This window comes from Amphiprion ocellaris, chromosome 8 (assembly GCF_022539595.1).
Source record: "Amphiprion ocellaris isolate individual 3 ecotype Okinawa chromosome 8, ASM2253959v1, whole genome shotgun sequence".
NCBI lineage: Eukaryota > Metazoa > Chordata > Actinopteri > Pomacentridae > Amphiprion > Amphiprion ocellaris.
Window position 1 is genome coordinate 21,401,689 of NC_072773.1, and position 70,140 is coordinate 21,471,828.

Here is a 70,140-nt window from a genome sequence, read left to right on the forward strand (position 1 = left end):
GTTTGAAATGCAGTTTTTCTTTCTTTTTTTCCTTGCGAATATGCTGCATTTTTGAGAATGTAAATCGCCCGAAGCTTCTCAAACTGATTTCTAAAGCATACAAACAATTGTTTAAACTGTCTTTTATTCAAATTTACGTATTCGCAGTGGAGTCACACTATTATTTTCGGGCGAAAGCACAAATTGCTTCTTGCTTTTGGATAAATAACACCGCAGAGCCCTGCATAGGCATGAAGTTGCTTCTTATTTAGCATGAAATATCAGTGTTTTATCACATAAATTCTGCCTCAACCCTCTCCCTCCTCCGTGTCTCCACATCGGGCATTTTTTCTCCGTGGCTGGACAACATCTAACGCTACTTGTTAATCTCGGGCTTTTGCTGCAAATGAAGCCAAGTCACCAGTGTGATGCAGATTTCAGTGTGTCTTTATATGGTGGAAAAAGCCGACAGTGCAAGCGCAGATCCCATTCAAACAGGTGTGAGGAGCAGAAACAGTCCCAGGTGGCGCTTGTTGGTCGGATACGTGGCCATATAGGAGCGCATATTGTGAGCATCTTTGCGCTTTTTTTAAAAAAAGGATTGAGCAACCCGCATCCGAAAATAGTGTTGGCTGTTAGAAAGTAGGTCGATAGGAACTGAGAGCGACGTTTGTTTCCACGCTTTTGTCTGTGTTCTTTGTTGTTTAGCGAGGACTGTGGGTTTTTTCATAGCCTACCCTTGTGTGGAGCGTTTTACGCACAGGTGGGAGATACCCGCTCAGCATAGGACAGCCCCCCTCTCTGCTCCTCAGCGGATGATGTGAGGAAGTGACATTTTTCACCGCTGCGGTTCGGGACAGCACTGCTCCTCTGCAAACAGGTGTGCTGCTGTCCGGGTCACTTTTACAGAGCGAACCACAGGGAGGTAGCGTCCCGAAACCTGAACCGAGCCGCCTGGACGCGGGACAGCGGGGGCCAGAGGAGGAAAGAAAAAACCCACCCCGTTCAAGTGTGCGCTTTATTAGCCGGGGCTGTTTGAACGGGTTCAGACACAGAGGGAGAGAGGGGGAGCGATGGCAACGAAAAAGGCGTGCGTGGATGCGCCCAAACGGAGCCGGAGTCCGGTCGTGTTGGAGGCGGAGATGTTCAGTGAATTTCAGGACTGGTGTCTCCGGACTTATGGAGACTCCGGTAAAACAAAGACCGTCACCCGGCGAAAATATAACAAAATCATGCAGACACTGTTGCAGAACGACGAGTCGGACGGCGTTTATGTCGACAACAGCCACATCAACGCCAAATTCAAATTCTGGGTGAAGTCTAAAGGATTTCAGGTCGGAACCAACGTGTTGGGAGAGCACAACAAGAAAGGAGCTCCAGGGAAACCCGTCCTATATGTCCCGGTCAAGTCAACGGTAAAGTGTGTGCGTGCGTGTGTTGATGTGTGTGTATATGTGTGTGTGTGTGTGTGCGGCAGAGGGAGAACGTGCGTGGTACTCGCGCACGAGGTGTCCCGTTGCCGCCTATAAGTTGTCATTATTTCAGGCTGCGCACCCGTCACACGAATAAAATGACAACTTGTACTGTTTCGTCGTCCCGGCTCGCCCTCATCTTTCCTCCGACGAAGCTTCACTTTGTCCACATCCCAACCAGAGCAGCCCTACTCTCATCCCTTGCTGCCATAGCAACGCCGGTGCCTCCTGGCAATCGCATTTGTAAAAGGTAGGCTATCATGCATAGCCATCTCGCCAGTGAGGTTGAAGTCCTGTCAGCGGCGCGCTGCCGGCTGCAAAGCACGAGATAATTGACTATTGACAACATTTTGTTTGAACCGTGCCGTGCAGGTCTCGTGTAGCCCGGTATGGTGATGCTGTGCGCGCGCACGTGGATGCAGCGGCATGTCGGTGGGTCGGGTGGGCTGTGTCGGGGGGCTCCGGTGCTCCCGTTCAGAGACCACAGGCTTTAAACGCCAACTTAACATGTTATTTTCACCTTTGTGCTGCGACGCTCCGCAGGTCTGACTGTCAACAATCCATCAAAAGACGCGCGCCCTCACTGTCCCATCTAAACCGAGAAATGTGTGCGAGTCTCGGTGAGCCTGATTTGCTTCCTTTTTAAGAGCAAATATTGGCTTCTGAAATACTCAAATATCTGCCCTTTCGTGAAATATCACCGTGTGCAGACAGTCTGTGTTTGCACCCCACTTTTCATTGTCCTGGGAAGGATGCAGATCGGCACTCGTTGCTCTGGCAACACCTGTGCAGTCCAGGATAGCCTGCCTCTGCCGCATTTTATTGTGTGCTCTCCGACATTAAGCTCTATAAGCCCGCTTAAGTCTGTCTCCGCAGGAGAAAGATATTAAAATGAAAGTGTACATTTAATGGAGCGGGGTAGCTGTGCGTAATTGGTGACCACGTGAGGGGCTGTGGCGGAAACAAAAGGGTCTGCTCGGGACTGATAGCGACATACGCCCACAGTTGGTGCTCAGACTTCACTTCTCCGTGCTTGTGGCGGATGTGTGGTTATGTTTCTTTGGTAAAATGGAAGTCTGGGCTCCATCCGTCCCACTGCTGAGGCTGCAGGTGTGTTTGGGGTTAAACAACGTCTTTTTCTTATTTTTAAACCAAGAAGATATGTGCGTGATGAAGTGTCAGCCAGTGCCCCGGCAGCTCTCTTTGTGCGCACGCGGGCGAGTGCTCGTGCTTGTGCGCGCCCACGTGTATGCTTGGTGTTGGGGCCTGCTGTGCCAGCAAGGAGACAACCACCATTTTAAATAAGCGCCTTCAGGGATAATCTCCCCCCACCCGGCCTGCTGGGACAGAGTCTCTCTGGACCTCTGAGAGCAGAAACACGTTCTGTGTTAACAAACTGGAGGAGATATTGGCCTGATCTCACTCTGGATCCTTTGATTTTAGCTGGACAGATCTGATCCCTCCACAGGTGTTTTACCTGTGTGAATGAACCATTTAGATTTAGGCCTTTACAAAACTCCTCTAATCTCTGCTCAATATTATGTTTCCCTCTGGGCAGGAGGGCAGGTGTGATCTGTCCCTGCAGGTGCAGATGGTGCCTGAAATGTGCTGCTGATTAGCTCTGTGACTTTCGCCTTTTCTTGTTGATCTAAATTCATAAATGTCCGTTTGCTCAATCTGTTTATCCACAAACATTGTTTGGGTCAGCTTTTTGTTGATTTCTCAGTAAAGGCCATTTCAGAGGCACAGTTCAACCAAAGGAGGCTGAGAAAGGCAGAGTGTTTCTAAAGAAAAAAAAGTAGATTTTTTTTTACTGGATAGGAGTTCAGGCTTTGCAGCTAATATCATAAGTCAGGGGGAAACCTCCCCCTGACTCAGCTCCACTTGGGAAATTTAAACAACAAACAAAACATCAGCCAACACAAGCTGCCTCCAGCCTAATGATGAGTCAGAAGCCACAAATCAACCAATTTATATGCATGTGACTGTATTAGAAAGCATGATTTTTGATTCAGCCTGTGCTGCTTTATAAATAGGCTGTCCGGGGCCAGTGGAAAAGCGACACACTCGTACAAACACGCACGCACAATGGTCAGTGGCTGCTCGCAGGGCTGCAAGGCCGGGGGCGTGTCTGTGGAGCTGGAGCACTGGAAGCCCCGCTGCAGCTGCTCCCAGGGTGTGCCAAGTTTCTGTATGGGGGCAGGCATGGGGCTAAATGACGGGAGGCTGGGTGGGGGTAGGGACGGATGGTGGCTGATGTGCAGACAGAGAAGGTCTCTTCTATGTGTCAGTGAAGCGTACAAGGCGACTTCAGTGTGTGATGGGACAGAAAGGCAGGGCACAGTAGCACTGACTCAGTGTAGATGCCTCTTTTCAAGCCGGACAGGGAATTATTTTCTTTCAGTGTTTTCTGTTCGTCTCTGTCCTCCTGCTCGTGTTGTCTCGCCCTCTTTCTGCACAACTCAGAGCCTCTCCAGTGCTCAGAGAATCCAGCAGCCCTCAGTGTGGAGATGCAACCTCGTTTAGCTCTCATTATGTCCTGATTAGAGGACGCTACAGAGGAGGAGGGGTATAGGACCAGAAACAGGCACAGAGATGCACCACAGAATTGCACACAACGTGAGCACAAGCCTTTTTCCTGAGTGCAGCCAATTTCAAAAAGAAACGCTTAAATGCCCTGCGCATTTCCTTTCGGCTGACACGAGCATTGTACTGAAAATTTTGAAACACTGCGAGCTGTTGCTTTTTGTTGCCATGCCAACTGAAATCTGTAAATATCTCTGTTCGTTTCTCACACAAGTAGGTTTTGGTGGACATGCTCTCATATACAGACACAGAGAGACTTCACATGATGTTTCAAAGTGCCCGCACAAACTATGAAGCCAGCATAAGCTCATGAAAATCTTTATTGGACACTATTAGCAATTTATTAGGCAACAAAATTTGAAAAATGACCTGAAGTTGCAATGATTGACAGTCGATCAGCAGAAAATTGGCAACTGAGGCTGCAGGAAACAGTGAAAACTGTCCATCACAATTACTCGTCACGCAAGTCTTTAAATGTCTTGTTTCATCCAAACAACGTCAGAAGCTGTTGATTGATGATCAAAATAGTTGCAAGTTATTGTCTGTTAATCAGCCAATCATCACAGCTCCACTGGCAATGATTTAAATGATTGTTTTTAAACCAAAAATATCAAAAATTCTTGGGTTTTGGTTTCTCAGATGTGAGAATTTGCTGTTTTTTCTGTTGTCATAAATGACATTTAACTGAATATCTTTGTGTTTTCCACTGTAGCTCTGACAAAAGAAGCCATTTCAAGACACAATCTTGGGCCTTTGTCAGTGTTTTCTGACATTTCATTGACAAAATGTTCTTTCAGTTAATGGTTGACACTGAAAACAAACAGTTAGGTGGCAGGATGCAATTAAACAGGTCTGTCAGGAATAGGATTTAATACAGCCATCATTTCACTAAATAAAGGCTTGTCTCAGGACGTCCCCTTCAACATGCAGAAATCACAAACTGCTATTCCTAATCTGTGTCTTGAAAAATGGGCCTTAAATGTTTGCGCCTCACCGTCAGATGGGAAGAGGAACATCATCATTATTATCTGATTAATTAGTCTGCATTTCCCCTGAGAGCCGGTCTTTTGTGGAGGGGCCACAGAGTCAAAAGAATACTGGCCCTATTATTCAGCAGCATTTGCATTATTGCTATTTTTGCATAGTGAATCTCCAGTGCTTTTGTCCGGTGTTTTTTTTGTCTCGTTCCTCTCTGGCAGTGCTTATTAGGAGCAACACATGGAGTCGCACTCACAGGTTCAAATGGTACAATGCTCACTAGCCCAAACCGAGAATCACAGTTCCGATGGCAGTCATCCTCATCAGAGCAGCAGCAGAGAAACCACCTGAGCGTGGGGTGGCAATTGACTTGTCTTCCCTCAAAGGTGGAGATGTGTCTGTCTGAGGGCAGGGGACTCTTTCTTTGTTAAACGTGAGCCAAATAAAGATCCAGTAAGAAACAAGTTCGTATCAGTAAGTGCCCATTTGGTCATTCCAGACGTTGCTATGTTACTGTGACTTACTGTAAATGGGTGACGAAATCCATACTGCACGTATGTGGTGGTTTGTGCACGTGTGTGTGCTCGTACAAAGAGGGGGTCGCTGATCGCATGCTCTGTGTTTCCTCCCTTCAGCACCCTCTCTGTTGCCATGGAGAGACCGTTCTTTGCTTTCCCATAGGAGGAGAAATTAACACCATTTTTAACTGGCCCGGGGGCCTCCCCCCGTGTGGGAGATAGTCTGAGTTGTGCTCCACACACACACACACACACACACACACACACACACACACACACACACACACACACACACACACACACACACACACACACACACACACACACACACACACACACACACACACACACAGAGAGAGAAAGAGAGTCTTTAAGAAGGCAATAATCTTCCTACCGCACCGCCACTGTCATTTTTAATACCTTTGCAAGGCCAACATTTAACGAAGTGGGACAGTACGATAATGGCAGGAAAATGGCAAAATGGACTCTGGGATGTGATGATGTATGTGTGAGTCATTTACATCCCATTTTGGGTCAGTGACTGGAACGTCAACAGTGCCAGTCTGCCGGGCCAGTGGGACCGTCTGTGTCTCCGTCTCGATGGGATATAGGGGATGTCACACACTCTATCAAATAATGTTCATCATGGGAGCAGCACACACACACACACACACACACACACACAGAGAGACGCACACAGACGTGGGTGTCGGACAGAGGGGTTGAGCTCGGTGCACCTAATGTGGATTTAATGACAGAGGTCTTTATGAATTGAAGCGGAGGAGAGAGGCTCATAGTGAAAAGAGAACGGGATGAGATTTATATGTATGTACACATACTTATATATGAATATAAAAACCAGGTACACTGACTGTGGAGTAATCGTTTTTTTTTCTCCCAGTTTACCTCCACATAAACCTTTGTCCTGCACCGTCTTCCCCCACGACACACACATTGTCCCATTTGCACCTCAATTAGCCAGTTGATAGATTTACAAAGGGGAGATGGGACTTTAAAAGATGACCTGTTGTCACATCTGCGGTGAGATAATCTGAGTCATGAGCACTGTTGACACAGCCATCTTTACTCCCCCTTTCCAAGTGCACACACACACACACACACACACACACACAAACACAAACACACCTGAACACACAGCGCCGCTCCCACAACTTAAGCTACTTATTCTACAGCCACCTCCTAGAAGAAATCTATCTACTGCTTGACTTTCAAAGTTAAGCTAAATTTCTGCATGTCACTCTGGTGCTGGAGCTCGTTTCTTGTGCGATGCATCTCCTCGCTGCTGCCTTTGTGACCCAGCTGCTTCCCATGAACCTCCCCCCATATCCTCATCCTCCTCCTCCTGACCTGCCTGTGTGCAGGACTGCTCCTCTCTGCTACAATAACTGTGTGTGTGTGTGTGTGTGTGTGTGTGTGTGTGTGTGCGTGTGTGCGTGTGTGCGTGTGTGCGTGTGTGCGTGTGTGCGTGTGTGCGTGTGTGCGTGTGTGCGTGTGTGTGTGCGTGACTGCCAGCGGGGGTGGGGGCAGCCAACTCAACCCCTCCAGTCTCCTAGCAACAGAGCGGTTTGGTGCGGGACAGGGGGAGGCGCAGGGGATGGGGGCTGGTTGTACAGTGACTGGGGAGAGCAAAGTCCTACGGGATTAGAAAAGATGGAGAGAGAAGGAGGAGAGCAGGAGAAGGAGGGCGAGTGTTGCAGGGTTTGTGGCGATTAGGGATGCTGACACGTCTCCTTTGCTCTTTAAAGCGGCGTGCTGCTGGAGAGACCAAATATCTACGGCGTTGCTCAACAGCTGTTCTCCTCTGAGATGCTCCGGCTACGAGCTCTGCCTGGTAGACGTATATTGCGCTTAAACACACAGTCTGAAAGCGTGCTGCGTTCAGAGGTGACTTCGACTCCCTGGTAGCTTGTGTTTGGAAGCTAAAACAGCTTATTGGTGCAGGAGGGCCTGAGCAGGCCTACAGGTAGCAGGAGGGGCCATTTTAGCTGTATGTTCTTGCATGAGGAGAGCACAAAAGTACACTATAAAAAACTGTAATCCTTTGCACAGTTTCTTGGTTTGCAAATGGGATTATTTTTGCTGTATTTCTTGGTTTACACCATTACAATCTGAGGATCTTTAGAGTTGGGATGGCTAGTAAAGACATAACATGACATTTTTGGACTTTATCTTTGGCTTTTCTCACATTTCATTCCCCAGTTAATAAAGAAAACTATAGTTGCCAAAGCATTTAAAACATTAGTCCTGGGTTCAGACTTTATCACCAGGTCTGACTCTGATGGGTTGCAGAATAATGTTTCTTTTGTGGTTCAGGCCATTTCTCGGTATTAAATAATGAAAGTTTTTATACTAATTTGAATGTAATTTTTTCACAATTTGCTCTGGATTTACAGATTTTTCATGTTTTTCCTTCAAAAAGTATTAAAGTTAATAACATGATTTAAAAAAACAGGCCAGGGCTCTGAATAATATCCACAATATTTTTTTGTTTTACAACTGATTTTTATGATGTTTTTTATGGTAACTTTACTCAGCCTGGTGTCACAAAAAGGCATGTTTTTTGTTGCTGTTGTTGCATTTTTAACATTTGCTGTTTCATTGCTCACCACATGCAGGAAGTGATAAATTTATGCACAGTTCTATGATACTTTGCTAACATTTCCATACTAAAGGAATCTTATCGTTGAATAACAGTTTTTTCTGCTTTTATTACACATTCTAATATAATTATATACACACTACCAGTCAAAAATTTGGACACACCTTCTCATTCATTCATGTTTTTTATTTAATTATTTTCTACATTGTAGATTAATACTGAAGACATCAAAGCTATAAAAGATTACATATGGAATTACGATGTAAAAGTTGTAAACAAAGTTGTAAACAAAAAAATGTTAATCTTCAGTATTAATCTACAATGTAGAAAAGAATACAAATAAATAAAAAGCATTGAATGAGAAGGTGTGTCCAAACTTTTGACTGGTGGTGATATACTGTATAATTTATTCTTCAAGTGTTGAGTCTGCTAGCTTCCATTATATGCCGGTCATTTAAAGGTGGTTACTGCTGAATTGAAGTAAGCAAATATTTTTATGTATTTTACCTAAATTTTTTATTGGCAGTTGTTTTCAGCAGCTTTATACTGTATAATAGGTACATGCAGTAATTGTTCTTTAACAGGTTTTTATAAGTGTTTTATGGTAACTTTACTACCATTTCTGCAGCAATCTGACTCACTGAATGTAGACTGTTGGTATAAGTCAGTCATTTGCTGCTTACCAGGTGGTTTTGTCTTCCCCTTCCAGTCTACATGTTACAGTTTTTGAACATTCCACATTCAGTCTGGTATTATGAAAAAATGTTTTTCACATGCCAAGTCACCTAGTGTGTTAACAGAATACTTTTTTTTTTTTGCATTTGGTGTGTCATTACATGCCTTGCAGTTGAGACAAATAATCCATCAAACTAAACATTATATTGTGTGTTATGTCATCGTCATGACACAAAAAACTGTCAAACTGCGTTTTTTGTTTTGGTTTTTTTTTTACAGTGTAAAGCTGCAAAGATTTTGATTATAGTAATTTCTTTGGCACATTTCCTTGGTTTGAGGTTTTATGCTTTTCTAGGTTTATATCACTATAAATGTAATATTTGGGGGTTTTGAACTGTTGGCCAGACAAAACAAGACAACAGAGGATGTTATCTTGGCCTTTTCTCAAATTTCATCCCCCAGTTAATAAAGACAGTCATAGTTGCAAAAGCAGTGACTGCACTAGTTCATACTTCATCATGAGGTCTGACACTGATGGGCTGCAGAATAATGTTCCTTTTGTGGTTCAGGTCAGAGACAACGTTCCCAACAGAGTATCCAGTGTGCATATTGGGTATTTTTCTGTGGTAGAATTCAGTGGAGGATGCAGCGGTGATGTGGGTGCACTGCACACCCCACAGTTGTATGAGATTATCCAAATCCAGCGTGAATGGACCCGACACCATTGTCCCAGTCAGCAGCAGCAGCAGCAGCAGCAGCAGCAGCTTCGGCAGCGGTGATGTCACCAGGGGAAAGATGATGATACCTCCAAGTGCGATAGATTACAGCTGCAATGATGAGGCGGAGGATCGCCATTATTTCATTTATTATCATTACATTTAGCCCATGCTGACAGGGGAGAGTGGCTGGAGTGAGAGGGAGAGAGCGAGGGAGAGGGCCGGATTAAAACAAACCCGCTCTGTGAGCTGGTTTTAGTTGCCATGGCAACGATCATTACCTCGCACTTGGGAGAGCAGGAGGAAGGAGAGGAGGAGGAGGGGGGAGGAGAGGAAAGATGGGACGGGAGGTATGGGATAGAGACAGGAGAGAGGACGCAGTTGGGGGAAAACAAGAAAATGAAATGTCAGATCCCAGGAACTGTGCAGAAATGTCAAGAAGGGGAGGGGCCCAAAGTGTGATTCCTCAATGCCAGGGGGACAACTTTTTGAACTCGGGACCCTCCTCTCACTCAAACAAGAAAAGATCACTCTCCAGCCAGAGCCCAATCTACAGGAAATGTCAGAGCCTGTCTCATATTTGCCTGGAAGAGGTGGACTTCATGGGGGAGGAAAAGCTAATTGGATGCCCAAATCCATTTGTTCCATTTTATGCTTGCTGGTGCACTTTATGTTTAGAATATCAGCAGGTGCAGAAACATAATGATAAGATCTGGTGGAGAAATGCAAAGTGTTGACTGCAAAGAGTTATATAGAGGAGGAGATGGAGACAGAAAGGAGAGAGAAGCCCCATGTGGTGCTGCGGATGGAGGCCGTTGTCCTGGCGATCCTACTTCCATGGTGTGTCACATGACCCTTTGCCCAGCACACCTGCCCGAGAGGAATCAGTGGCAGTTTCTATGGCGACAGGGTCAGCAGTACGGGAGGCAGGATGGCTGCCAGAGGTGGTAGGAGGGACTGCTGGTCTCGTACAGTGTCGGTGGTGTTATTTTTAACCATAACAGAGATGAGGTGATGGTTGTCGACCCAGCCGACACTTCTCCCCCTAAAGGAGAAATTTAAACCCTGCAGGAGGTGGGGTGAAGGGAGCAAACCAGCCTGTTTCAGCTTTTTTTTTTTTTTTCTAAGGCTGCTGAGGACTTTTGTGACTGTCTGCAAACACATGGCCGCACATGTTATCTCTGTCAGCCCGAGGCCATGCAGGCAATAAAATAAACTCCTGTGTCTGTCTGTGTGTTTCAGTGTTCAGACGGGAATTCAGCCCAAGACAACTCCTCCCTGAAGCGTGTAGCTGTGGTTGAGGACTTCTTCGACATCATCTATGCCATGCATGTGGAGATGGGTGCAGATCCTGGTAGAGCACCCAAGCATGCAGGCCAGAAAAAGACCTACAAGGCGGTGAGTGAATGTGACCAGAGGCCTGCACTGTAAAATAAACATCTTAAAAAAATGACTGGCAGCCGCCAAACAAAAACTATAAAATGAAAGTTAAATGTCCCAGTTCTAATAAAGTGCAAAAACAACATATTTACAGAAATGTTCAATACATGCTCTGCACTGTAAAAATAATCCATTAAAAGTGGTGAAAATCTGGCACAAGGGTGCTATTATCTGAAAAAAATACCGTAAAACGGAGTAATTTAATGGCCACGCACGTTAAAGAATGAATTCGGCCTACTTTGCTATTTGTTAAAATTCAGATGTAAGCATTATTTACAGTTTTGTGTAAAGAATAATTGCATAATAATTGTGTAATTCAGCAATTTCTGATTTTATTATTGTTATTACAATAAAGTCTAATAATTAATAATTATTGACCATTTTTCGATTCATAATGTACATGTTTTTGTTCAAACAATGGCAAAATCTGTAAAATAATTATATTTTATAATTTGAATACATGCATACATATTTTATGATTTGAACGATCTAAATGCATTTTTTTACAGTTAAATTATTGATAGTGATTTTACTAGATGTTTTCTGTAATTAACAAAACACAGAAAGTCTGAAAAAACGTAGAAAATTGTTTAATTAAATACAAGCAACAGTTGTTGAAAGACAGGAGTGACCGTTCACGACAGCCTGTTACAGTTGCACTATTTAACTGTTTTAATAATCAAGTTTTCTAAATATTATAGTATTAATTGTTAGTTGATAAGACATTTTACTTCATTTAAAAGCAGATATGCAAAAAGAAAAAATAAAACAGATCTTTTAAAATGATCAAGTACTTGGTTTCCTTTTAGAAAAATACAATTTTGTATCACTTAAATTGCATATCTCCATCCCTAAACGAAATTCTTTACAGAGCTCAAACTACCAGCTCTCTTCGAAAAGTTAGAGGAAACGGAGAAACATTTTCTGACAGGGAGAATGACAAGCTGCCAAAATATTCTCCCACAGACTACATGTGAAAGATGAAAGTTGAGGACAACTCAGAATTGTCCTAAACCTGCATTATTTTTTATACAGCCAGCAGATGGCGACTCCCCTGGTTGCAAAAAGAAGTGTGATTGTCAAGAACTCTATTAGGGAATTGTCTTACTTCTATCCTCATTTATTATCCAAGTCAGCTTTTTCCTAATAGTTTTTTGGTTTCAATTTGTAATTTCAACTCTCCTTCAGTACAGCATAGTGTTTATTTTGTAAATTATGGTCGCATTGTGAATAAAACAGGCGTTAAATTGGAGTATGTTTTAGGGCGGGGCTACCTTGTGATTGACAGGTTGCTGCTCTTACCATGTGTAGTGTCCTCGAGTTGTCAATAGCTCCACTCCTCGCTTGTTATGTCTAGTTTCAAAAGACAAAGATGGTGTCGGCCAAATTCGAGGCTTCAGAACAGTCGTCCACAGACTGATTGCTATGCCACAGTCGCTACGTTGATCTTTAATATGCGGCCTGTGGTGTAAATTAGTTTAATTTCAATGTGAGTTAGAAAATAATCATCAGGTCACAAGTGTCAGTGTCAGTACTGCATGTATTTTACAGAGTGTATATAGTTGTTGTATATGGAGTTTTTTTTCTTTCATCCATCCATCGATTTGCTTTATCCCACACAGGTATCAATCACCAGCCCAATGACCTTGTTTCACTGTAGTTTTTGAGAATGTGGCGGCTAAAGCAGACTGTTAAAATAAAGAAGCAGTACTTTAGATTTTTTTTTTTCTTGTCTGTGAAAAGCTGTACATGTTAGCTCTGGGAATGTAATGTATAATTTTTAGCATCAGGAGTTACCAAGGTAACAACTGTTCACCTTTATCAGGAAATCAAGATATTTGTGGAACTCAAACCACAACTTCTTCTTCATTTTGTGCCACTTTATTAATGTTTCTAGAACAAAGACGGTCTACTGGGCTGCTTTGTTTGTTAGAGGTGCGGAGGCAGCATAGCGGGGCAGGGGGGTTGGTACCCCTCCCCTCCTCCTAACCCACCAGGAATAAAAAAAAAAATCATAGAGCCAGTTCCTCTTGCCCTGTAGAGAGGTCCTGTCACGTCTCATAGAGTGTACCCTTTTGAGGAGGCAGCATCACTGGGGCAGGGCATAATATGGAGCTGTCACTGTGGCCTTCTGGGAGGTGCACGCTCCTTTGGGTGGCCTTTCCCTCTCAGCTGCCTCTAGGGGCCACGAGGGCTGGGGGGGGCGACGGGCAAAGGGGATGGTGGGCACCCCCACTGCCTCTCCATGGTCACGTGAAGGTCGGATTTTACAGGGAAACGCCAGAGGGGGTGAGGAGGGGAGGGTGGCATGGCGGTGGAGCCACACTGAGAAGGAAGGCTTAGCATGAGAGAGGTGTAGATATGAGCCGGCTGCACCTGGGAGAGCGGCAAGAGGATGTCAGAAGAGAAGAAAGAAGAAGAGAGAAATCAGAAAAGACGAACGCCACTTGTGTTTTTAAGGTATCAAAACAGGAATATATAAGCAGGCTGCAGCTGGAATTAGGCCATCCAAAAGCACCAAGCGAACACCCAGAGGGAGGATTCCTCCTCATGCCATGTCGAGATAACACATAATCGCTGACCCCAAATTTTCACACATGCATGGTACAATAAAAACACCTGCACGCTGTTTGAGTTCAGCCACAGCCTGAGCCAGATCTGCTGCCATCTTTTCTTTTTTCTTTTTTTGTGCCATAACCCAGCCTCCTCTGCTCACTCCCCCGACACAGATCGCAGAGACCTACGCCTTCCTGCCCAGAGAGGCGGTGACTCGGTTCCTAATGAGCTGTGGAGAGTGTCAGAAGAGGATGCACATTAACCCCAGCACTGCGGAGTTCAAAGGTAAAGGCGCACATGTGACCCATGGACGGTCGCTCATTCTGGAGGCATCATTAACTGATAGGCTATTTTTGAGATCAACCTTTAAGCGTTGTTAATGCGCAGATGCTTTGACATACTGACACGATAAAGGGTTTCTTACTAAATTGCCAGAGATGGAATGAGACAATCAATCTTCTACAACAGCTAGACATAACTGTTGTCATGGTATTCATAGAAATACTAATTTGTTTTATCGTGTAAGATGGAAATGTTTGTGGTTGGCATCTGAATGACAGACACCCAAAGTTCTCCATTGTCCTGTCAGACACTAAATATGAGCTGATGTGATCCTCGGTGTTTGCACTTTGAAGAGTTTTTACATTGAACCTTTATTAATAAATCATATGTGTATATCCATGATCGACATGATGTAACAAAGACTCAAGAGGACTGATTCTCTGGGATTGAAAGGAGCCTCTAAAATGATCACAGAGTTCCTCTAGTGGCTGGTGAGCAGACTGCAGGCAGCTGCCAGGAACATTGACTTCAGGTGTTACGTACAGCAGAGGTTTAGATTTCAGCCTCTTGCACAATACTGAAGCAGTTCTGTGGCGCTCAAAGGTTTTGTTTGTGTGATCAGCTCTGATCTTGGTGAAGGAAGAAAAGCCAAAACTCACACAGATAATCAACAGGAAGTTTTTTGTTGTAGCTGATTTGTCCGACAATGAGTGCCCAACACTGGACTCTTTCTCAGAGTCATAACTCAATAAAATATTAACATAACTCAATAAAATATTAACACATAAACTTGATGCACAAGTTTTTTCATTCAGTGGGATGTAAACTTTCTGATAGAAAAAAACATCCACTTAGAATTCATAGAAAAAAAAACATGCAGAATTTGTCTTAGAATCATCATATTTTTATGTTTTATTCAGGATCAGTTTATAACACACTGATAGATTTGTGGACAGACTTGCAGACAGGAGCTGCCAATGTCTAATCCAGCATAATTTAATGCTGTCATTCCAAAGCATAATTACATTAAACAGAGAAACATGGCGTTTTTATTGTCAAAGGGGAAACAGTATAATGTAATCGATTACACAGTAAACTGCAGTCATCACCAGCTAATTATTTTTGTTCAGTTTCAGTGTATATTATCAGTTATTTTTGCTTTTGAAAATATAGCGCAGATCCAGTCAAGTGAAAAGATTTTTTCTGATATTTTGTCCACTTCACAAATAGTTATTAAATCACAGAACCTGATCTGGCAAATAACAATTAAAACATCATACATTTATGTGTAAATGTTATATGTTATTTCCAGTATGTGACACTGTAGATTTCATGGTTTGCTTTAAAATCATGAAAGGGATGTTTATGAAATCTGTAGTGTTGGAAGACGCATTCTAATCTTAGTAAGAGTATCAGAAGTTAGCGGTAGTAAATGTTTTCTACTTTATATAATATATAATGATGCGTCAGAATTTATAGGTAGATTAATTATGGTATTTAAGTATATAACACTTTTTAAAAATCTTTTCTTGTTACAAAAGGTGAATTTTCATGAGCAATCAACTTAAAAACTTGCGTTGATGCTTCCAATCATTAAGCAAGTGGTAGCTAAAAATACCTTTGATAGTAGTGGAAAACCTAATTCCCTCAACTCGATGTAGTTCGCTGGTTGATATTAATTTAATATTGTTGTCATAACTCAAACAAGATTGGTGCAGTTTTTTTGAGCCAGAGCGTTATTTTTTAGAGTGTATTTAGTTACTTTGATTCATCTTCTTGCTTCTATATTTACTATACTAGTTAAATTGTATGTTTTTCTTGTGTTTTTCTTCGTCAGAAAATGACAGACCGACCTCACTGGTCCCGGACCTCATTGATTACAACATGCCTCTTACTGCCACCTACCTGAAACAAATGAAACTGCAGTGCATGACCACCACTGAGAGGGTGAGTGACTCTTTCTGGAAGTTTTTAAGATGTGGGAATCAACGCAGGCTGTCCTGATTTATTACAAAATTGTAACATCTTCCCATTCGTCGTAATTGAGCCGGGTGCACACGTCAGCGAGAGGTGCAAAATTGGACGTCCCTCCTCTCAACTTTTAGTTCATTATTAAAGAATCTGTGTTTCCCCCATTGCTCCGAGGAGGAGCCCAGTGTGAAACCAGGATTAGTGTGTGCCGAGTGACGTCATGTGTGAGACCCCTCCCATGTGTAGCTGTGACAGAAACACTCAGGAACTGCTGCCACTAAAGTGCAGGGAGCGGTACTTGATGATGATAATGTAGACCTCACTCACGCATAATTAGGATTATCCGGAACAATGACCCAGACTGTGATTCGTGGGTGAGTACAAATTAACAAATGCTCAGACTGTTGGTCGCATCTGTGCGCAGACAGAGTATGAACAGGCCAATAATTTAATAATTAACCATCACAGAGGCTTGTTCCAGTGCTGTAGGAGACTTGTAGTAATTTGTTCCATATCTGTGCTGCACTGGTTTAAACAGCAGCTGGTTGAAAATACAGCAGGTCTGTTCTGTTGACAAAAGCAGATCACGAGTAAAGTCGTGAGTGTGTGTTTAGTCTGTTGCAGCTTCAGTCCTCAGCTGCCGGCCTGCTGTTTGGCAAAACTTGGGCGATTGTTACAGTTCAGCACTGATTTTCTTTCTGGTAAATAAACAAATTGCAAACACGTGGTGAAATAATGCATCTAATTTGTTTTCTATCCCGCTTACTGAACATTTTCACTGTTCTACACGTTACTGGGTCTGTTTGGATTGTGCACAGGCCTTGTTATGAAAACAGGACCACAAAAACAGAGATGCAATTGACTGTTAGTGTTATTTTTAGTTAGTAAAAACCACAAAACAGTGTTTTAAAAATTCCTAATGGTCACATTTTTGTGTTTATTCACCCAAATATGAGAAGTTTAATATGACATAGGACCAAGAAAAGCCACAAACAGTCAAGTGAGAAGCATAATTCTAAGACAATTTAGATTTTTTTACTTGAAATATTAATTATAGGCTGCAATGTTTGTGATGCAGGTGTTTATTCTACCTTTCCTTTACTGTTTCATTAGCTGACCTCAATTTTTTTCTTACTCTATCAATTATATATTTTCTTGAAGTAGAGACATTAATGACGCTACATTTCCAACTACTTAGAAGCGGTGTAATTAGAAACTCTCTCTCTCTCTGTCTCTTTAATGCTACATGGCTCACTTGGTACCTAATAGAGCTGTCACTGAGCATTTTGGTTCTCTACAAACCCCTTACAGAGGGACAGGAGCATATTCCCAGGAGTTTAGGCCTATTTGTGTGCTCGTGTGGGGGGAATGAGATGGATTTCTGCTCTGTTCCTGTCACACAGTCATGGTTGTGCTTCGCTCTGAGTGAGATGCCAGCTGACACACGACAGCGTGCATGCAGGTCGTTTACGTTAGCATGAAGTAAGCCGGCCCAGGCCACTCTGTGACCCTCACTTTGGTCTGAAATGTAAATGTCATTTGTGTGGTTTAAAGCCAGCGCTCAGGACGGCCTTCGAGATTATTCAGCTCTCCTTTGATAATCCTTTACCCCTGTGGTTTACTCATGTTTGTGTTATGCTACAACAAGCATCTTCAGGGTCTCTACATAACGGAGTTAAAAATAGCAGTGCTCCAAGAAATGTATTAGTTAACAGAGAGCCTACATCTCCTCACTTCATCACATTTTATGAAGAAAATGTCCTTTAAAGGGTAGTTTCATTTTTTCTAACTCATAAATGTACGTTGGTTTCATTATTGGTTAGTGTAAGCACCTATAAGAGCCCTTGTTTACAGTGTTAAGTGACTGGACACAGAGTCTACAATGCTCACTCTGCAAGAACATAAACTAACAAAGATTTGTCTTACTGTCTCTACTCCACATCTCAGCAAAGAAGTGAGAAAATTTGAAGCTAAAAACTGCATGACTTTGAAAGATACTCTCTTTATTTGTCTAACTCATGCTACTGTAACCTCAAACTAGTTTCAGTTGAACAGATTTTATCCCTCACTTTGAAATTTCTTTAGGCAGAGATCTCTGTGTGGTCATTACGCTACAGGAGAAACAGTGACAGCAGCCAGCGCTCACATATCCAGCGTCAGCCTGTCCTTTAACGGCAAAAACGACGCGATTAAAGTCAGAAGTGTGAGGATCTTTCTCCTGCCCGCTCACTTTTCCTTTCCAGTCTCACAGCCTCTTTCTCTCACGCTGTCTCTCTTCAGGATGACAGTTCGGTGAGCAGCGAGGACATGAACAGTGCCGAGCCCACATGGGTCGCAGCTGAGCAGCCTGCAGTGCCTGAGCCGAGTCCAACCAACGGAGAGAGAGTCAGCAACCCGACAGCCACCATTAAAGAAGAGGACGGTAAGACATCACAAACTGCACTTTAGTGTCGACACGGCTCTGATGTTGTTTTTGTTTTGGTTTTATTTACATCTGGAATGTGAAGGTTCTCTCATTAATCAGGAAGGGACAGATCGGTGTTACACAGGAAACAGCTTGCCTCGTTCTTAGTGGACTAATCCAAATAAATCCACTCTTACAGGGGGTGGGACACCACCACAGCCCCGATCCTTTGTGCACCCCTCTCTCTCAGGGTGTAGGGCTTAAAGAAGTAGGACAAAGGCCGATATTAACCTTCACAGATTAGGCACCACTGTAGAGAAGATTCAAAATGGGGAAAAGGGAGAATGGATCTGTTCCAGTGAACATAGGTGTGACACATGTAGAAATCGTCACAGTGAAATCCGCACAACGGGCTTACAAAGCTGTAATTTCCACACAGCAGGCACTGAAGGCTCCCAGCCCCCATCAGTCCCTCCTCATCCTCATCTCTTTCCCTCTGGGCTGTAAAAACTCCTGAGAGTCCCTCCTTCTACTTCAGCTTTTATTTGTCCTGACAATTGGCCCCAACACACACTTTAACTATTTCAGAATGCACAACATGAGGCAGTGAGTCTCCTCCCCCTGTAGTAACACACCCACTCACACTCAGATCAGGCCTTCTGTAGTAAACAAGCCCACATTAATGGTAAAAGATGACAAACATCCACAGCTCATCCCTGTCTCTGCCTCCCCTGTGCCAGATGATGACTCCTCAGAGAGCGGCAGCGCCAATGGGCTGCCGGCTCTGACCTCCCCGGAGGCGCTGGCTGTGGGTGGGAACCCCCCAGATGGCAGGGCCTCTTACGGGGAGGTGACAGAGAACGGTTTGAGCGCTCCTCTGGACTTCAGCACCACCTCGTCCTCGTCCTCCTCAGAGGATCAGCAGCCGGTCAATCTGAGCGACAGACTGCTTCCTGCAGGGAGCTCACCGCCTAACTCCTACCCTGCAGACCCCAACAGAAAGTATCCCATCAAGACAGAGTACGCCAACAAGGTAAGGACAAAACCTGCTTATTATTATATTAAATGGTTGTACTAGTAAAGTTAAGTTGTGTAATTTATAACACCTAAGAGTCTTGGCTGCATTACGTAAGTTAGGTGATTCTCTGGAATTAGTAACACTGTCGAGTCTCAGCCTTAGTATGTATTATAGTCAGGTAAAGCAATAATAAGTATTATTTTTGTATTGTTTTAAACGGTCAAGTCACACCAAAAATAACACTATAGCATCTTAACCCCAGTATTTAAACTTGTCAGGTAATTATTTAACACAATGCATGATCTTTTTTGTGCTAGAAAGCACTTTGATGCACCGGCTGTTGTTTTAAAATGTGCTATATAAAAAATCAGTGACTTGGCTTGACCTTTATCTTTAAGAACAAACGGCCTGTTTTGTCCATCATGTCATCTGTATTGTATATTTTCTCTTTCAAGTAAAGAGACACATTGCAAATGTGGTGAAATAAGGCTTCTGATTTGTTTTCCATCCATTTTACCAAACATGCTTTAGTTTGCACATGGGCCTAGTTATGCTTAAAGAAACACAAAAACAAGCCTACAACTGACTGATCTTGTTATTATCTTTTAATTGTGTAGTTGATAATATACCACATTTTTTGAAAAAATGTCCTAAAGCCCAAGTTTTGGTCCACATACGCTCAAAGAAGTGTATAAAAAGTTGCCAGAAATAGTCACAACTGAGTAGACTCAACCACAGAAAAGTGAGAACTGATAATTATCTCATCTGTATTGTGTGTTTTTAGTCTCCTCCTTACAGCTCAGGAAGCTATGACTCTGTGAAAACTGAACTGAGCATGAGCGCAGAGGACTTGACCTCTGGTCGGGCACAGATAATTGATGACGATGACGACGATCACGATGACCACGATGACAATGACAAGATCAATGACGCTGAGGGAATGGACCCTGAGAGACTTAAAGCCTTCAATGTAAGTAACCTGTCAAAGTGTCTGAGCAGAGTTAAACACACATACAGATAGTTAAAAACAGAGCTGGTCATCAGTCTGCCAGGACAGTTAAATCATTTCTATTATTACCTTGAGCAGGTATTATAGCTGCAAATACCAAAGATGAAAATGATTCAAATAAGCAGCAGAAATATTGTCCTGCATTTGAGCGACGACTGTTTCCATCTCTCCTGTTTTCATCACCTCCCCCTCCCTCTTTATCCTCTCCTTTTCCACTCTACCTCTAATGCTCCCCCATCCTCCCCTGCCTTCCCTCTCCTCTCTTTTGTTTCCACTCTCACACCCCTCTCTCTCTCGCTCTCCCTGCACCCACACTCCATTTTTCTGCTCTACATCCCCTCTCTCCCCTCCCCCTCCCTCTGTCTCTGTCAGATGTTTGTGCGTCTGTTCGTGGATGAGAATCTGGACCGCATGGTGCCCATCTCCAAACAGCCCAAGGAGAAGATCCAGGCCATCATTGAGTCCTGTAGCCGCCAGTTCCCAGAATTCCAGGAGCGATCCCGCAAGCGCATCCGCACCTACCTCAAATCCTGTCGCCGCATGAAAAAAGGCGGTTTTGAGGTACAAAGTTTCCCCATCTCCACTGTTTTCTGTATTAATCCAGCAAACAATCATCAACCTTAAAATATTCACATTCATCATGTAAACATGTCGCTGACCCTGCTGGCAGATAAGACCAACGCCCCCTCACCTCACCTCTGCCATGGCTGAGAACATCCTCGCTGCTGCCTGCGACAGCGAAACCCGAAATGCTGCCAAGAGGATGCGGCTCGATGTGTACCAAGCGACGGTAAATGTCTTGGCAGTTGGTGTTTGTGAATCTGCCCAGCAGGGATTTGGGAATGTGCTCGGCTGGCTATGCATCATTAACAACAAACTGCATAACATAAACTACAATATGCATCCCAAACTGAAAACATTTCATTTGTCACAGGACGAGCCGGTCTCTGTTGACAAACCCAACACGAGGGACCCGGTCTCTGTGGCCCCGTCAGGGTTCACCATCTCCAGCGCAGCTTTTGCCCAAGACCAGCTCTACACCAACGGAGGCCTCAACTACAACCTGCGGGGATATGGGACAGTCAGCAGCAACCAACAGAACTCTGGTGCTGCACAAACCAATGGTGAGTCGCATTTATCAGTCCAGATCACTGAAGTAGTGTGGCTCAAAAAAGACATTTTAGAAAAAGATATTTAACACACAGCTCATGTATTTACAAGAATACACAACGGATTTTCTTACTTGTCTGTAGAGAATATATGCTAGCTTATATTTGTGCAAGTTTTGAATTGTCTGTCTTAGATTCTCTACCTTAAAGCAGTGGACCCAACTGGAGATGTCTTCGGGTTTACAGCACAGAAAAATTAAATTTAGGTTACAAGTTCCAACGTAAAAAATCCAAATTTAAATAGTTTTTTAAGGGTTTTTTTGCTAGCCATGAAGACATACATTACATAACAATACATGCTAGAAACTACAAGCGAAAAAGAAGTTCAGGGCATAAGAGGGGAACAATTTGGGATTTAAACAATGCTTTGCAGATGTCCTCTAACTAAGCAGCAGCCTCTGAAAATTGAAGCCAAAACTGTAGTTCCTCAAATGGCCACTTGAGGCTGTCTCCAAAAGTGAGTCAATAAATCCCCATGTTAAAATGTCTAACTTTACAGCAGACGTGAACATGTTTACAGCCTGATACAAAAACAGTTTTGGTCTGTATGACTAATTTTCCTGCTTGTGACAACTGGACAGGAGGTGAATTTTTATATAACTCTCCTGTTTAAATTGGATTAGGGCTAAAAGTTCAGCATAATTACAGGTGTGACCTGTTTGAGTGACAAGTTGGTGCCGTCACAGGACGTCACATGGTCCAGGCCTTTTACCAGACCCACCACAGCTCCAGTAACACTCCACCTCTTTGCTGATTTTTGGATTAGCCAGGAATTAGGCGCAGCCACGTACTGCCAAAAACAGCAATGACAAGAACCAAAACACTGAGCTTTACTTTCCAGAGCTGCCAATTAAGTGCAATTTTGGCAATAGCTATTAGACATTGATATTTTCTGTTACAAAGTTTTAACAGCAGGCCTGCAATGTAAATAATTTTTGTTTTAAGTGTGTCAGAAGGGCTACATAATTACAGCATCTTCTAAAAACATGAAAAAGTCTTAATGATTCAATGCATGCAATGCAAAATAAATCACTCAACAATCTCTAAAAGAAGACAACTGTGAGAAATAAAAAAAGACACCCGTCCTGATCCTAAATGAAGAAGGATATAGTGAAAGAGTAATTACTAGGAATTAGCAAAACAGCGTCTATTACAAGCTAAAGAAAAAACGTGCTCACAGTCGTCTAATAACTGTTTCTAAAGCTTTATAAGTAAACTCCCATGTAACTGTATTTGATCAGCATTGCAGCTCCTTGAGATGCAGCACAGTGGAAAAAAGACAAAACCGCTATCTTTTCCATCTCTATCACATATTAGCACATTTTCTGAGTTGGGTTCTATTAAATGTTGACTTCTCCACCCTTGTTCCCTTACAAATATGTATTGGTACCTACTGTATTAATATATACATTACACAATACAATACATACATTTCCACAGTAATTTGGAGTAATTAAACTGTACATTGTACACTGTCAACTGAAATACGACAATAATATCTCTTAAAGGAAACACAGCCTGTTTTATTGTCCACAGGACACACTGTCAGCAGTTTTTAACTCACATTTTCATCATTTCATTCATTCATTTCAACTGACAATTTCCCTTCATGCTTACATTTTACACTTCAGAACCCTTTCAGGTCTCTTCAGTGTAGCACTTTGAGATTTTGCCTAAATGAAAAGTACATTACAAATACAATTTTTTATTAATATTTTTATTATTATTAGGTCTCTTGTTTTCCCACAAGTCCCACATATTTCACTCTTTCGATTAACTGCAGCTGTTTTCAGGGCTTAAACAGACACTTCAATTACAACGTCAGCACTTTCAGCATTTCAGCTGCTTTGAATGTTTTTACAGCAGCAGCATAACAGAAAATGTATCTTGTCAGAACACAGTTAAATCATTTTTGTGTTTAATGTTTTCACATCAAACTGTTTGCATGGCAACACATCATATGTATTACAAAGTATGATTTTGGCTTTTAGAGGCCTCTCAGGATAAAGTTGTTCCCGTATTATTTGCGTTCCTTAAATCATCCTGGTTGCCTCCACAGGTCCCACAGATCTGAGCATGAAATCCATCGGCCCGAACTCCACCTCCTCCAGCTCCAACAGTCACGGTCAGGGAGGCGGCGGCGGCGGAGCTTCGGCTCAGCTCAGCCCTCCGGAGGTGACGGCGGTGAGGCAGCTCATCGCAGGGTACCGGGAGTCCGCGGCCTTCCTGCTCCGCTCAGCAGACGAGCTGGAAAACCTGATCCTGCAGCAGAACTGAGTCCGAGCCAAACCGTGCCAACACCCTCCAACCCCCCGCCGCCTGTCCACCCCTGTCACACACATTTGGGCAGACTTTCAAAGACACAATTGTACACGAGGGATACTGCAGTGCACAGTGGGTCCTGTAGGTATGAAACCTTCACTTATTCCCACATGTTTATGTATTTGGACGGGCCGAACATATCACAGGCTGAAAAATGTTTATTTATGCATTTGGTTCACTTTGACCTTAGTGCCCTGTTATCTGTAGCCATTCATCCCACTCAGTTCATTTTACCACCTGAACCTCCATTCGTCTCAGGAAGCGATGATTTATGTGAAACAGTGATGTGCATTGGTACTCGCACTGAGGTGTCGAATTAGCTTAACCACCAGATCGCCAAATCAGCTCGTTTGTGCAGATGTTTGGACAAATGAATAGTGAAATAGCAGTGAATTAGCATCATTACATCTCTCTATTTTTACACTAATGTAAAATATGCTGTACAGTGGCATGATTTGATTGGGTCGTCTGAATAGAGTAATTTCTAAATGATAACCAGAAGTCCGTAGATGAATCGCTGCTAAAAGATGTGGCGACCTGCCACTGACCTGCTAACCTCAACAGCTACTGTCAGATGTGCTGACTTACACATACGCAAAAAAAAGAAAAGAAAGAAAGCGTTAGAGAAAAAAGGGGAACATCAACATGACAGTGTTTGACAGCGTAAAGTTTTACCAGAGGAACAGATCTATCACCGTGTGGTCAAAATGATACCTCGGTTCTAAGAGACAAAGACTCATTACCCAACGTGACTTTATTCTCAGTTATTTTATTATGAATATTTCTATCACAGGCAGTTTCTCATTACTTAAAGGGAAGGAGGCTTTGAAGAAGCCTGGGTATGCAAATTGAGGTCACAGACACCTGTCAGGGAAAAAAGGAAATGAATATATTGTTTAGACTCTTGGTTTATAACCAGTGCTACTGGAGAAGTGGAAAAAGGTGCAATATTGAAGATAATCAGTAATGGTGTGCTTACTGAAGTGACTTGCTGAGGCATTCTGAGGCGTCTGATGAGGGTTCGTAATTCACCACAATCCTCTCCCGCTGTAACTGTCGAGTTGTAAAAAGAAATGATATCCCATGCAGCATTGTAGCCAATTTCAATGTTGTTGTTTGTTGTTGAATAACTGATCTTTATCACTAACCTCAGAACTGAGGCACTTTCATGTGTTGGGATCAGTCATCCGTAGTGACAAAAAAGGAAATGGGACCTGGCAGAAAAATGAGACTTAATGTTGCACGTCTTTTTTCTTTTCTTTTTTTTTTTGTGGTTTTGGGTTATTTTGTGAAGGAAATGTTCAAGTGAGTGCTCTGCAGTTTAAAGGGCACATAGAGCTCCTGTGCATCCATTACTGACAGTCAGATGAATGCAGCGTACTGGATGCAGCGTGAGCATGTGAGTGGGATGCTCAGACAAAAGAAAACTCCTTCGTCCGTCCGTCTGTATCGTCCTCTCTGACCTCAGCGGTTTCAAACCCCATCTCCACTTTCCTCATTGATACCACGTCTGAAAAACACACTGTCTGAAAAAGAAGCAAGAGACAATCTTTGAAAAAGATGTAATCGCATCACAGTTTACTCTCCCAGCTTTCTGCTATGGTGTGTCTATGTGTCTGTGTTTGTGTGTGTGTGTGTGTGTGTGTGTGTGTGTGTGTGTGTGTGTGTGTGTGTGTGTGTGTGTGTGTGTGTGTGTGTGTGTGTGTGTGTGGTCTGAGGACACACAAGCGTACACAAAGCAGATCTAGAGCACAGTCTCACAACTTTAAATGGTGAGTCACTCAGCACAAAAACGGTTGTGTGTATGTGCATTTACAAAAAAAAAATCCTTTCTCTCTTTTTTTTTCCGTTGATGTAAGTGTTGGTGTTGACAGTGTGTTGACTCACTGTTTGTGTATCAGTGGAGTGACCCAGTTTGTACAACATCAATCTGTGAAGATTTAATTCAGTAGGCTAAAACATTCCAAACAATGACAATGACTCTTCAAGCAGCCAGGAATGGCTCGCACCTTATTGATTTGTCAAAGTTTAGAGAGATATATTTCTGTATTTATCACAAATCTTATCAAATGTATCATTAATCAGTCTATATCTGTGTCATCCATCAGTTTCACCACCACCAGGCCAGTCTACAGTTGGACCTGCATGTCCTAAATGGCCATCCCACATTTCAGTGCCATGTCACGATCGGGCTGCATTTAATGCATTTACATTTAAATTCTATTATCTATTGCAAGTTTGGAAGCACTTTATAGCTCAGGATTAAGGTAACATAACACAGAGATTTGAGTGTGTCTTTACCTCATTTGGGATATCAGCTTCAGTTAGAACTGATTATAACAAAGGACAGTTTGACACAGCTCACAATCAGAGGCAGTTTTCATCTACAAACGGTAGCAAACAGCTCCTTTATCAGAGCTCAGTTTGAACTCATCAGTACGTCTCGGCCGTCTGAGGGGTGTTTCATGAAGGAGGCCCAGAGAGGCAGGGCTTGTGGGCAAAGTCTGAAACTGGATGATGTGGTTTCATAAAACCAGTGTGAGCAGGAGTGATACGATAGCCGAGTGGTCGCTGCTCATAACCCACTGGGGTGCAAATGCCGTCAGCAGAGACACTTTGGTCCAAATCCTGGCCAGGATGGATCTTTACTGCATATACGTTCCCACAGAAAGCTAACGGTTGCAGCCTAAGTCACGTCTGACACATCAAACATTGATTTCATTGGTTCACAGTGAAGAAATGCAACATTCAACTTAGAGCAAGATTAAAATATTACAGCAAAAACAGAGTCACTGCAGCAGAGTTAAAGAGAACTTTCAGCCAGATATTAACTCAGACTGCTGCTGTGCTCTTCTTCTGATTCTGACATGAGGGTTTCAGATCTGTCATAAATGACTTCATGTGTAATTAATGCTTAAAATTACAGCATAAATGCAGATGCACAGAAGGCAACATACAGTTTCATAAGTATTTACAGCAAGTTTACATTTTAGCAAAAATTATTTTGCATTTGTGGGAGCTTTAAGTAGCTGTAAGTGATATTTGTAATTACAGAAACCTATGATAAAGCAACATGAGAACAGAAAATGATTGTGTGAATCAGCTTTATGGAGTTTTAATGAGTCTCAGCTCATTGTTTAACTGTTTGTCTCTTAGATTCAAAGCGAGCACATGTTCACTCGATGCTGATGAAACCTGTCAGTAGCAGGTAAAATTCTCAGAGTTTTAAACAGCGCATAGAAGCATGGCACAAAAACCACCAAAAAAAACCAAGGAAGCATGGAAGAAACATTTCTGAGGCTCCAGATAAAACAAGAAACCTGCTGTTAGGAGTTCACAGGAAAGATTTCAATTTACAAAAGAAACACTGGAGGTTAAACCAGTTTAGTTCCCTCACATTTTTCTCATTGCATCGCTTTTGTTTCAACAGAAAGATAATTTCAATGTTCAAACAGCAGACTGAGGAGAACATATTTAACAGCTAAAGAGGCAGATTCATCCCTTTGGAGTTGGTAGAGACCAAAAAAGAGCTAAAAGACAAAACTGGACTCATATTCTTCAGGTCAGACTTTTTCTAAGCCTCCTTTCTGAAACATTTTCCCACCTTGCTGAAGAAGCCCAGACTTTGTGAAACACCCCTGTGGGCTCAAACAGACGCAATCATAGATGTCCGTGGGACCCGAGTCCTCACACGTCTTCCTCGTCTCCTCCAACCGGCTCGTCTGTTACTGTAGCCATAGCAGATCCTTTACACTTCATGTCGAACTCAGTGATGTTGAATCTTGTCTCATTCCCACAGCCAAACACTTGCTTGCAAATTCTGTCTTAAGTCTACGCTGAGCGACGTTTTAGCTGTGTGCTGGAGTTACTGTGATCAGCGACAACCACTTGTTGTCATGTTGTTGTTTTTGTTTTGGTTTTTTTTCTTCCTAATAATGCCCAATGGATTTTCTCTTTGTATTGACTAGACAATGTAATCTATTGGTGTTGATTAAAAATGCCCTGGTAGCTTGTGGATTGCTAAAGTGGTCAGATAAATGTACTGTATAGCTGTACAAAGAGTGATAAAAGATGTTTTAAACCTTTCTTTTTTTTCTGTGGGTACAGCACTGTTTAAAAAAAAAATCAAAGTGGTTTTAGCCCTTGCCTGTTTTAACTTATCATTTGGTGATGGTCTGTATAACTTCTATTGTTATTTATATTATTTCAATTGTTGCCTCTCCTGCACTGATAAGAGACTGTAGCTCTGTGCAGGGGGTTGTACTGTAAACCTGTGTGAAGCTTTGTATTTTCCCCTCTGGTTTTGGACTCAGTGAAAGTGTGATGTTTACATGTACAGTTTTTCAGAATACTTTGGTTTTCGTTTGTTTTTGTGTTTTATTCAGGTGATTTTTATTTTCTTCCTCTTTTCCTCACCGATTCCCCTAATCTGTGTACATTTGCCCAGATATTTTCCTTTTTGTTGTTTCATTGCATCAAGTGCAGATGTGACCTCTTTGACTCCTCGGTCACATGGTCAGAGTGTGCCATGACAACTGGCTGTGGTCGGCTCGGCGTTATGGTGGCTTCCAGCATTTTAAAAGGTTAATATTAAGTAAACGGGAGCTTCACAACTTCTCAAAGTGGACCAGAAAAGATATATCAAGGATTAAGATGACTTTAATCAACTCTTTTCAAATATTATTGTGGCCTAAGTGGAGAACAGTGGGGCGTAGGTACATTTATTATACAAGTGCTCATAATCTTTTAATATCCCGGCCGTGTTGTCAGGGAAAACTCCTTGTCCTTAACCCGACTGGTGCCCTGAAAGGTACACTTTGACCTGTTGTAATATCTCCTCAGTAACATAAAAGCCATTCCCCTCTCCTGGCCTTTTAAGGGGAACCCATAAACCTCAGGAAATACTGAATCTCCAAGTTAAGTTTTTATCCGCTGATTTCTTCTGAAATGAGATTTAAGTCTCTAACGAAACCATTAACATTTATATGAGATGTCTATTGTTTTGTACATTTATCATTGTGATTTAAAAGTGGAGCTTTTTCCAGTACCTGTGACTTAATATTTTGATTTTTTGGAGTGTTTATAGGTATGGATATTTATTATTATATGTGAAACTACAAAAAGACAAAAGAAAAAGGTTGAACCTGTTTCATTTGTATGTTTCATGCAAAACTGTCCAGGTGAGATTCTCTCTGCCTCTTACATATCACTAATGAGGGACCTGTGTTTGTTTGGAAATAGCGCTTTTTCAGTGTTGCATCAACGCTATGGAAAAAAAAAAGTTAAAAAAAAAAAACAAAAAAACACCAGTGGTTTACCAACAGCAGAGTTGCAAGGCTCTCCTCTTCTCCTGAGATGTCAGTAATTGAATAAAACAGTGCGATGAGCTATCAAACTGAGATCTGGCATGTGGTTTCCTTTTTTCTTAGACTCTCAGACGGAAAAAAAAAGAATGACAGAGTTCTTCACTGCTTATTCACTGTGCCGTGCACAAGAGGGCAGCAGAGTTACAGCAAACAGTGACAGAAGTGATGAACAGAGTGTAGAAAAGCAACCTGTAGCTCCCACTGATATTTAGACAACAACGTTATGCTGTTCAGTTACTGAGTAACAATATCTGAATCAATTACAATCCACTATGTGTGTTGTTGCACCGCTTTGCTCTCCCAGTTGAGTCTGGTGAGAATAAGCAGGCCTTTGAGGTTCTTACACATGAAAACAGACTGAAATATTATTATTGCAAACCCAGAAACAATGAGAGTCCATGAGTTCAAACTAATTAGTACAACAGCAAAGAATCTGGTTTTGCTAAAGTACTCTTGTATTATTAATATTAGAAAAGTGTCCCCAGAGAAAATCGGGTAAAGTGTGTGATTCTGTACAAAGACTGTCGATATTTAGGATAGATTTATTGTCCCTCTCCCTCCCACTGTTCTTTCTATCCCCATTGATCGTACACAAGACACCCTGGTGTACAATTATATGGATCGATCTGAGCCGCTTTCTTTGTTTCCCATTTACACAGCCAGGGCTGTAGGTGATATTCAACAATAAGTGTTTTAGATTAGAATCACGTACTCCACCATTAACCCTTTGAACCCCAAAACTTCCACTCAAATTTGTAAACATTCCCTATCTTCTTTTGAGAAAAAAAAAAGCCTGAATGACTCACTTTATCGTAGCCAGAAACTGCAAAATGAGGAAGAAAGGTCAGATTTTCAACTTTCTAAAGGTCCTTCAACTATCATGTGTAAAGTGCAGTTATGGTGGGAAAATTAAGCAAATCTAAGTTCAAAATTGAGCACATTTTCATCAAAATCACTTTATTCCACATTTTTAAAAGAACATTTAATTGCACCAGATCCTGTAACAAACTCAGATTGTGCCATCAGCAACTCAGCTGGGACCGACAGTCACATGACAAAAACAGACTTTTCACCTGAACTCCAGGTCGCATCTTCACAGAGCAGAGAGGTCACAAATGTAAGCTGAGAAATAAAACAAATTCAGGCAATGAAATAAATTCAGCACGGTTCAAAAACAGTATGCAGAGGAGCAAGTTGCTGGAAAATACGTTCAGCATGGTGAAATATCTTTCCAAAGCTGATGTGCAGCATACTGTGAAAAGCATCAAGTTTATAGAGGCTGTAAATATGTAAATAATCAAATATCTTTTGTATGTGGAGCCACAATATTTTCCTCATTGTTGGAAACACTTGTCGTGCATATATATTTCTAATTTTTTCACATTTTGAAAATGAACAATAAAAGACATTCCACATTAATTTTATTCTAAATTATCATCTAAATTATGACATTAGAACTCTGTTTTAGTGCACGAGACATTTTTTGAGTTCTCTCTACTTCTATCTACGGTTGTTCTGTTTCCATAGAGGTGCAGTGAAAAAACGAGCCAACAGTGAGTGAAAATGTGACAGGAACAAATAAAACTTGCAGAAACTGCTTGGACGTCAGAGAGTTAATTAGTAAACTAACTATAAAGGTAATAATAATACATGTTTATGGCTACAAACATATCCATAAAAACACATAGATGGATGTATAATGAAAAGGAAAGCTCTGACCTTCTCAGTATGGGCTGAAAAAGTCATAAACAAGCTACATATTGTTACATCAGTGTGATGCACAGACACGCTGTTTCTTTATTGCTATAAGGAAATGCTATGTATAATGATGAGACAAATGGTTTTTTAGCATATTTGCATGCTAGCATTTGTTAATTACCACTAAGCAACATAAAAACAGCTGAGGTAGTGAAAGAAAAGGCAATTTCTTTTGCAGGTGTTTTGTGATGAACCATACTGACCTCATGGTGGCGCTAGATGAACACTGCTGCTGTTGTGATTCATAAATGAAGCACAGATCGGTTCAGTTCACCCACTAATGGTGGAGAAATTTCACCCAAAACCACAAATGTGAACCTTGCTGTAGTTTCACCTTGAGATGGGTGATCAACTATTTAAATTTACAATCTGGAAAACATTTTTTAAAAATTATTTTTGCAATAAAACTAATTTTAATTGCAGTTATGCTTATAACATAAATACAGGATCCAAATGTTGTGATACGTGACTTCTAATATTAGCTGCCTTGTCTCATCCGTCCAGTCTGGTCCAAGCTTGTTCATTTGAACTGTCTGTCATTTCAAGCTGGAAGTGGATCGTTAGTGTCGGATATTTTGGCTCAGCTTATCCAGGTCTGGCAAAATTCTCATGGTCTTGTGTGCACATTGTGTTCCATTCAACCCGAGTCAGCATTCCCACGGAGTAAAAACAAACCAGCCATGACCTCTGTCCAAATGTACACTTTCAAAACACTTCATTGGGGAAAAAAATAATGAATTATCAGTAAAAATGAGTAACAGTAGGAATTACTACGAAAATCTTTTTAAGATATTGAAAGTAAAAAGCAGAACCACCGTGTCGTTTGGAGTGAAGAGGATTTTAACAGGGATTTTACATAAAAATGAAATTATATAGAGTTCTCATTAATAAAAGTATTGACAAAATTTACTAGAGTCCTGTAGTAATACCGTAATGCAAATATAGTCAAATACAAGCCACAGTTCAGGTATCTTATCACCAAAATTAGACTATCAACTCATTAGGATGTAAGAATGATTTGTGACTGTCAAATGCTATGTATTATCAATGAATTATTATTAATGTTGCATTAGTGTGTGGCAGCATTCTATTCGTTGAAAGATCGTTGAAATGCAGCAAATTAAGGAAGCTAAGCAACTAATGGCGATCACTGCAGAGTAAAATAAATATTATTTTATTATTAGAAATATTGCTCATTTTATTCAAGTTTCACCTTGATGGGATGGCACGAACCAAAGCACCTGTAAACTTCACCTGCGCTACATGCGATAAACTGTCCAACACGCAGACGTTCATGTCAGATTCTTTTTAATCTGTTTGTCAGGGTATTTGTAAAAAAAAAAAAAAAAAAAGGAACTCAAAAAAAAAAGCACAAATGAACACAGTGCAGCTCCTTGTGTTGACACTGAAAGCACCTCGGACACACGTTGACTCACACGAGGTTCACTGTTCACGTTCTTGGCTCATGCTGCCCATCAAGTATGGATCTAAAACTGGACGACACTCGAGCCTCTGCAAACATTCTAAAGCCCTTTACCTGAAAAGACAAACATCAGTCTGATAGTGTGTGCTGCACGTATCTTTTCCTCTTATCTTATCCATCCAGACCAGACTTTAACATTTGGAGGGGGGGAGTCGGATGCTGGACTTTCTGGCAGCTTTGAGTCATGAGCCAGGTGCCTTTGCCCTGGATTCTACTTTTATCTTCGGGCCACTTGACGTGCACGAGTGCCCCGAGTGGACATTCCATAATTTTCCACTGACTGTGGCCAGTTACTGGAGATCAGGGTTCAAAGAAAGACTCTGACCCACGATGCGTCGCAGAAAATATGATTCAGGGTAAAAGTCTCTCAGCTGTCGTGTTCTACATAAAACTTTTATCTAGAAATGTTTTTCACACACAAATGAACAAACAACAGTGACGAAGTCCAACGTTTCAAAACACCAACTTATACCAGACAAACAAAAACAAACACAAAGCACATCTACAAATAAATGAAACATGACCATTATCACAATAGTTTAAAACTTAGAGGGACTAATTAAGTCTTTTTTTTTTTACAACATTTATAGAGTGGAAGCACACCAGGCAGCTTAATGTAGTAGAAAGCTTTAATTTTCTGTCATTTTATGTGGTTTAAAAAAAAAGAAGAATGGTCCTTGACATCCTATTTGAGGAATACCCCAACCTGTACATTTATATGTGAAAATGACCCTTTAAAAAGACAGAGACAAGACGTCTGTTTCTCATTGGTCAAATAACTATCAAGTCAGAGAGTCTTGGTGTCTCGTTGTCTGGACACAATTATTAATGGGGACAGAAATAAAGGGATAGACTGCATATGAAGATGAACAAGTCTTTGATGGCATCAATTAAAGGTTTTCTGAAGACTGGTTTTAAAGCTTTGTCTGGTGGCTCCTGTTCATCCCTGTCTTTGCGGCGCCTGAGTCCTAAATCCCGGCTAATCTAAAAATCAGCAAAGACGTGGAGCTTGAGTGGAGCTCAGGCAGGCTGTGCAAACATCTCTGGACAAGAAACTGTCCTGTGACTGTCGGCCACCTGCCTTAGTTATGCCTTAATACAGCTGAATCAGGTGAGTTATATGTCACAGCCACAGCTTAGGCCCTGCTCTCTCTCTCCACTACAGGTGTGTGCGGCTTCCAGGAGGGCTCCAGGTGTGTTACATCTGTAATCAGTAGATGGAGTGCAGGTGGAGGCCAGCTAATCATCCACTCCAGTGTTCCTATAAAGACGGAGACCAGTCGTCATCTGATGCCGGACCGTCTTTGTCTCTCCAGTTAGTTCTGCGAGTCGAAATAGTCTGTGCCATTTTTCCTAGTTCTGCCAGTAACTTTGTTTCTCTGTGTTTAGTGCTGACTTCCGCCTGCGTTTGGTTACCTGCTTCCTCCGGTTCCCTCGTCGGCTGTCGGCTCCTCCGTTCCTCCGTGGATTCTGTCTGTGGAATTCCCTCCGTCATCAGCCACCAAAAGAAGGACACCTGTAATACCACCTGGAAAGTGCCAAAACCATCTGGGGCTCCGAACCACCAGCCTTACCTCCAGATGCCATACTTGCCACCTCCGCGTCTGTGAATCGAGAACGAGAGGTTTTTCCTGAAGGACTGAAAGGAGCCTACCCCCACAGAGGACATTTCCTCCTCACTAAAGTCAGTGAGGTTTTCCAGACCTAGCAGTACCAGATTTAGTTCTTGCTTTCGGTCGCCTGTTTGCTTAATATCTGGGTTCAATAGGTTTGCTTTCTGGGTTTCTGTGCAGTTTACTGGTAGAACTAAGACTCGGTAGTCTTGTGTTTATCCCTGTTTCTTTGTTTTCCAGTCTTGGTGTTACCAATAGTGGGTTAACCGTAGTTTTTTGTTTTTGTAATTTGTCCTCCTAGCCACTGGAGGTTCTACGTTTAGGCCGCTTTACGCGGTTCAGTTATTCTTCCTATTTCCGGTAGTTAGTTTCTGGTTCCGTTTGTAGTTCTTCGTTTACCTGAGTGTAAAATAAAGTTTCTTAAAACTGAATATCCTCCTGTTCTCATTTCCTGCTCTTGAGCCTCATGCACCCGCTATAACATTATATAAAAATCCCTCCCATACAGTTGTCATGAACGGGGAAATTAGCTATCGAGACCAAAATTGTCTTTTGAGCCAGACTGTAAACATGTATGTTTTAGCAGTAAGGGTGGGGAAGATTTACTCACTTTTGGCACCAGTCTCTGGTTTGAACACTATTGTGGTAAAAAAGACATTCTTAGAAAGTCTCTGCTTTAAGGAATTAACAATTTTGCTGTTTGTTGTAAACGCAGAACATGATGGAGGCAGTTGTCCAGAGAACGAACCACTGAATCTGAGGGAGAATTACCGATGCTGGGGATACAGACACTTCTTATCCAGCATCAAAGGGTGTGGGGGGTGGAGTTTCAGAAATTATCTGACCATTAAACATGCAGTTCATGCAGAGAGAATATGAATTCAGATTCACAATACCTGAATACTTCAGTTTCTTTAATAATAATCTGTGTCCTGCCACTTTTGTAATTTCACAGGAAAAACAAGCCTGTAATGATGCAACTCATTGTTATAAAACCTGCGTCTTTCTGCAGGTTTCAGGAACAGTAGTTTATTTCCTTTTATTTTGTGCTCATCTGTGGCGTTTAGCTATAGTGAGTGTTAAACTTTGTACAGATAAACCGACTCTGCCCTCTGGAGCAATAAAAAAAGACCTGCATGGTGGGAAATTCCCATGCCACCAAAGCCACACGAGTGTGTTTGTACTTGGCCGGGATCACAGGACATTTTTAGACCCAAGTGCCTCCCAGATACATTGCCAGGAATAGGGCAGCTTTAGAGGGCGTCCAGGACGGATCAGACCTTTTTAAAATGAGCAGTCACTTGGAAGTCTGACTACATGAATCATGTCTTTGGTCCCTCTGATGCCAAAACGTTTGTCCCAGTATGCTGCTCTAAATGCTCAGCACTGAAAAAGTCTGACTTTAATGTTTGGACAGAAAGATTACCTTACAACAGGACTAGACTGTAGCTGGACTTTGTTCAGTCTATTCTTTGTTGTCAGTCAGTGTCCACATTACAAAATGTTTGCCGTTTTTCATGGAAAAGTCATTTCAGAGCACTTACTGATCCTACTAACAGTTACTAGTAATGCGTGTCATCAAAGTACAGAGGAGAATTTCACTAGAGATTGGTTATAGGAGGGCTTTGCTACAATGATATCATGGAAATTGTGATGGATTTTTTCTTACAAGGTCTTACAAAGGTATTGCCAGGAGCCTCAAAAGTTACTTTGAGAATAAAAGATCTCCCCTCAGGATGCCTTCTGGTTTAGATGTTAGATCTTCATTCAGCCCAGTGAACATTTTCCCTTACTCTGAACGCATCATAGTGTGTTTAACCACTGTTTTTTGGATGATTTTTTTGTTTTTCTTTTATTTTTGATTTTATTTTTCTTGATTAATTGGCATGATAGGTTATTCTTTGTGTATTTATTTGATTATATGCATACATAACTCTCCTGACATTAAAAACACGACAGTTATTCAATAAACTGTGACACGTTGCATTTAAAGGAACAAAAGGATCTCAGGAGAGCTACGAAAGCTTTTTTCCTGACAGCTTTTGCAACATGAACAGACTGAATCTTTTACGACGTGATGTGGAATTTTAAAAAATGTTGCTTAAAACAATTCCAGTGGCAGATTTAGAACAGCAGCAGGTGGACGCTTTACAGTCTTGTTGACCAGTTATTATGGTAGCAGTCCCAGGTTAGTGACCAGATCTCACACACACAAGTCATTTTATGTATTATTATTCTTCCTAACCTTTACTCTCTCTGAAAGTGTCTTTTCCAGAAGCTGGTGACCCACATCCAAGCAAAGGTGATCCTTTACATAAGCCATATAAAGGCCTGAATGAATCACTTCTAATCATATCCATGTTAAACAAGATTAGGTCTGTTAAGTAGGCTGCATGTGTTTCCCCAACAGAGTTATAAAACAGCTGCTCTGCTTCTCCCATCCCATGAAAAGCGGTGAGTTTGAAGACCACGAAAAACACTCAACAGGTCAGGTCACATTGTTTTCCTAAATAACACTCATGTTTGTTTTGGCAACTGGCCTGTAAAGCTTCATGGAAGCAATCAAACGTGACACATGGGTGCTGACTGGAAGCATTTTATTGTTAATATAACAGTATTGTAAGAACATGAAAAATTTTGTACATACTTGAGCTTTTTTATTTTAAACCTTTGGTCATAATACAAAGATAATATACACAAGCAAAACCAAAAAAAGCCAACTCTACTGACTAAAGGTGCAAAAACGCCCTCATCAAAACCATTGTGTCCATCTCCAGTGTTGGACTATGTCATGGATGGCAAGCTGAGGGTGAGAGGGGTGGGAAATGGGTGAGGTAGAGGCAGGGAGACGTGGGTCTAGGAGGCCGTTGGTGGAGGTGCTGCTGGTTCAAACTTCCCGTTTTCGCTGCTTTCACTGGCTTGTCTTTTCGAAACCATTTCCCTGGCGATGCAGGTCACCTGACCGTCGGCCACTGTGTAGGTTCTGTTCCTGCAACAGCAAGAAGTCGCAGTTTAAGTCTCCACAACCAAAACAATCAAAGGCTTTCAGTTCACTCCATTGTGGTTACATTTGTAGCACTCACTTTTGATTTTCAGAACCATTCTGCATGCCAGGTTGGTTCTGTTTTGCAAAGAAAAATGAAGTCCACCAGTGACCAGAGTCCTGCCTTGGAAGTCCTACAAGGAAGAAAATGGAACCTCAGTTGTTTTTGCTGCAGGAAAATGCCACTTTATTAGATTTTAAAAATTAAACCAGGTCCTTCTTCATACCTGGATGGTGTGGAATGACTTCTCCTGAGTACTCAACGCTGCCACAAGAGCTGCTGCTAGACGTGGACCCGAGGCGTCCTGCAGGAAAAGACATGTAGACATTTACAAAGACAAAAACAAGCTTCTACAAAAATTAAGAAAAACTGCCAAATTTCCTTTTTTTGAAATGAGTACAATATAAATGCATAGATCAAGTGTGACTCACTTCTATAGTAATCATGGGTGGCGATGAGGGAGCCACTTGATGGAATTGCTGCCATTTTCTCCAACCTTAGGTGTAAAACCGCTCAAAGATGGAAAATGGTAACCTAAAGGAGAGCACAGACGTTAGAAAAGTGCAGAGAAAAAAAAATACATTCTATAATGTTTTCAACATAATTTTAGTTCCCACTTTAAGGAAATTCTATTTTCTCCATCCCAAGCTGTATATCTTGCTGTACTGCTGTCATCACTGCATTCAAGTAGTGCAGTGCTGCAGCCAAAGATAGAACCCGGGCTTATAGAGATATAAGCACATCAGCAATCACAGCATTCGCAGAGTAGTGAGACACTCAAGAACCGTTTCAGACAAGCTGTGCTGCATTCATTCATGTGATCTGTGCTGGAGTTCAGTCCACAGTCCTGCACTGCAGAGTGATGAAAGCAGAAGCAGCTGCTTCTGAGAGTCTGGTTTCTCATAACTCGAATAACCAGAGTGTGTGAGAGCAGATCTACACGTCCAGCTGAGCTCACACAGGACTGAGCACAAGCTGACTGCATGATCGACCACTCATAGAGAATGCTTGTATTTCTAAGACTTCCAGGCTGCTACTGTGTTCACATTATCTATAGTTTTGAAAACCAAATAAACTGAAATTTTACTGAATGTAAAGCAAGAAATGTATTGCACATTTAAAAGCTACTATTGATCAAAAAAGGAAACATATTAGAGTGTCTTGAACTTGGGGCATGTTAACAGCCTGCAGAACCAGCTGAAGGCTGTAAAGCTTAACACCAGGTGAGCAGCAGATGGCTTTGGGGATTTCACGGTGCAGACAAATACATGTCTGCACCTCATAGCCTAGATAAACACAACAGCTGACGCACAAACACACCACCTATACAGCAGCCAGAGGGCAATTTTACTCATTATTTAACATTAGCTGCATGTACTGCAAGAAATGTATGTGTGCATGAGTGTACATGAGGTTGTAAGGAGGGTAATTTAGTTAAATATTCAATAAATTGTTTGCACTTATGTAAAAACTGCATTTTGTAGTGAAGTGAGGCAAATGTGAGAGAAAATTAACCAGAAAGACACCACTTACTGCACTGTTGAAATTTCAAAGAAGCTTTCCTATTCAGCTTATATTTAAACATGCAAATGAAGAGCTTTTCATGTTATAAAACACTGATTGTTATTATTTTTGACCTACCTGTAGGAGCAGGATGATGTTGCTGGCACCAGATGCGGTTGGAAGGTGCGGATGGCTGGAAGTAGAAGAAGTGCTAGTTGTTACGATGGCCCATTTGTGGATGAACTCTCTTGTGCGGACCTCTCTCGGTCACTGCTGCTGCTGTCACTGATCCAGTCAGCAGCCTGAGCGTCTTTTTATAGAGGCTGAGCTGGACGTGTGCTGCTGCTGCTGCTGCTGCTGCTGCTGCTGCTGCTGCTGCACGGGGCGGAGACTGTGGCAGCTCCAGGAAGGGACACTGACAGAACGTGCACAGAGAGGTTTTAACTAACCCTCTGAGGGCAAAGACAGGCCTGGTTGACCTGCAAGTTTTAGGGGTGAAATGCACACACACACGCACACACACACACACACACACACACACACACACACACACACACACACACACACACAGCATATTTTTAAATCATTATGAAACTTACTTGGTTATTTACAGGAAAAGGCTTTTTTTGTTTTGTCTCACAACTTTTTATATTATTTTTTATTTTTCATACTTTATATTGAATAAAGCCTGGATTTGCATTACTGTTGAGAACAAAAGCTGGACAAAGCCTGCTTAATTTTTTTTTTTTTACTAAGGGGACTTTGGGTATCTCTATTTATCACTCCACTAATAAGAAAAAATTGTTAGCTGCAATGAAATCCATTTTTTTTGTAAGATTTTAGGAACTGAGATAAAGTTTAGCATTTAAATTAGTGAGGTACATTTGTGTAATAAATAATAAGGTTCCCAACTTGAATGTTTACATCTGTTGGGCAAATTTGTATCACAAATAATACTGTACAATTTTAACATTAATGTTTTTATTATTAAAATAATTTGTAACATTCATTTCTTTTCTCTACATGAACTTTGAGCCATTGTTTGTTGTTTTAAATGTGCCAAATAAATGACTCTGACTTTACGTTATGCCAGAAATATAATTTGTTGCTGATGCTTTTGTACTAAACATAACTGGGACAATTTTCTCCTGTGGATTTCAGCTTTTGACTGCAGTTAAAGTGGATTCAGTGAAGTCATACTTGGAACTAGTGTCCACAAACAAAACTGTAAAATGACTGTAAAGGCCTCTAGCACCACCCAAAGGCTCACATAAAGTTAAGTCTTCTGAAAACATTTTCTCCAGAAAAAACAGTAGAAAATTCAATATTCACCAGGAGGCTTCCCAAGGTGATTATTTACAATAACGATTTTGTTACATCACTAATTTTAGAAAATTATGTGTTAAAATCCGAAAATATTGTAAAACTTAAAAAAAAAAAAGCTTCAAAATTTCTGTTTCATTTTGATGTCAATTCAAGTTTTTTACTGGAGGATTTTATGGAATCTCCTTCATCACTATAAAATATTGTCAACAGCAAGAAAAAAACGAAAATTTCGTCACGTATTTAGGATTAAGCGTTATATAATCCTTAATATTCAAATTATTCAGGTAAATTTGCACAATATATATTGTTATGGATGCTCAGCTTTAGTATTTGACTTAGTCAAGTAAATTCATATTAAGCTAAATAAAATATTGTATTATGGTAACATTGATATTTGCACTGGTAAATTTCTTTTATCGAAATCAACTCTGAGTCACTGTTGTTTGGGATGTGCTGTTTTTAGGAATTAAGTGTAATATAAATCAGGTTATTAATGATATATTATCAAATCATTGTAAAACCCTTCACAAAATAGGAATAAAACTGGTAACTGGCGATGTTTTAAAAGCCAGAAACGTTTCTAAATACTTAGAGACCAACGCTGCTCACAATTTGCATGAATTATACGCGCCCGTTTCACAATTCTGTCTCCAGTTGTGGAAATAAGGGGGAAGCTTATGACCTCGAAAGGAAGCACTGTTAGCTAAGAATTCTAACAATAAAATGTGACGTTAAAGCTTACAACACCAACACTGAATGGGTTACAAAAGATGACTTCGGTACTTTTAAAAATCTATAGAACTTCACTTCCCATATGTCTCCCTGGTGGTCTAGTGGTTAGGATTCGGCGCTCTCACCGCCGCGGCCCGGGTTCGATTCCCGGTCAGGGAACAACGTTTTTCTGCCGTCAGTGGACCCTTTTAGTTCTAGATTAGCTTTAGGTTCTGTATTTTAGATGATGCTGTTTAACCCAGCTAGTTATAACAACTGCTCTGCATAAGTTCTCTACCTGTCAAGCACAGTTCCATCTCCTTGAGGAATCCTTACACTTGTTGGGTTTTACATGTATAACTTTATAGTCTAACCCATATTTTTTGCATTACAGTTTTGGTATAATGTATAATATTGTAGGGGTAGCCAACACGGTGCCCGCGAGCGCCTGGTTGCCCACAGAGACCATGTGAGTTGCCCTCAACACATGTTCTAAAAATAACACTAGTCACCATGAAATTCCTTATCAAAAATTATAGTTGCTGTTCGTTTACAATCAAAAATACTTACATTAATGCAGATTTTAAATTAATATATTTGTTATAATTTTTTTTAAAAACAAAAATGTCTTCGGTGTAAATGAACTTTGACCTTGTCCGAGTCAAAGTTCACTGCGCATGTCAAACCACTACGTCACTCTGCTGAAGCGTCCGGACGCAGACACTTTGGGAAGTTAGATGTGGTTTTTACCCTCGAAACATGACAGGGAAGTGACAGAGAAACACTATTTTCACGATGACTGGGAGGAAGAGTTGTTTTTCACGACAGTGAAAGATAAATGTGTGTGTCCTATTTGCGGGGCGACTATTGCGTCGGCAAAGCGGCACAATGTGGAGAGACGCTATTTTAGCCGCTACAAAGCTTCCATGCTAACTAGCCACCTGGTAGCACATAGACTGTATGCGCGCTACGGACAAGAGAAGCCCGGGACTTAAAGGCAGCTTTGGCATCTACTACGCGGTGAAAAGTTTCTTTGTGGAGAAAAATATACCATTAGAAAAGCTTGTTTCAGTGACGAGGGATGGGGCTCCTCCATGACGGGTCGGCATGCAGGCTTCATTGTACGATGCAGAGGTGATCCAGACTTCCCAACATTCCTACATTACCACTGCAGCATTCACCAGCAGGACATATGTATGTACAAAAGTGGCCGGATTTGATCATGTGATGACTCGTGTTGTGAAGATCATAAATGGCTCCAAAGCCAAACAACCAGGACATTGAAGGTGCTGCTGGAGGAGCTGTCAGCTGAACATGTGACCTGTTACTACACACAGAAACCCCATGGATCAGCAGGGGACCAGTTTTGCAGCGTTTTTTTGTCACTTTTGGCCGAAATCAAAGAGTTGATGCAATCCAAAGGGGAAGACACCTTGCTGCTTGAGGACACTGAGTGGATTCTTGCCCTTGCATTTTTAACGGACATCACTGGGAAACTGAACCATCTGAACCGTGAGCTGCAAGGTAAAGGTAAGACATAAGCTCTGCAATGCCAGGCTTCTCACTAACACACATTTACAGACAGAGAAAGAGGTAACATATGTTGTCATTCAAAACACCGTGCCGTTACACAAAAATGTGAAAAATAATTTGTTGAAAACACGTAATGATTTGTTGTTATGATCTGTTAAAAATGTTGCAATGCTGGTGAAAAATGCTGGTGATTAGTGCTAATGTGATAGGATTCATTTCAAAATGTGAAAGAGTTAATTTTTTTCTTACATAACTGCTAATTTGTACAAACATGGGACAGAGTTCATGAATTGTTCAAAAATGTTACAAAGGTAGAGGTTTGCACAAATGAAGCATGATTTGATGACAGTTAATGACTTCCTAAAAATGTTAGAAGTGACAATTTGCACAGAAATGTAACTGGTGTGATTTTGAACAAAATGCTGCAAATATGCTGATTCATACAAAACTGCCAAGAAAGATATTTACAAAAGTTTCAGAGATGGGATACCTCTGACTTTTAAATATTGTAACAGATTTCCATATATATGTGTGTGTGGGTGTGTGTGTGTTTCGTACCGCCATTGTTGTGGAAATCATTGTTAATAATTATTGTAAGGAATAATTAACATAAACGTGATCAGACAGTATTTTTACATATCATTTTCATTATTATTATTATTGTTGTTTAAAGATGATGGCGCAAGTTTGCTATTGAGGAGGTTTGTATCAAACAAGGTGCCCTTCGTACTACTCGGTACCCTTGAAGTTGCTCTCAGGTTCAAAAAGGTTGGTGACCCCTGCGGGTCTTAACTTTAATATTTAAATAGTTCAGGTAAATTTGGATAATAAATAATATTGCATGTTCTCAACAATGATATTTAGCCAGTGATAATGCAAGGGTCTAAACCTTAATATTTAGTCAGGTAAATTTGTAATGTTATAACATTATTCCTTTACACTTTAATTAACTTCTGATGTTTTAAATGTGCTATACAAATGTTTGTGACTTGACATTCAGATACCAGAAATATAATTAATTCCTAATGTTTCTGTCTTTAATTCCCACCTCATTATTCATTAGTCTGGGACATCTCAGTACATTTTCCTCTGTGGATTTTTCAGCTTTTGATTACAATAAAAGTAGATTCATTATAGTAGCAGGGACACTTGACTCTAATGTTCATAGAAATAAAACTGTGTGGGCCTCTAGCACCACCCAAAGGCCATATGAAATAAGGCCTTTTAGAAACATTTTCTAAGTAGAAAATCGAATAAGAACATTAATGACGAAAGCCAGGACACCATTCTATTGATTTTAATTGAAAAATCGTAACTTACAAAAATACTTTAGGTAATACGGCTAACTTCAGAAGATACATTTTCTGCTTTCACATTTAAAAATAAATAAATTGCATTTATGAAACATACTGAGAAATACAAATTAAAACAGTATCTTTAAATGTACTGTCAAAATAGGTTTACATTACAAACATAATACATTCTATTTGTCACTCTGTATTAATTAGCAGAAATAACAGCAGACATACGGTGTTCACACAGGCAAGGGAAATATGAAAATAATTGATTATGGGATGTCACACAGGTTCATCTCATGTGGCGTGCCGTGCGGATCTTCTTTCAAACCCAGCGGTGTCTCCGTTATTTGTCAGACTGCCAGTCACCTTGTCCTGCATGAGTCAGACCACAAACAAGACATCGGTACGGTAATGCGACTGTGTGGACTGCTGCATTCATGTGCCTGCTGTTTTGATAAACTCACCTTCACATTGCCGACCATTTCCTCAAAAGACTTGAATGTATTGGAATGTCTGGGAAGAGATGTGAAGAGCAATTACAACACAAGTATACAGCAGAACGTGTCGTTTAAACAGACAAACAAACTGCGGTGTTTTACCTCATAGTGGGGACGCTGATGGTGTGACTGAAGGTGTAGGGGACGAGACAGAAAGAAGCAGTTTGAGTATTAAAACAGAAAAACAATCCTTAAAATAAATACATAGATCCAGAAAAAAAAGCTCAGTTTAATTTGCATAAAGTTTGATATCTCTTTGGTAAGGGCTTTTTAATGTCAGTGCTCAGAAATACAAAAAAACCCCCATAAAATTAAAATGTCTGATTCGCATGGAAGCCCTCATTTAGAGAGACAAACCTTTTAAGTTTGATGAAATATGGAAACCTTTTTAGAACTATCTCAGACATAAGAAATCTGAGCCAACATGAAGGATTTACATATCTACCGGAAAAACATTAAGTGCAGCTGCATAAAGATAAATTAAATGAATCTTACTATATCTGTTCTTGAAATTTCCCTCAGGATGAATAAAGTATCTATCTATCTATCTATCTATCTATCTATCTATCTATCTATCTATCTATCTATCTATCTATCTATCTATATGCAATAGCTTCAGGCTCCGTCTCTATTTGCACATTTCGTTCTGTAGTAAATTTTGATTTAAAACACTAAATTGCATCGTTTCCTAACAATCTACACTCAATAATCCAATACAGCAACATAAAAATAGTTTTTAGAAATTTCTCTTTGTAGATTTATTAAAATTTTTGTAAAAATCTTTCATTGACAGAAATATTTTTAAAAGATTCCCAAATAATAATAATAATAATAATAATAATAATAATAATAATAATAATAATAATAATAATAATAATAATAAAATAAAGGGGATAACAGATTCTTACTTATTCTTTAAAAGAAGCAATTTATCATTTAGTGAAAAATATGAGAAAGTAGAGTGAAAATGCCCAATGCAATTTTCCAACAATTTAAAAAAATTGTTTACATTAATTTTCTGTCAATCGACTAATTCTGCTTTATTTAATCAGATAGTACATGAATATCAACTGTCTGGTCCTCTAACAGGGCTAAAGTCTCCATATTCTACTTTAAATTTCTACTCAGGTCACCCACACATCCACTTAAGACATGCGACGGAGCTCAGTTTAGTCTTCGTGCTCGCAGATCTTACCGTGGTGGGCTTGGAAGTGGCAGAGCTCTGTGGAGTTTGCAGTAGGAAGATAAAAACAGACACATGAGCAACGTCACACCAGCTTCTGTTTCCACAAGGACAACAACAACAGACTTATCAGCTACTGCTGCCCACGTCCAGATGTACTAGTGTGATTGGATTATGGTTGTTTACTCGCTAAGCAAACACACAGGAGAAGATGCTTTTAAACGTAAGGTAATCTTTAAAATGTGCTTGTATTCATGCTGGTGTTGGAGGACTCCTCCTAATAACTACTCCTGCAGTTTGAGCCACTTCTTCTCTAGTCTGTGAAGGAGGAACTCCATCAACACTTTTCAAAATCTGTCAGTCAACAGACAGATTTGAGGGGGAGAATCTCCTAATGAAGAATCCCACAGAGGAGTCTTGTAGCATAAAAAGGCAGACATTATTGTTGTAAACAAGCCACATGAAAGGTCAAAAAATGCATTAGTCCATCTCTCAGTATAAAGAATGACTCAACATTAACTAAAATGTTCATCGTAGTGAAAGGAAAGTGCAAAGGTGTAGCTCACTAATGGGCATTATGCTACTATGGCCTGTCTGCGGGTTGCATTCATTGCTGGTTTTGGTATTTTAAGGGATTTGCTTTTTTGCCAGCCTCATACTTAAAGTGATCTACATTTTAGCATTTGTTAAGAATACAGTATAAAACTTGTAAGCTCAAATGAATTCTACATTTTACTTAATTATGTTTTTATATTGCTAGTAAAATGTGTCTGTTGTGAGCAGTAACTACCCTGCTATGCCGTGGCCTGTGAGTGTCTACACACCGATAGTATAAAAACAACCACTGAACATTTATTGTCGTCACTGATTCCACCGACCCCAAGTCTCACAGTATGGAAGGCATCTGACTTTTAAACACTACTGAGAATTTTATGTTTTCATAAAGAGAAATTGTTTGTTTTACTTATGTCCTTTTTATGTTTCAGTATGTTTGTGGATCTCTGATGTTTCTATTGTTTTTATCCCTATGTACAGCACTTTGACTGATAGCACTTTATAAATAAATTTAATACGATTGTTATTATTATTGTTATTATATGGACTTCTCCTAAATAATACAGCTATTTGATTTTCTTTTTTTCTATTTTACTACAGTGATCCCCTTGGGTTTATGTCCTTTGAACTGAAGTTACTTTATAATGTGTTTTTTTAAATATATTTGGAGTTTTGTTTGTTTAGATCTGTCTCTCTTTTAACGTCCGCTTTCTGCAGCACCTTGGATGTTTGTTTAGAAATTTCATATATGAACAGAGTTATTATTACTATCATCATTCATTTTTACAACATCAAAAGCAAGAGTGTAAACAGTAAATATGATTATAGCTTAATTCAATTTGGCTGCTTCAGTTTCACAGTCCTAAATTTCAGATATAGAGATAAGAAAGAGGATCCAAGTAGAGGGAGATGCACACATTATGAAATAATATTTACATACAAATAAATGTGCTTTGTAATTATCTAAAATATAACTTCTATTCTGGCTTATGACAAGACTGTATTTTCCAATAATTATTGTATGTCTTAGTTTCAGACGTAGACTTTTCTCATAGTGTTTGCTAACCTGTAAACAGTTTGCATTTCAAACCACCCTGACATGCTGTCTGCTCGTCCTGCCTCCCTGCTGGCCTCCTGTCTGTCCATCTGTCTGGCTAAATAAGCCAAAGACAGCTTTTCCAACACTTTCATGGTAGCTTGTGCATTATTAACTCTCATTCTTCTTTCACTTGACATAAGCAGACTCTGGGGATTAGTCACTAAGCTACAGTTGAATTACAGAGAATTACAACTAGAATCCGAAGCTAATTTCTTCTGCACGTTTTAGATTCATCAGTGGGCCATTTGTAAACAAATAAAACTAGAAAACGGTCAAATTCTCTTTGTGTGTTGTGAGCTAGTTCTTGTGCACCTCATCTCTGCCAGTCTCCTGGTGATGGCCACCCCCATGGAGGACAGGGCAGCAGATGTCACATGGCCTGCATGAGAGAGACTGTCCCGTGTCCTCAGGTATCTAAAGGCAGAAATAAGTAATAGAAGTCAGAATCTGAGAAAAGCTCACAGTATTGTCATATGTTACATAACAGGTGAGGCACAGAGATATTAACTCAGATGTCGCTAACAAGAAGCTCAAGTACGTCAATGGCTGCAGTCCATCTGGCTGCAGGAGATCTCTTGCTCACTCTGTTTCACTTCAGTCTAGTCCTGCTGCTGCTGGCTAATACGACTGCTCCTGGTGCTAAGTCCGGCTGTAAGGCTATTAACAGGGCACCGATCCAATTTGACCTGGAAAATCTCTTTACTTGTTCCGTAAAAGAGATCCCTCTTTAACATGTGAGCCCAGGACAGAACAGGGGGGAATCCTCGTGCCGTAAAATGTAGTACAAATGTTTTTTCAGAGTATAATGAGCAACACTCACACGTTGGAGTGGCTGATGTCATCCAGGGTGGCAGAGGCTGAGAGATATCTGAAAGGACAGAGCGTGCACAGGTCGACAGATTATTACGCTGACTTAAGAGGACGGCCATGACAGTAATTCGTGTGCCTTTATGTAACCATGTCAAACTAAGACAATGCGTGGTAAGTGCACTGCCAGTACAGTGGCTGGGTGTCTTAAACCAGAGTTTTAAAGCATTTGTATCGGTGTCACATGTTTGGGAGGCTCCCAGTGCACTTACGGTGCCGAGGTCTGGACTTCATGCCAGCCTTTGGACAGGTTCTGTTTGATGTTGCTGAGAGGACTCATTCCCAGCTGCCTCCTGATGTCTGCTGCATAGTTTTCTTTAGTCAAAAGCACCTGCCTCAAGGTGTGAATTTCATCGTCGATCTGCGTGAAGGAAAGGAAACCAAATAATTCAGTAGAGACAACAGCAAGCAGCTGAAGTTACAGCGCACACTGAACAGGCCAAAAGAGCTGCGTTACCTTTGCAAGTTCAAAACGCAGATTATCTACATCCTCCTGTGTTAGATCTGCGGGTGAACATCCATTGTCTATTATCCTTGAAGAGAAATGAACGGACGAAGAAGCCCCGCTGTAACCTTAAAACAAAGCAAAGCGAAAATATTAGATAAACTAAAATGCCAGATAGATAGTCAGATAGATTTGTAGCATTAAGAAAGTAACTATCACAGATGAGACCCTTGGATTACAGCACTAGGGTGAATAAATATAATATAGATAGACAGATAGATATGAAGTAAAGTAAGTACATAAGAACAAGGACATATTACAAACTAATGCCACACAACACAGCATTTGAGCCATAAAACACATGTTTAACAGCACAAAACACATACACAGCAATATAAATGCAAACAGAGTAAAGTCTTACATTACAATGTCAATAAAAATAGAAAACAAATATATTCTTAGATATGAAGCTTGACCGAAACTCCCACAGACAGATTAATTGTGTAGCTAACACATGTAATTGTTACATACTTTTTAAACACATAAATTGCTAAAAGGATGAATAACTTAAACCCTGCAGTAGTTATATTAATAATAAGTCGCGGTGTTGTGGGTTTATTGTGTTTATATCAGAGTAAACACATCGGAGCTCCTCAGTGCTGAACTCTCTCCCCGGCTAACCGGCTAACAGCTAACAGTACCTGTTGCGCAGGATGCTAACGTGGCTAACTGTAATAAACCCACCATAAACACGGCAGCTGTCCACTACAACAAAACTACATATTCAGCAGGGTACTGTAGAGACAGTGGGAGCTGGTCTTACCTTGTCGGCTCATTGCTGCCACTTTCCCCCGGGAGTGTTTTTGTCTAGTCGCTGCCAAGAGTCTCCATCCAGTCTGTCTGGCAGCAGAATCACTGAGCTATTAGTGGCTCACCTACAGCCACACTGATCACCACCAGGGGCGGAGCCGAGGGGCAGCACAGGACACACCTGCCCCACACAACCGCAGGTACATCCAACAACTACCGTGTCTCCAGCAGGTCTTTATTGTAGAGGCTTTGTTCCCATACCGATGGACTGTAAAAAGCAGAGAGGTGCTGGACTCATAATCCAGATCATGGTGGACTGGAGCCATCATCTGCTAAAGATGAATGTTTTCTGTTTCTTATCTTTCCATTTATCCATCGTTATGTTGTTATTTATCTGGCACATGCATTATTTACAGCCTATTTGGTTTGTATACTTTACGTGTTCACTTCACTGCTTATTTTGTCAATACTGTATCAAATTGTACATATAGTAGTAAGAAAAGAAGAGTGTTTTTAAACGATTGACTGTTATTTTTATGTTACAGAGTTCCCCCTTTTCTTCAGTCAGTATTGAAACTATTCAACACTGGCAAGGCTGTAAAATGATATCTGTTGATAACCAGTGGTATACCTAAAGTATAATATACCGTAAAGAGGATGCCTTTATGAAAAAAAAGTTCTTACTATTGACAATAAATGAAACGGTACTGTATATCCAGAGTAGTACAATTTTTATTGTACAGTTTTTTTCGTTCAATAAAAATTGTGCTTTTAATATCTGATAAAATCACAGAAAAGGTATTATTTACATGTTCAGCCTTAAAAAAAAAGCAGATAAAAATACACAAAACTGTAAATATTGTCATATTAGCTCAGTGCTAAACACCAAGCCACTATGCAGCCCAAAAAGGTATTATATTAAATTTATTCTATTAATTAATTTGGGGGGCTAAATTTAACCTATTTCTAATCACAACAATAAAACTCAGGTGTTTAACTTTTTCTCTAAATCAAAAAGAAGACCATTCGCATGCAGCCTTGATATTTTGTTTAGGTCATCCAGAAAATGTTTACACCGATTTCCTAACAATTCTTAGATTTTATCTTATTGAGAAGAAAATGTAGAGACAATATACAAAATAATCTGTTTTTGTATGTTAGTAAAGAATCTGTTTGTCCATATTTTATTAGTAAAAGTGTGCATGATTTATAGCTGTGAATTTAGCCGAAGCTCTTTCACAGACTCTTGAAGATTGTCAGGATAAAACCGCACATGAAAGTAAGTGGATAAAACTGCTGAACAATGCTAGACTGACCCAGAACCCTCAGCAAAAGACAGAAGCAGAAAACTGGATTGACACAGTGTGATGTCTCAGTTAGATGGGAGTTGTGAACAGAACAAGATTTTTCAAGTGTTTTTTTAATGTGCTTTTCTCATGTCATTTAAATGGTAATTATCTAATGAGCTTTGCCAACAATTAAAAAAAGCCATAATTTTACCACCCGTTTCAGATTTTTAAACAACTGGGGGTTACATAAAAAATCTTACTATACTGTAGATGGGTTTAAATGTACTTCTATGTAGGGGGTTATGCCCGTGAGTCACAAAAAAGATTATTTTATCACTATGTGTGATAGTCTTAGCCTGTATAAACAGTGTAAAGTGTCTGTGATGATGATTATACAGTCTCAGTTTTTAACTGTAGTAGTCTAATATAGAAAGACAATTACAGGTAAAGGAATTAACTTCTTTATTGTGTGTACATTTTCATGTAAAAGTTACGTAACAGTTGAGTTGGTGAAATGAATGATTTGTCTCCATCTGCTGGTGAAACATGTCATCACACCACCTCCTCTGGATCCAACATGTGAGCAAAAAGTGGGCAGATTTTAGCTTTGTCTTAATCAAACTCCCTAATCAACCATGTGACACTGACATACACAACACAGCACTAACAAATCAAGACAGTTTGTAAGTTTAGGATTTAAAAGTATAAACGGTTACTGTAAATAAAAGTATTGAATTATGTTGTAAATTAATCTGTGTGATAAACTTGTTAAATATTCTTAATTAGAGAAAGTGCCACATTTGACCAATACATGTTATTCCCAAATACCTAGCTGAAATATTTGTATTCAGATGTTACCTACTCTTCCTCCGTAACAGACCTATGTTTTAATTTAATATGTAAATATGACAGCATGCATTTCTATTAACAGAAAACATAATGAAGAAATAAATTCTTAAGTTTTAATATTGTTGAAACAGTTAAAATGAAATCTACTTATACCAGCATAAAAGTAATTATATTAGAGGGATACAAAACATATTATTTTGAAATGTGCCCCTCTGCATAATGACTGCTTTCGGTACTAAACATTTGAGGTTAAAACTTACTTTAGCAAATTTTTCAGTGCACAAATGCAAACTTTCTGAAGTAATGTGCAAGACTGAAAATGAACAAGAGTGGAATCTAAAGTAATTTGTAACCTGGCTGCCTTAAAATCTTGAGATGTTTGCACACCAATCCGAGATCCGTAAACTTAGGATAAAAAGTATTCCCTCAGCTTTATACTTCGAATTTAACCAACCAATTTTCTTAAATTATTAAAACAAAGCATTTCAAGTTGTACAGACCCAAATCCTTGATAACAAAACACAAAATGATGAGTTAAAACCAACACATTTCTATTGATATTTGAAAGCCATAAAAACATAAAAGTAGAAGTTCCTAAGCTTTTATTTGAATTCATTTGTCATTTTAAATAATGAAAGTTGATTCAACTAAAGCTCATTGCACCGACACTGTATTAAGTTTTCTTTTTAAACAGGCAGGTTACTTTATCAAGAATAATATATCTTACTCAAAATGTTGTTTTTTTTGATGATGCAAACTGTGTAATCTGGTCATAAAACTTTATGTTTACCTCAACTGACCCAGTGCATGTGAATGTGGGCAAGAAGTCATTATTGGTTACAAAAGTCTCTGTCATGGTGGCCCATTGTGAACTAAACACAAACACTAAAAATTACCTCACCCAGCCACAAGTATCACAATTCAAACACAATACAACTGAAATAACATTCACTGACCTACTCAATTTGGATTTGAACATTTGAACATTATTATTCCTGTAGTTCCACCTCCTCAGGTCACTAAAACATAGCAAACGAGCCACATGTCTTCCATGTCATTGTACAGTAAGATGCTCCACCTGGTGGTGCAAACAGGTCAGAAAATGTATGATTAGTTGCAATCTAGTTGTCTCCTATCTTATCAGTAAAAATATTACATTCAATAAAATTGTTAACAGCAATTAACTGATTCATCAGTTACTGTCACCCTGGTATTAACTTAAAAGTCTTACAAGAATATACAATAAGTTGTAGTTGTGTAAACTAAGAAATCTATGATGCATGAAAGACCTAAATAATTAGTTGGGCCGAGTAAGAAATTATATTTCAAGTACATCCAATATCTTATTTGAACTGACTCAGGAAAATAAACTCAAATAGTAACCTCAAATCCTTTTTTACAGTGAAGGTAAAATCACACGTTTAAAGGCAAACTGAATGAGAAATGCTGTAAAGTGAGTCAATAAAATACAGTAAATTAATTGTGGTTTGACAAAGGACTAATGGAGATGTGTGTATGATCAGGGCTTATTACCAACAGTATGCATGTCTTTAATCACATTTTAAGTGTATTTGCATGAAACGTGTCATTGCAGCATCTAAAACTGGTGGAATGAAACTTTTACTCAGTTACATACAAATCTGAAGTATTTGTACATTTCTTGAGTATTTTTTTTATGTTTCTACTTCTTCTCTTTAACATTTCAGAAGAAAATACAGCAATTCTTTACTGCATTACTTTTATCTAACAGCTTTAGTTCCTTTACAGTTTATTTGCACAGAAAAGATATGAAATGTTTCTAACATACGAAGCTTTGCTATAAATCTAATTGCCCAACACTATACTGAAGTACAGCTGAAACAATCAATCATTCTTCATGTAAAGATGGCAGAAATTTCATGCTTTCAGCTTCTCAACTGTGAGGATTTGCCGGAGGATTTTCTTTGTAATTATTTTTTTAAAAATGCAATAATTTGAAGGTTTGTACTGTTGCTTGGGCAAAAAGGGCAACATGTGGGTGTCACTTTGGCCTCTGGGGAATTTTTTACAAATCAATAAAAATATGAAGAAAATGTAAAATCCCCTGGGATTATAACCCAGTCATCAGTCTTTTCAAAATACTGAAAAGAGCAACAATAATATCCTGACTTTATATTAATGCAATTAAACATGCAGGATTCACAGCATTTATTTCTCTGCAGAGTTCTTTTACCTTTTATTACTTTGAGTACATTTGGCTGATAAGACATATATAGGAAGGAATTTTATGTGTCATGAAGTACTTTTCCGGTGTGATATTGGTGCTTTAAGTAAAGAGCCTTAGTCCCAGTGAGGGACTTTATACCCTCTAAAAACTGCACAAACTGGGAGTGATGGAGGGGGAATAAAACATCATGTGTTTCACATTTCTATGTAAAGCAGTTTGTTAAGGACACAAGTCAAAATGTTGAGGAACATTTATTCAACAACAGCAAATCAGATCAATGATCCACTTGTTTTCTTCCAGACACACAATTACCATGCTACAACAGAAACGTTAAGGTTTATACTTTATATGGGCCAAGTGTATGTACAAGCGACCTTAACCATTAAACCATTCCTCGCAAAATTTTATGGCTACATTACGACACCATACCAGCTAAAATTATAGTCAATCATCATTTTAACATGACAAAGTATGAAATAAATAAAATTCCAAAAACGCATCATATAACCATTTCACTATAGTTACACTATATACTATGTTGTCTTTTTATGGAGTCATTTCCTGATCATTGATCCATTATAATTTTTTTTAAACACACAGTGCATTCAACTTAGAACATTTACAGTAGCATTTTTCAGTATCTCAATGAAAAAGCCATGACAGGAACATCTATGTATCATCAAGGGTTACAGGAAACATCATACAAGGGCCACAGAGGTCAACATCCATACCGTTAATAGCAGAGGGTGGGCAACGGGAGCTCACCAATTGTAAACCATTGAAACACATTATTAGCAGTTATGAAACTGACAAAGTGGCAAAGATGTTCATGGCAATTTATGGCAAAAATGCGTGGCAATATATGCAAATTCAGTAGTATGAAAAATCTCTTTAACTCAGAGCTGCCTGTACTGGCTCACACATGATATGCCCCACGAGCTTCTTAACTCTACATGGATTCAAGAAAGTCAACAATGATAAACGATCACAGCATTGGACAAAATATCAGCCATCAGACTTCAGTTCAAAACACAAGGACTAAAAATGGAATGAAAACAATAATCCTGCATGTGGATATTCTGCAGGTCAGCTTCAATTCCTTTCAATATCTCTGAAGAGTAGCATGTTTTACTTTTAATATATTCAACGGCTGAAAACATGTCACCCTCCGAGGCAGGGCTGGTGCTGATAGAGATCTGTTGGTTCTGCCTTTTAGCGGCCCTGATCACAGCCAGCTGGATTACCTGCAGCTCCTTGGCTTCACGTTGCACAAAAAACACAAACATGATCAAATAAATGTCTTTCAGTCTTAATGGGTTGTGATGTCTCTAAAAAAACAGTTTTGCCGTTAGTATTCATTTTAGGGAAAATAAAGAAAAAGCAGCTGCATTATTCCAAAGGTGTAGACACTTCACCAAACAAGGAAAATGGACTAAATCTCCACTACAAATGAAGACTACATAATTTAAATGTCACTAAAATTGTAAATTTTTAGCTGCTGGTGTGACAAAACAATAATGAAATGTACCTGATTGGGTGTAGAACTATACCATGTTCGATTTTTAATGCAAGAATCAATGTAAAAGTTGCCTTAAAATTAGCCATAACCTGTTCAGTGCAGCAGGAAAGACGTGGAAAGTCGTCTACATCCTGCAATAGTGAGATTTCTAGAGGGAAGCAGAGTCAATACTCATAAATAACTAACGGAGAAATGTTACGTCGGGAGGCATTTATGACAAAACTGTCTGCAAATAAAGCTCTGTGCCTTTACAACCTCATGATACACATTAAAAAACACTCAGGGGAGAACGCTAAAGACAAACAAACACAGTGCCAAAGACGTACTGTGGGTCTGACGACGGCAGGTGGCTTTTTCAACTCAGAAAACATTGATTGCAAATCAGACGTGTAAATGTGTAACAACTCAGTTCTTGTAGGTTTTAAGGATGGCACTGACCACCTAAGCCATCAAACACACGTCTCCAACCAGCACCTCCCTGAGCCACGGCTCTCCGATTCTTTAGTGTAATTTATCTCGTAAACTTCACCTCCTCCTCCTCCTCCTCCTCCTCCTCCTCTTCCTGGTGAGCTCATCTGAACATACTGCACATACATTACAAGTCTTGCAAAGTAAAAATGCTGGAAAAGGTTAAAGAAAATCTGGATGTTTTCTTAACAGTGCATGCTACACCATGATTCAAAATGTGGGGAAGGGGGCAGGAGGGTAGGCGACCTGTGTGGTTAAAGGCTAAGAAATACAAAAGAAGTAATAAAAGGGAAACAATTTAGCCGTTTCTCTTTTCTTCTCGTACTGGGGGTTGGGTGGGGGGATGCGTAGCGGACCAATCGGGGACGGGTGGGAGGGATGTGACTTCATTAGTTCCTTTCATGGGCCATGCTTACTAGTCCCTCTCCTCCGCATGGCTCTTCTCTTTCTGGAGTGGAAAGACGGATCGCCCCTTTCGTTCATCTCACTGAGGTGGAGCAGGGAAGCAGGCAGGACCGCAGGCCAGGATCGACAGGGATGCGGGGGGGTTAGTTGAAGCCGGTGTCAGTGTGGTAGGAGTGGTGCCCGTCCGATGTGAGCTGGGTTGTCTCTGTCGCCGACGGCTGCAGCACTATGGGGTCACCACCGGCCTCTGTGAGACAAACAGACATGATATCCCAAGTGCTCATCCGGGCGGTGACACTTCGAAAAACACGGTGTGAAACTCAACTTACTCCGCCTCACCTCTCTCATCAGATTGCAGCTGAGCCTCCAGGTCCTCGGGGGACACGTAAAAGTCCTGGTCCTGGCCCTCCCGAGGCCGTGGTTTACATCTTCCACAGCAGCAGTTACAGCAGCAGCACAGGCAGCAACAGAAGTAGCAGCCGGTGGCCAGGCCACAGAATACAAACAGAGCCTGCAGGGAGGCACAACCACAGGAGAACAAAAGTAAAAGAGGTGCAACTAGAGACAACAGAGCAAACAGTAACTGGTCCAGATGTTCTCCTGGCTTACCTTTGCCCACCAGCTTGAAAGGACAAAGTAAGTGTTAACATTCTCCTCTCCAAACTGCTCAGCCACATACAGTCCCAGAGAGCCATATTTATCGTAAATATTACGCTTTGTGGGGTCGTTCAGAATGGCATGGGCGTTGTTTATCTCCTTGAACTTGTCTGCCGCCTCTGGATTGTCGGGATTCTTGTCAGGGTGGAACTTTAACGCCAGTTTCCTGAGCAGACGAAAGCAGAAAATGACAATCGAACACAAAGAATCATAGCTATAGTGGAAGTGACTGAACCTCCAAGGGAAGCCTCACCTGTAGGATCTCTTAATATCATCTGACGTGGCCACCTTCTCAACTCCCAACACATGGTAGAGAGACTCCCCAGCGGTGGACAGAGAGCGCTGCCTCTGCTGCTCAGCCATGATGCCTCACGTCCACAGACTGGGCACAGAAACAGGGACATAAATGCACTTCCTGGGCTGCATGTTAATCATGACATACATGTTCAGAAAGCCTCCATCTAGAGTGAGGCCTGGGTGACTGAGTGCTCCTGCTGCAGGCATCAGCTGGCCCACTGCTGTCTACATCAAATACAACTGTCTTGTACATGTAATCAGGAAGGAATCAGCTCCGAAGGGCCACAAATGCTGGATTTTATGCATTCCCCTGCAGTTATCTAATTATTAGTACAGAGCTGCACCAGTGAAATAAATTCCCCTCATTAATTCTAGTGAAACTGTGACATCTTGGCAGGACCACTGATGCTTTCGCTGCTTTAAGTAAATCAGCGGACGGACAAAGAAGCTGCAGCCGAGGATTATTTATCAAAAGGATGCTGCAAGTGAAGAAAGGTAAAGCCACTCTTAAGAACACAGCTGCCTCCAAATGGGTGTCATCTCGACACAAATGGAAAGCCTCCGGTCTATTTGAAGCCCTCTGCAGCTCATTTCAACATTTTCACCAAAACGCTGTCTGTTCTGGCAAATTTTCCTTCGCCACGAATCGCATCCAGCTGTAAAAAGGTCTATAGGACGGATTAGAGTCTGAGAAAACGATGCTGGGAGCGTAATCTCCGTGCAAGCATCATCATCATCATCACCACCAGCACCAGCAGCAGCTCTGCTATAGCGCACAGCATCCATGTTGGTTTGCTTCCCGGCCTGTTCTTGATGCAAGCGCACGGATGGATCGTGAGCGGTAATTTTCAAGGGCAGAGTCCGGAGTGTGGAGGAAGAGGCCGCAGTGGGGGGGAGACGCAGGAGCGGACTCACCTTTCAGTTTCCTCCGATGCGCTGCAAAACTGACGATCCCAGCAGGTTGTGATTGGAGACAGTGTAGCGTGACTATGGCCGCATCTCGCACGTCCCCGGACCCTCTCTGGCTCCCACCGCTCAGCCGCGGACAGCTGCAGCACTGCGCAGACTCCGCCCACAGCACCCCGTGGCGACCCGACGTGCGCGTGCACCGATGACGTGGAGGATGCTGGATGAAAGGTGGGAAGCTCGAGCTCTGAGGGAGGCTCCGGTTTGTTTCTACAGCCACGTAAATGATGATGTTATTGCAGCCCAACGCTCAGTGTTGATTAATTAGACTTGAACAAAAAGATAAAAATACACTCCGACGTTCATATTTGTACTTTAATTTCAAGGCCACAGCCAGAAGCTCCCCATTAGCTTAGCAGCCACCTTAGCCTAGCTTAGCTTTGCAGCCACTTAGCCTAGCTTAGCCTTTGCAGCCACTTAGCTTAGCTTATGTCTGAATTGTTTTACATGCTCGAAACAAACCATTTGTTTAAACTGGTTGAAATAGCTGCGTTTGTATCCAAGTTTTCAACAAAAAAATAAATAACTAGCCCCCTACAAATATCTAATCTCCTGGCTTTACAATTAAATGAGAGTTTTAATTCAATTCAGTGTAGTTTTATTTATGTAACCCCTATTCACAACATACAGTATGTCTTCTTAATGCACTTCATATGATAAGGTGAAGACATTACAAATTTTATACAGAGAAACCCAACAAACCCTGTGTTTCCCTTGGATTTCCTTGGAGCAAGTACTTGGCACCAGTGGGAAGGTAGAGTGCAAGTGTCTTGTGTTTAAACTAACACGTCGCTTTAAAAGCAAAGGAAAAGCACATTTCTTCTTATTATTATTTTATTTATTTGTCTTTATATTTCTACTTTTATTATCCTTTTATGGATTCTTTTTTTGATTAATATTTCTTTACATGGCCACATTATTACTATTTTATTTATAAGCACATTTATTCTTATTTTTTTCTTATTTTATTTATTTGTCCTTATATTTCTACTTTATCAGCCTTTTATGGATTCATTTTTTGATTAATATTTCTTTATATAGCAACATTATGTTTTATTTGTTCATCTTTATATTTCCACTTTTTTTGCTTATTCTTTTATAGATTTATTTTTGTAATTTGGCACTCTCACTACATAAACAAAACACAAACTAAAAGGGAGAAAAAGCACAAAATTAATAGCATGTAATGGTGGCACATAAATGTATGGAGAGAGAGAAAGAGGAGAGGTGCTCAGGACAGTATAGTCTAGACCTGTAGCAGTAAAACTAAAGGGTGGTGCAGGTGACTGAGCAGCCCAACTTATAAACTTTATCTAAAAGGAAATTTTGAAGCCTAATCTTAAAGTAGAGAGTGTGTCTACCTGTCAAAGCCAAACTGGGAGCTTATTCCACAACAGAGGAGCTGATAACTGAAGGCTCTGCATCCCATTCTACTTCTGGGAACTCACTGAACCCCAAGTAAACCTGCAGTCTGAGAGTAAAGTGCTCTGTTAGGAAAATATGGTACAGTAAGATCTAAGATATGATGGAGTTTGGTCATTGGTTAGAAGAAGAATTTTAAATTCTGTGAAGAGTAGCTAATATAGGAGAAATATGATCTGTCTTGACACAAGCTGCAACAGGAATCTTACCAGGTCAGATGTAGAAATATTTTAATGCGTGAAATGATTTTTCCTTTTTCACAATTCAGCACCAGTATTGATCCCAAAATATCATAGAGTGAATAAGACATTTTTGCAGACTTAATATAATGTCTCTCACACACAGGATGTGCTAGTTTAGGAATGGGAAACGTGTGCATGCTAGTGTCACTGACGCTGAAAGGAAACATGGTATTTCAATTGATTTTGCAAGTTGTACTTCCTAGAAAATATGGGTCCTTTGATTTACGATTTATTTTCATTGTGTATATAAAACTGGGTAGAAAAATTCAACCCAGACTCAAACCATAACCATTTATCCATGTCGTACCTTTCAGCTGTTGTCAAACATCTGACTTTCTCTTTGAGAGTGGGACAGTCAGCCAGCTGGGGTGTCCTAGCAGTAACTGCCAGTAATCGCATACAGTAGATGAAGTCACATATAATACATGAGGTCAGAGTTTTCTGAGGAAAACATGGTGGATTAATGTGTTTCTTTTTTATGTTATTGCTGAGAATTGACATTCTTTTATTTGCAGACATTAGTATATCTGCAAATAAACTTTAATTCACATCACTGAAATAAAACAAGTGAATTAAAATACAGTTAGAATAGAACGGTAAAAAGTAACACTGGTAATTAAACCGAGGTCATAAGTAACATGGAGAATATGCAGAAACATGAAATATTTTTTTTTTTTTTTTTTTTTAAATTTTAGGGATTTTTTTTTCGGGGGGGGGGTTGGGGTGAGGTAGAGAGAAGATGGGGTGAGGTTGAAGAGGTGAAGAAGGTGTTTTTTGGATGATGGAGGGAGGATGGAGAGGTGAAGATGGGATGGAGGAAGGATGGGGGAGGTAGAGGCAGAAAGGATGAGAGCTGAAGGAGGGAGGAAGCTCATGAGCCTCGTCCAGCTCAGGACTTCCTGAACATCCAGCTCCAGCAGCTCACCTTCTTCTTCTTCTTCTTCTGTTGCTCGTTTTCTTGCTGCTTCACCTCCAGGTCTTGAATCTCTTCCTGCAGCTTCATCTTGTCTTCTTGCAGCTCTTTATTTCTGTCTTCTGTTTCTGTTTTCTGCTGCTTCAGTTCTTGGTTCTCGCTCTGCGGATTCTCACACTTCACCTCCATTTCTGTCTTTTCTTGCTCCAATTCTTTTTTCTTGTCCTGGAGTCTTTTATTCTCTTCTTCTAGTTTTTTCTTTTCTTCCTCCAGTTTGTCAATCTTTCCCTGGATTTCTAGATTTTTTTGCTCCAGGATCTCGCTCATCTCTAGTTTTGTCTTCATGTCTTTTTTCACTTTTTTCTTCTCCTCTTTCATCTTCAGATAAGCCTCCTTCATTTTCTCTTTCTCTCTGGCCGCCGTTGCCGCCATGAGCGCCGGCGTGGGCCCCCCTCGACTGCCGCCCCCCCAGGTTACTCTTTGCTGGGGATCACATGGACTGGACTGTTGATGATTGGGCTCAGGTTCTCTTTAGTGATGAATCCAATCTTCAGTTGATGCCCTCTCCAGCCAACTTAATGGTTAGGAGGAAGCCTGGAGAAGCAGACTGTCTTGCCCCTACAGTAAAACATGGGGGTGGATCAGTGAGGATCTGGGGTTGTTTCAGTATGGGTGGAAATGATTTAAATACAATGAAACTGTCATTTTATAGTCAAACAGTAAAGAAATGAATTACCATTTTTAAAAATACTGATTTTCGATGTGGACACTATTTACAGTTTGGGCCTTTTTTAATGGTTAACATGAAAATGAATATACCCCCATCCATCCGTTCTTATTTTAGTTAGTAGTAAAATAAGTTCACTAATATAGTAAAACTGGAAATATTTGTTAAATAACAATACTGTACATTGTTCAAAAGTTAAAAACTGTTGTCTCTCTTTTCTCTGACATGAATGTACACATCCTGTCCTGCAGTATCACCTCTGCTGTACCTACGAACAATTTAAAATAATCAGTTAACCTCAGCATTTTTGGGGGCTGTGGGAGGAAGCCGGAGTACCTGGAGAAAACCCACATATGCATGAGGAGAACATGCAAACTCCATGCAGAACGATCCCGGGATGACCGGGACGCCAGGATCTTCTAACTGTGTGTGTGTGTGTGTGTGTGTGTGTTTATTTATATATATATATATATATATATATATATATGCAGCTGGCTGATTAGAGTGCAGCAGTGCAAGGTAGAGTGTCGGTTCCATGTCATCTCAAGCTTTTTAAAGTGAGTGTGTGTGAGGTTGTATAGAGTTTACAGCTCTGGGGAAAAAGCTGATCCTCAATCTGGTGGTTTGACTTCATATTGACCTGTACCTTCTTCCTGAGGGCAGAGGCACAAACTGTTTGTTACCAGGGTGGGTTGAGTCTGCAGCTATACTGCTAGCCTTTCTCTGGAGGCGACAGAGTCCAGGTTTGGCAGAGGGCATCCCACAGTCCCCTGAGCTGTCTTTACCACCCTGGCCAAGTCTTTCCTGTCCTGTCCTGTGCAGCTGCCACACCAGATCACCATACCGAGACAAAGAATGCTTTCTATGGTGGTTCTATAAAAGTTTGTCAGCAGCCGAGAGTGGAGTCCAGCCCATCTGAGCCTCCTGAGGAAATAAAGTCTTTGCTGGGCTTTTTTTTTTTTACCAGGTGAGAGGCGTTCAGGGCCCATGTGAGGTCAGTGGTGATGTGGATGCCCAGAAACTTGTTATGAACTTGCTCCACATCTTCTCCGCGTATGAGTAGAGGAGCATGGGACGTCTTCCTGGGTCTCCTGTAGTCCATAATGACCTCCTTGGTTTTCCTAGTGCTCAGGACCAGATTGTTGTCTGAACACCACTTGGTTAGGTGCTGAATCTCCTTCCTGTCGTGGGTCTCATCATTGTCTGATATTAGACCCACCACTGTCCTGTCATCTGCAAACTTCACGATGGTGTTTGAAGTGTGGATGGCAGTGCAGTCATGGGTGAACAGCAGACGGCGCTGTTGTTTAAAGAATGACGTGAAAACCTTCTGGAGCTCCCTCTTACTTCTTTCTTAGTACTTTAACAGTGTTTGTGTGTCTGTGTGCAGACTGTGGCTCTTCATTTCATGCCTGAACTTTATCTGAATGAGACGCCACAGTTACCCATAATCCTGTTCTTCTTTTCTCGTCTTCATTTACAACAAAGTGCTGCAACAGCTATCACACAGAAACATGAGAAGCTGCTGTGGACTTCATTTACTCCACCGATGTTCATTTTAACACTCAAATTAAACGAGCCTCTGTTCATTTAAAATACAGAAAGTCACATGTTTAGTTGAGATGCTGAGTGAACAGTTAAGCCATAAAAGCAAAGTTTTTCTGTTCTTCGCGCTTTTTTGGATTTGTTGGGTTTCTTTGTATAGTTTGTAAGCTCCTCACAGATAAGAAAAGCACTCAGACAGCGCAGTACTCCACCAAGGCTGCTCAGTCATATAATTTCTGACGGATAAGTCCCTATAAGTCTGCAGTGGTGGATTTTTAGTAGGATCGCAATGATGTGATCGCCAGCAGACAGCTGACATAGTGTTCACTTGTTGTATAGTTACAGTGATGCCGTGCCACTTTCTCGCAATGATACAGAGATCTCTAACAACTCCGTGGATCCAGACTATAAGCTGCATCACTGCCAAAATCTAATGAGGTGGTCCTTGTGTCATTTCTGACCTTCACTGAAAATTTCATCCAAATCTTTGAGTAATGTTACATACACACAAACATACACCATATTCTTGTATAATTAATATTACCCTTTCTTAGCAGAAAGACAGTCCTGGCTGTGTCAAAACTGGTACAGGAATGACAGTTGTGACTTTATGTGTGGTTTTTTTTGTATAGTTGGTGTTACTACAGGCTTGTTTTGGGGTCATCAGTAGCCAGAAAGATGTTAACTAACCTGTGATGTGAAAATGTTTGAGTATAGAGAGAGAAGTTGGGATCACATGACACAGGCTTGGATTACTACTGTGCACAACAAAAATATAAGACTTCCATAAGGGGGGTGAGGGGTGGGGGGGTGTAATATAATACTCAAAAGAATGAGTAAACATGAACTCATCCCTCAGGTACTTCACTGGGAATGATATGAAATGATGTTGCTTTTTGTCTTTTCCTCGAGAGGCCTCAAAGGGAAAATAATTTGATCCGTGGCAGCTGTGTGTAGAAAGTCCCTGTAAAAATAGACCAGCATTAAACCAGAGTAATTTGTGATTCTCTGGTCTCAGCTCTGATGTCCAACCCCTTCCATCTGACGGAGCTGGACCTGAGTAGAAACGAGCTGCAGGACTCAGGGGTGAAGCAGCTTTGTGGTACAGCTTGTCATGCTGTACTTCCATCCATGAAGGATGTACATTTCTTGTTTTTCATATTTGCAGTTTTAGTCCAAATTTCACGTGTGGTCACGCAACATGAGTGCTAGTTGCAGAAACTATAGAAAATACACAGCGTTAGTTGTTAAAGTAAATAAATGGTTAGAATTTGTGCTAAAAAAAAAAAGTCACATCTGGGTACAAAAGCTCCTCTGAACTCAGATTTGTTTTCTGATTGAATATTTCTTTGGTTCTTGTTAAGTTCAATGGGATTTCACTGATCATGGCAGACCATTGACATTGATCCTACACACACACACACACACACACACACATACATTATTGATCTGTGTTAATGTGAATGTTGTGCTGGCATGTGGGTGATGTGTGTAGAAGGTTGACATGATGATGATCCACAATAACAGAAGGACAAAGCCAATCTGCTCATTGATTAGGAGACAGTAACATTGACCTGCACATTCAAAACCTGAACACACCTGATTGGATCATCAATGATGTTCTTTATTCAGATTGAGCTGCTGCAGTTTGTCAGATATCCTCTGGTTGAGTAACAACGAGCTGCAGGATTCAGGAGTGAAACATCTTTGTGGTTTTCTGGAGAATCCACACTGCAGCCTGCAAACTGAGGTCAGACACCATGTTTTAGTTGTGTGCTGAGATGAATATGATGTGAAAGTTGTGGTGACACTGAACTGCAAACAGCAGAGGGCTGTACCACAAAGCAAGTTTAACATGTCTTTGTGCCTCATGTCTTCATGAGTATCTGCATGATAGTTTGACTGTAGAATGCAGTGAAATGTGCAGAGGAAACACACTTGATGCTAACAGTGTTTGGAGGGTGTAAGCTTGTAGTTTAGTGTGTTCACTCAACATGCTAACATAAGACAGCTGATCAAGTGAGTCTCTGCAAACACTCAATTATCTCCTCTGTTCTTTCTTCTTCTCTCTGCAGATGGTAAACAAGAGAGTGTATACACTGAGAGGATGAGCTGTGTCCTGATGATCCACAGGTTGAAGCAGCAGCAGCTTGTATGTAGAGATGCTCTGACTGGTCCATGTTACAGGGAGGTGGAAGGGAGAGCTTCATGCAACAGTAGCTGACAGAGGAATCAGAAGTAGAGAGTCTCAGAGCTGCCAGTGACAAAGTGGAGTCCAGCATCATCTCTGGAGACACTCACGCATCTCCTAAACTTCCATTTCATTTGGTCTTTTTTTCATTCACATATTCTGAATCCAAATCAACTGCAGGTTAACCCTGTTTATCACTACATTCCTGTCAGTTCATACTAAATGGCCTTCAGGCTGAACCAGCGTAGTCATTTATTATTGTATTGTTTTATACTGCAGCTCCATCCTGTGGAATGATGGTGTCCTGCAGTTAATTTCCACATTAAATTGTAAGTTTGAATAAAAAAGCAACTTACAAATAACACTGTGTGAAGATACAGGCAATATTAGTGGTCATTGTTGTCAATGACATTCACGTGTCCAAATAAAGCTTGTTGTTGTATATTATATGGAAAAGAAGTAAGCAGGATTCTCATTCACACATGAAGCTGACACACTCAATGGTCATCATATTAAGGAAAAAGATAACATGTCTTAAAAGAGCATTAGTTAAAATGTCCCATGTGGTAAAAATGCCTTTTTCATTGTGTTTTGTGCTTGTTATGAACTTGGAGATGTAAACTAAAAGCTAGATAGACTCCCAGCTTCGCACATGCTGGACCCAGAAATTAATCCTTGCGCACCATACCAAAGGACGTCTCAATTCCTAGATTGCATATGGAGGATTGAGGATCAAGGATGCTGCTGAAGGAGCTCTGAGTGAACATGCACAAGTGGTGTGACATGCACCTGGAATCCACATAGCATGACTGGAGCATAACTGACTTTGTATATTTTTTAGTACACTTTAGTTGAGTAAAAAATAAAAATGTATGACATCTGTACATTGCCTTCACATTTTGCTACATTGTGAACTGAATTAAAAGTAATTATATACCGAAGGTTATCATGAACACTGTTCTGCCTATCTGATAGATATCATAAAACACAGTGGTATGTTATACAACAGCAAAAAGAAAACAATGGCCAAGTGATGCAACTGTGTCACGTAAAAACAACAGCTCTGTTAGTAGCTGTTAAAACTGTGTAAGTGTGAATTATATGTGAACTTAATGATTCTGATGCTCCAGTCGCTGCACTGACCGTAACTGTTCCTCGGCAACCGTGACGTCACATTCTCGACCAATCGCAGGGCTCGCAGGGCCGACGCTCCTATCGCGAGGTTCTCACATTAGCTTGGTGAGTTAGCTAGCCTCGAAAAGCTTGGTCGTGTGGACGCCGTTTTCTGTAATTTTTTATTCTTCTTTCGGCGCTCACAGGATTGCGCATTGGTAACTGATAACTGCCTTCTCACGCCTGCTGGAGAGGATAATCGCCGGACCTTGTGTTTGCACGGTAAGTTGTGTAAACGCTCGGTTTGCTAACTAGCCCGGGCTGTTGCTCAGGAGGAAATGGGTTTGTTTTGGAAGCAACGGACAATTTCTGTAGTCATTTTTCTGCAACGGTCGCAAACGTTTGGACGCTTTTTAAGTAGCAGAGGTACTGTGGTGTTAATTTAGTATTTTTGTCTGAATTGTGTGTTCCCCTTTTGTGCATTCAATTCTTAATAATCTGTCCCTGTACGGTTGTAACGTTGTAGGTGCAAAGTGTGACCAAGCTGTGTCAGTCTTGCTCACATTTCGCTGTGTTTCTAACGATTTTCCTACTTCTCAGGATCCCAATGATGAGTTATGCTGAAAAGCCAGAGGACATCACAAAAGAAGAGTGGATGGATAAATTAAATAACGTTCACATACAGAGGGCGGACATGAATCGGCTCATTATGAATTACCTGGTGACAGGTGAGGCCTCAGCATGAAAACAGTGGTTGTTAAGCTCAATATACAGCCTGTAGAGTACACTTGTTCATGTCTTTGTTTTTTTCCCACCTACCTCATGTATATCAAGTGTCCATGACCCTGTATTTAATGCAAAAAAAACGTGTTTTTGCACTAACGTTTGGTTAACTTTAATTTTGCTTTAAACATGCTATTTGACACATATCTATGCTTGTACTTAACAGTTAACAAAATCTTTGTCCTACTGTAACCTGTGACCCTTGTTTAAATGCACATGTTTTATTTTGTGTGAGTATTCTGAAAGCAGGGAAAACACCAGCGTGTACATGTCCTGATTTTGAATATGATTCTATCTGTGTCTCTTTTACATATTTGAAGAGGGTTTCAAAGAGGCAGCGGAGAAGTTTCGGATGGAGTCTGGTATCGAACCGAGTGTGGACCTGGACTCTTTGGATGAAAGGATAAAGATTAGAGAAATGATCCTAAAAGGCCAGATACAGGAAGCTATTGCACTCATCAACAGCCTACACCCAGAGCTGCTTGACACCAATCGATACTTGTATTTTCACCTGCAGGTACGTTTGCATGTTTGAGTTCCGATGCCTAATTATGAAGGGTAAGTCTGAGATTTATCAGGGGTGAATTTTATACATTTTGAAAATTATTGTCTCTTAACAGCAATGAGAGTGGTGTATTGGGCAATGGTAAAATGTGAATAAACATTTAACCCCTTATTTATAACCCAGACTGCCATCGTCCATAACAAGATTATGTTCTTCTGTGGTTAAAGAGGAAATTATTGTGATATTAGATGAAGCTTTACAAGACAAAACTTGAACTTGTGCTTAATTTCCTCCCCTGTAGCAGCAGCATTTGATCGAGTTAATCAGGCTAAGAGAGACTGAGTCAGCGCTGGAGTTCGCTCAGACACAGCTGGCGGAGCAGGGGGAGGAGAGCCGAGAATGTCTGACAGAGATGGAGCGAACATTAGCCCTCCTGGCCTTTGACAACCCAGAAGAATCGCCTTTTGGAGACCTGCTCAACATGATGCAGCGGCAAAAGGTTGGTAGGATGTTTCACATCATTATTACACAGTAACATTTAAAAAATGTTAAGATGTAGGTAGGTAGGTATGTAGTTGGATCATTGCAAAAACTAAACCAAAATTTTTTTTTAATTTTTGGTCTATACTGTGCATTTTAAAACCTATATGTTTATTTATCTTTCTGATAGTCACAGGTAATAACTAATTGGGAGCATTTTCGTATTTGCAGCACTTGTGAAAACATATCTTGCAAAATTCCACTCCATATTGAGAATACAGTTTATGAACTACACTTCAGATTGGTGTTTCTACAGCTGTCTTATATGAATGGGTCCAGTGTGGTAGACCCATCTCATTTGCGCCTGGTTCTTTGGGCAGATCTGTGTTAGAGGCTTCCTGAAAGCAATAAGAACACAGTGAGTGTAGGTGATAAATACTTTAGTATGAAGTTTGTTTACTTATTTTGACTCTCACTCATGTCTTGATGCACAGGTGTGGAGTGAGGTGAACCAAGCTGTGCTGGACTATGAAAACAGGGAGTCAACTCCCAAACTGGCTAAACTCCTGAAGTTACTGCTGTGGGCTCAGAATGAGCTGGACCAGAAGAAGGTAAAATATCCCAAAATGACTGACCTTAGCACGGGCACCATTGAGGACCCCAAGTGAACATAACCGACAAAAACAACCACCTTCCACGTCCCCTTAATTTATGATCAGTCAGTGACTGTGTGACAACCAGGTAACATATATGTATAAACAAATGCTACGTTGTTTTTTCATTTTCCATCCATGAGAGGTACGACTCAACTCATTGTGCAAACTGTAAATTGCTGTATTTGCAAAGTGACAGAAATTATTTAGTTTAAATACTGATCCTGGATTTTTAGATAGATGTTGGAGATGACAAATTCCAATAGCTATTTTATATTTTGTCTTTTGGAAGCCTCAGCTGGTAGTATTATTTATTGTGACCATTTGCCCCACCAAGACTTTACTTTGCCAGACAAGAGAGTTGATGGTGTGAATGAACAATGTTAACATTGTGTGTGGGGCCAAAGTCTTGGCTCTCCGTGGTGGAGGGGTAGAGTACGGCTGAAATGGCAAGATATAAATGCCCTCTTTTACTGAAGATATGTTTAGATTGAGACTGCAGGAGTGTCGATTGTTTCAAATCAGAAATAAGTTTAAAGTCTAAATTTCATAAACAAAGTGTCACTATTTTTCAAATAAATGGAAAGCTACACTTTATTAATGTAATATAATTTCAATTAATGTAATATATTATTTACTATGGTGTTTGGCAATTTGCTATAAAATCAGCCACAGGCTTTTTACACCTTGAAATTTGATTGTACCTTTACAATATATGTATGGCATGAACTGCCTTGTAAATTCATCAATTTTACATGTATTTAAGAAGGTGTCCAGATTGATGAGTTGAAATCGGAGAGGGTTTTCTTACTGAGTTGAGCCTACTAGGCCTTTTCTGAGCTCCACAGTATGCACTGCCTCCAACATGTTGCAAAAGGTTATGTGCTTCTAAGCTACAGAAGTTTTGAGGTTCACTTCTGCCAGTCCTGTTGATGGATGCAGGATTTATTCGCTGCTTGAGAGAAAGTGCTGCTTCAAGAAATATTAAAGAATGACAGTGCTGTCTAGTTTAAACTCTCATATTTGAAATGACATCAGACCAGAACAGGTTCTTGTGTTCAGTGACTTTGTGATAATAATAAATCATGATCCAAAGCTGATAAATTTAGAATCTGGACAGGTGTTTTAAAGAGTGCTGTCATTTTCCCACTTTTTGAAGTATTTTCCCGTTACCTGCATGTAAGTGTAACTTTTTTTTCAATGGGGGAAAGGCACTTGTCCGTCTTTATTTTGTTTGGTTTGTTTATTTTTATATATACACATATATAAAAAACAAACTTGCTGCTAGTTGTCCATCCTTAATTTCTTTTAAGGTTGTATCGTCTGTATAGATATTGGCAAATACTGAGAATCAGACAACTCACATCCCTTTTATTATTCTACATTTTTAAGATCAGATTTGAAATTATTAAAATAAAACTTTTGTGAACCATAATGAGTTGTTTTTTTCCATATCTTGGAGTGTACGTGTATGCAAATATATAAGGACAAATTAAATCCTATTTACTAAGCATTGGAGGGATGCCTATAAAGATTGTCTCAAGCTTTTGATTGACCTTGTTGACAGTTTAAAAGTAAAGTCATGAGAAGCAACAATAACACTTCTGTCTCTTATAGAGGCATATGCAAATGCCATACCCATTGAAACTGCTGGTAAGACCTGCACCAGTAGAGTTGCAAATCAAAACCAGGTGGTTTTTTGTCCCAACACGTTTGGCTGGTTTGCCTGAGGAGCGTTTCATTACGGAACACTTCTCAGCACGGAAGTGTTGCCCAGAGAAGAGCAGAAAAGACAGCAGCGTTCTCTGAATGGCCGTCAACCACTCGTCAGGAGACAACAGCAAGGACTTCAGTTGTTCTCTATCGGGTCCTAATTTTTCTACCTCCAGTGGATCTATTCAAAAGGAGCTGGAAGACCAAAACTTGTGGCCGAGGTGAGACCATAGAAGATAAGACTAAGAATGCACTGCTGTAGTTTGGTTTATACACAATCCTGCTATTCCTGAAAGGGTTCTTTTGAGGTGTGCTCATCGGTTTCTCTTAAATGACAGTTGAAAATGTGTGACATGTTGCGAAAAGAAAACTATGTCGCTGATAATAGTAC

General features: G+C 40.5%; 6 protein-coding genes and 1 non-coding gene across 8 annotated transcripts in view; 4 read left to right on the forward strand and 3 right to left on the reverse strand.

Annotated features, from left to right (window-relative positions):
• Nucleotides 1–484: 484 nt before the first annotated feature.
• Nucleotides 485–29,114, forward strand: nol4la (nucleolar protein 4-like a). Its single transcript, XM_023275651.3, has 11 exons — nucleotides 485–1,394; nucleotides 10,787–10,942; nucleotides 13,714–13,825; nucleotides 15,660–15,769; nucleotides 18,074–18,215; nucleotides 18,938–19,230; nucleotides 20,000–20,185; nucleotides 20,597–20,785; nucleotides 20,895–21,014; nucleotides 21,159–21,348; nucleotides 23,453–29,114. The coding sequence occupies exons 1-11, from the start codon at nucleotides 1,053–1,055 to the stop codon at nucleotides 23,668–23,670; spliced, it is 2,058 nt and encodes a 685-aa protein (XP_023131419.1). The 5' UTR covers nucleotides 485–1,052; the 3' UTR covers nucleotides 23,671–29,114.
• Nucleotides 29,115–36,515: 7,401 nt separating this feature from the next.
• Nucleotides 36,516–38,784, reverse strand: ppdpfa (pancreatic progenitor cell differentiation and proliferation factor a). Its single transcript, XM_023275650.3, has 5 exons — nucleotides 38,621–38,784; nucleotides 37,411–37,513; nucleotides 37,206–37,283; nucleotides 37,019–37,112; nucleotides 36,516–36,924 (listed from the first exon to the last, which is right to left on the reverse strand). Exons 2-5 carry the CDS (start codon nucleotides 37,463–37,465, stop codon nucleotides 36,792–36,794), a joined length of 360 nt encoding a protein of 119 aa, XP_023131418.2. The 5' UTR covers nucleotides 37,466–37,513; nucleotides 38,621–38,784; the 3' UTR covers nucleotides 36,516–36,791.
• Nucleotides 38,785–40,627: 1,843 nt separating this feature from the next.
• trnae-cuc (transfer RNA glutamic acid (anticodon CUC)) lies at nucleotides 40,628–40,699 on the forward strand. The gene has a single exon. It is a non-coding gene; the product is annotated as a tRNA-Glu (tRNA).
• A 2,634-nt stretch (nucleotides 40,700–43,333) lies between these two features.
• LOC111572131 (tumor protein D54-like) lies at nucleotides 43,334–48,977 on the reverse strand. Its single transcript, XM_023275666.3, has 9 exons — nucleotides 48,820–48,977; nucleotides 48,009–48,124; nucleotides 47,764–47,912; nucleotides 47,505–47,552; nucleotides 46,997–47,098; nucleotides 45,043–45,069; nucleotides 43,950–43,976; nucleotides 43,815–43,863; nucleotides 43,334–43,722 (listed from the first exon to the last, which is right to left on the reverse strand). Exons 1-9 carry the CDS (start codon nucleotides 48,830–48,832, stop codon nucleotides 43,645–43,647), a joined length of 609 nt encoding a protein of 202 aa, XP_023131434.1. The 5' UTR covers nucleotides 48,833–48,977; the 3' UTR covers nucleotides 43,334–43,644.
• Nucleotides 48,978–53,382: 4,405 nt separating this feature from the next.
• Nucleotides 53,383–57,571, reverse strand: dnajc5aa (DnaJ (Hsp40) homolog, subfamily C, member 5aa). Of its 2 annotated transcripts, none has more exons than XM_023275633.3 (5): nucleotides 57,412–57,571; nucleotides 56,453–56,581; nucleotides 56,152–56,365; nucleotides 55,882–56,053; nucleotides 53,383–55,789 (listed from the first exon to the last, which is right to left on the reverse strand). In XM_023275633.3, the coding sequence occupies exons 2-5, from the start codon at nucleotides 56,560–56,562 to the stop codon at nucleotides 55,686–55,688; spliced, it is 600 nt and encodes a 199-aa protein (XP_023131401.1). In that variant the 5' UTR covers nucleotides 56,563–56,581; nucleotides 57,412–57,571; the 3' UTR covers nucleotides 53,383–55,685. The 2 variants fall into 2 exon arrangements, with proteins under 2 accessions (XP_023131401.1, XP_023131402.1); XM_023275634.3 differs by having other exon boundaries at nucleotides 55,872–56,053.
• Nucleotides 57,572–65,721: 8,150 nt separating this feature from the next.
• On the forward strand, nucleotides 65,722–69,471 carry LOC111572122 (glucose-induced degradation protein 8-B homolog). Its single transcript, XM_023275654.3, has 5 exons — nucleotides 65,722–65,897; nucleotides 66,216–66,343; nucleotides 66,719–66,915; nucleotides 67,205–67,402; nucleotides 67,878–69,471. Exons 2-5 carry the CDS (start codon nucleotides 66,223–66,225, stop codon nucleotides 68,049–68,051), a joined length of 690 nt encoding a protein of 229 aa, XP_023131422.1. The 5' UTR covers nucleotides 65,722–65,897; nucleotides 66,216–66,222; the 3' UTR covers nucleotides 68,052–69,471.
• A 144-nt stretch (nucleotides 69,472–69,615) lies between these two features.
• The window catches only part of LOC111572124 (solute carrier family 17 member 9-like), a 10,575-nt gene continuing 10,050 nt past the window's right edge, over nucleotides 69,616–70,140 (forward strand). Inside the window, exon 1 of the mRNA XM_023275657.3 lies at nucleotides 69,616–69,970. Coding sequence (XP_023131425.1) covers nucleotides 69,846–69,970 — 125 coding nt within the window. The 5' untranslated portion in view covers nucleotides 69,616–69,845. The remainder of the gene's footprint in view (nucleotides 69,971–70,140) is intronic.

Excerpts from the sequence above, each read along its gene's own strand:
- nol4la (XM_023275651.3), top strand. The coding sequence starts at position 1,053 with ATGGCAACGAAAAAGGCGTGCGTGGATGCGCCCAAACGGAGCCGGAGT. Across the intron at positions 20,186-20,596 it reads AGAGACTTAAAGCCTTCAAT|ATGTTTGTGCGTCTGTTCGT; the intron begins GTAAGTAACCTG and ends TGTCTCTGTCAG. Across the intron at positions 20,786-20,894 it reads TGAAAAAAGGCGGTTTTGAG|ATAAGACCAACGCCCCCTCA; the intron begins GTACAAAGTTTC and ends CCCTGCTGGCAG.
- ppdpfa (XM_023275650.3), bottom strand. The coding sequence starts at position 37,465 with ATGGCAGCAATTCCATCAAGTGGCTCCCTCATCGCCACCCATGATTAC. Across the intron at positions 37,284-37,410 it reads CACCCATGATTACTATAGAA|GACGCCTCGGGTCCACGTCT; the intron begins GTGAGTCACACT and ends CTTTTCCTGCAG. Across the intron at positions 37,113-37,205 it reads AGTCATTCCACACCATCCAG|GACTTCCAAGGCAGGACTCT; the intron begins GTATGAAGAAGG and ends TCTTCCTTGTAG.
- LOC111572131 (XM_023275666.3), bottom strand. Across the intron at positions 47,553-47,763 it reads GAAGTCCAGACCTCGGCACC|ATATCTCTCAGCCTCTGCCA; the intron begins GTAAGTGCACTG and ends CTGTCCTTTCAG. Across the intron at positions 43,864-43,949 it reads ATCAGCGTCCCCACTATGAG|ACATTCCAATACATTCAAGT; the intron begins GTAAAACACCGC and ends ATCTCTTCCCAG.
- dnajc5aa (XM_023275633.3), bottom strand. The coding sequence starts at position 56,562 with ATGGCTGAGCAGCAGAGGCAGCGCTCTCTGTCCACCGCTGGGGAGTCT. Across the intron at positions 56,366-56,452 it reads GATATTAAGAGATCCTACAG|GAAACTGGCGTTAAAGTTCC; the intron begins GTGAGGCTTCCC and ends TCGTCTGCTCAG. Across the intron at positions 56,054-56,151 it reads TTTCAAGCTGGTGGGCAAAG|GCTCTGTTTGTATTCTGTGG; the intron begins GTAAGCCAGGAG and ends GCCTCCCTGCAG.
- LOC111572122 (XM_023275654.3), top strand. The coding sequence starts at position 66,223 with ATGATGAGTTATGCTGAAAAGCCAGAGGACATCACAAAAGAAGAGTGG. Across the intron at positions 66,344-66,718 it reads TATGAATTACCTGGTGACAG|AGGGTTTCAAAGAGGCAGCG; the intron begins GTGAGGCCTCAG and ends ACATATTTGAAG. Across the intron at positions 67,403-67,877 it reads ACATGATGCAGCGGCAAAAG|GTGTGGAGTGAGGTGAACCA; the intron begins GTTGGTAGGATG and ends CTTGATGCACAG.